General features: G+C 34.7%; 4 protein-coding genes across 4 annotated transcripts; 2 read left to right on the plus strand and 2 right to left on the minus strand.

Moving 5' to 3' along the window:
- Nucleotides 1–25,990: 25,990 nt before the first annotated feature.
- On the plus strand, nt 25,991–29,052 carry LOC127118213 (uncharacterized protein At2g39920). Its single transcript, XM_051048369.1, has 5 exons — nt 25,991–26,185; nt 26,390–26,497; nt 26,677–27,121; nt 27,921–28,106; nt 28,693–29,052. Exons 2-5 carry the CDS (start codon nt 26,434–26,436, stop codon nt 28,889–28,891), a joined length of 894 nt encoding a protein of 297 aa, XP_050904326.1. The 5' UTR covers nt 25,991–26,185; nt 26,390–26,433; the 3' UTR covers nt 28,892–29,052.
- Nucleotides 29,053–29,081: 29 nt separating this feature from the next.
- Nucleotides 29,082–30,572, minus strand: LOC127118211 (glucan endo-1,3-beta-glucosidase 12). Its single transcript, XM_051048367.1, has one exon. It carries the CDS (start codon nt 30,419–30,421, stop codon nt 29,249–29,251), a length of 1,173 nt encoding a protein of 390 aa, XP_050904324.1. The 5' UTR covers nt 30,422–30,572; the 3' UTR covers nt 29,082–29,248.
- A 152-nt stretch (nt 30,573–30,724) lies between these two features.
- LOC127118212 (probable sugar phosphate/phosphate translocator At3g11320) lies at nt 30,725–34,041 on the minus strand. The gene is made up of 4 exons (XM_051048368.1): nt 33,306–34,041; nt 32,087–32,190; nt 31,763–31,991; nt 30,725–31,255 (listed from the first exon to the last, which is right to left on the minus strand). The coding sequence occupies exons 1-4, from the start codon at nt 33,744–33,746 to the stop codon at nt 31,109–31,111; spliced, it is 921 nt and encodes a 306-aa protein (XP_050904325.1). The 5' UTR covers nt 33,747–34,041; the 3' UTR covers nt 30,725–31,108.
- A 2,997-nt stretch (nt 34,042–37,038) lies between these two features.
- On the plus strand, nt 37,039–37,707 carry LOC127121995 (secreted RxLR effector protein 161-like). The gene is made up of 2 exons (XM_051052414.1): nt 37,039–37,172; nt 37,245–37,707. The coding sequence occupies exons 1-2, from the start codon at nt 37,039–37,041 to the stop codon at nt 37,705–37,707; spliced, it is 597 nt and encodes a 198-aa protein (XP_050908371.1).
- Nucleotides 37,708–72,089: the final 34,382 nt, after the last annotated feature.

Raw genomic sequence — 72,089 nt, forward strand, 5'->3', positions numbered from 1 at the left:
TTTGCCCATTGAGGACAATTGTAAGTCCATATTGATTGACTTTTGTTCCCATGATATGGAAGGATAGAGTGTAAGACCTCATTGGTCACTCATATCTTTTTGCTCTTGTTTGTTGTATGAGAGGATGCAATTGTAAGTCCCTGTGATGTGGCATTTGTATTCCTATGACCATACTTTGGAGGTTGGTTTAAGTCCAGATAGATTGGCATCCGACTTCCAAGTTTTGTTTTGCTTTAGGAGGTTGGTGTAAACCCAGTTATTGGTATCCGACATCCGCTTTTTCTTTTGTGAGATTGGTATAAGACCATTGATGGCATCCGGTATCATTGTTTTTATTTTAGGAGGTTGGTGTAAACCCAGTTATTGGTATCCGACATCCGCTTTTGTTGTGAGATTGGTATAAGACCATTGATGGCATCCGGTATCACCTTGCTTTTATTTTGTTTACTTACTTTGTTGCCTCATTCCCAAGGACACCCTTGAATCATCTTCTATATGATTTCAAGAGGTGAACTTCTAGGAAGTTTTACACTTCATCCACACCCTTTTGTTTCAAAATCCCTTTTCACTGGTTGACTTTTAAAAACTTGTAAAATGCATGTTGTGCAAACATCTCACTCCTTTCAAACTAGAAACTTGGACCCTAAGTCCATGACCTTTTCAAACTCCATTTCATAACACTCCTTTGAATCAATCTAACCATACTTTGACCATCCTTTTGTGAATAATCATAATCCATTAATCCAACTCACTCAATTGTTTTGTGGCTTTGTCCATGCTTGTTAAGTTTTCATACATTAGCCATAGGTTTGATTTATCCTAGTTGGTTGATGTTAACCTCACCTATTTGTCCTTAGTTGATTGAATTGTAAGTCTTCCTCGCTTATTATAGGGTTAACCCCTCACTAGCGAGTGGAAGCTTTTCTCACATGGTGGACGTGTTGTTTCATAAGGTTGAGTTTTCTCCCGTGGATAACGTAAAACCTTAGTGCTATTGTTTTAAAATGAACTCACAAATGTTTTGGAAATCTTTTAGCCGAACTACGGCGTTTTGATCCTTACCTTTGATGGAAGGTACGTAGGCAACGGGTTCATCCGTTCGAACACAAAAATAATTAACTTGTACACTCTTTTCTCGTCATCCCATTCATGTTTGCACAATATGTCAAAACAAATAAACATTTTTTATACAACAAGTGTGAAAAGGGCTCCCTAGGAGTACCTAGGACGTGATGGGTGCCTAACACCTTCCCATTGCGTAATTTACCCCTTACCCCGATCTCTGATCTTTTTCATTAGTTTCCTACGTGTAAAACTTCTTAGGTTTTTGTTCGCTTTTTAACCAATCCTTAGGATAAATAAAAGTGCGGTGGCGACTCGAATTCATTGTATACTTTGCTTATGGTTTAACCAATAAATCATATAGTAACGAATACACCGCTACAGTTTTAATCTAATGTAAAAGCTTGGCAAGATTGGAGTTCACTATTTCAAATGCTTATGATTCCTTATGATAATCAAATAGATTCAAGATTATTGATGATGTTCAAGTATCCTCTCAAAGTCATTTATGTCTAAATGATATTGTGATAATCACTATATTGATCCTTAGACGATCTCTCCACCTAACTATCAATATAGCAATCTTTAATGTTTAATACCAAAGAAGAGTAATGAGTAAATCTATCTCTACAACTTATTCACTACTTGAAAATCTGTTTTATGTCAAGATTCAAATAATCTCTCTCGACAACTACTCAAATCTGGTTTTCAACTTAGGGCAAAAACAATATCCAATACATCAACAATCTTTATCATATATATAAATCAAATGGAATACATAAACATATGAGAATAGCTACTACCTCCAATCTTAACAAAAGGGAGTTTAGCTCCTCATCATCATTGTTCAAAGCAGAAAGATAAAGAAGAAAAACTCTTTTTTTTCTCTTACCAAAAAGCTCTCAATAACAATGTGTGAATGATAATAGTGTATCATTTCAATGCCCTAGATTAATGTATTTTGTCTCTAACAAAAAAGGTTGACATTTCCCTAATTGGACATTGTCATCTAAAGCAGAAAAGCAATTCCCAGGCAGACATCAAAATGGCAATAAACTTTTCCTGCAGAACAGCACTTTTGACCCTCAGTCAGCTTGCTGGATTCGCAGCCTTCGCGGCGCGAAGGCAGTTCGCGGCGCGAACTGTTGCTTCTCCAGCTTCCTTGTTTGGCAAGCTTCCTCCAAGATGTGGTATTGCAATCCAAAGCCTTCTTATCCCAGAAATTCTACAAAACTAACAAAAATGTGAAATAACTATTCAAAACAAAATAAATTAAACCTAATTGCATTTATACAAAATAGTGAGAATAAAAGTGTGTAATAACATCAAAACTTGGTAAAAGGGACCAATAAAATGGTATAAAAAATAGTACTAATTGGTCCCTAACAACCGGTCGTAATAATTTCTCAAACCAAGATAAACTACAATAATTCTCCATAGAAAAGTCAATAATGGTCATTTGACCACTCAAAATGATTTCTCCAACAAAGAGAAATTCGAATAATTCTCTAAAGAGAAAACAAAAATTATACTTGATAATTTCTCAACTCAAACGAGAAGAAATTAACATAATTCTCTAAAGAGAATTCAAGAAATTACTCGGAAAATTCAACGAATAGAAAGAAAAGGGTAGGAGTTGGCGCTTCGACAATTCGAAAGACGCAGAGTTATGAGAGTGAGGAAGGAAAAACTCAACAAAAGGAGTTTTTGGTGTATTTTGGAATGAAACAAGGAACTTCCTTATATAATGAAGTGAGGAAGGAAATATATCTCACCTAAGCAATGTGGGACTAAGGAATTTTTTCAACCAACACATAATGTGGGACTAAGGAATTTTTTCAACTAACACACAATGTGGGACTTGACTTAAGGAATTTTTTCAAATTCATCTTCCTATATTTGAATATTGACATAATATTCCAATAACCTCCCACATGAATTTAAAAAAGTATTTCAGAAGTATCGTCAAATGTTTTTAAGATTGTGCATAAACAATGATGTCTACGAATTGAACATTTTCGTAGCAAGTAGGATTCTGATTCAACAAGAGTGACACAATTGTCTTGAACACCATCTCAGACATCAAACCTACACACAACCCTTTCTTAAAGTGTATTCTAATAGCCTGTGCTTTAATGGTTTTGTACGTGTATCCCAGTTTAGTGGAGGCTCTAGGAATTCTGTCTCGAAATTCCATAGGAATCGGCCTAAGTTCCACAATCACATAGGTGAGTCTAGAAAAAATACTCGTGTAGCCTAGGTACTCCCTCATAAAGAGTATAGATCTCATTAAGAGTTTCTATTATCTCATCATCTTATTGCTTCAGAATTCATGCTTTACTTATTTATACTCGCATGATCATCTCATATTACTCATAACTTGTTATTACCCATTGAACCTATTTCTTGGGATCTCTAATCATTTAGGTTGGGTTACCATCATGAGCAACTTATTTCTCTATAGGCATTAGTCCCATCCTCTTTGATGTACTTTGGACTTTCTCTCTAGCTAATCCTTTCGTCAAAGGATCTGCTAAATTTTCATCAATGTGTACATGATCCACTCTTATAACCTTTTTAGAGATACAATCTCTAACAATGTTGTGTTTCCTCCTTATTTTACATCACTTACCGTTATACTAACGGTTCTCAATTTTTGCAATAGTCGCAGTACTATCGCATTGGATCAACACACCTGGCATAGGTTTTTCCCACAAATGGATCTCATCTAACAAGCAACTTAACCAATAGTATTCGCTAATTCTATCATCTCAGACTCCATCATCGACTGAGTTAGGATGGTCTGTTTCTTTGATTTCCAAGACACAGCTCCTCTAGTTATATTGAATATATAACCACTAGTTATTTTGGAATCACCTGATAAGGTATTCCAATCTGCATCACTGTATCCTTCAAATACAGCAGGAAATATTTGATAATGCAAACTGAGATTCATGGTCTCTTTAAGATACTGCACGACTCACTCAATAGCTTTTCAATGCTCGTTACTCGATCTAATAGTAAACATGCACAACAATTCTACGACATATGCAATGTTGGTTATAGTATAATCAGTGGCATACCTAAGACTACCAATGATGCTCGCATATTCTGTTTGTCTGACACTTTCACCAGTGTTCTTAAATATATTCACGCTTGGATCGTATGGTGTGCTCGCATTTTTACAGTCAAAGTAATTATATTTCTTTAAGATATTTCCCACATAATGTGATTGATCAAAAGAAATTTTTTCTAAGATATCGTGATCTTGATATAAAAAATCACGCTCGCTTCTCCGAGGTCTTTCATATCAAAGTTGTTGCACAATAATGATTTCACATCATTTACGGCATGAGTGTTAGATCCAAACACGAGTATATCATCTACATAGTATAACGCAGATGCGGTTCTTAGATTTGTAGTAAACAAATTTGTCACTTTCATTCACTTTGTACCCATTCAATATCATTAAGTTATCAAACTATTCACATCATTGCATTGGAGCTTGTTTCAGACCATACAAAGACTTATCTAACTTACAAACCTTATTTTCTTGTCCATGAATCACAAACCCTTCAAGTTGATCCATATAGATTTCTTCTTCTAAGTCACCATTTAAAAAGTTATTTTTACATTCATTTGGTGTACTATTAAGTTATAAATAACATCAATTAAAATTAGTACCCTGATGGATGTAAGGGACGAAACCAGAGATTTTAAATCGTAGGGACGACATATTAATTTATAAATTAGTAGTGTAATATATGCCATTTATTTTTTTAAAGAAAAATTATACGTTGTTTTTTTTTATCTTTTATGAGATTTTATTTTTGAAAAAAAGTATTTAATAATTTTCTTAATTTTTTATTTGTGTAATTTTATCAATTTTATTATTAACAAAATTATGAGTACTTATCTATGATATTTAGTGATGATATCTTAATGTTAAAATAAAATTTATTTTTAAAAAATTTAATAAAAAAATATTCTGAAACTAAGCACAAACAATTTGAATATATTCTAATCGAACATATTTGAATTACTATACACTGTCAGTGTAAAAAGTTTTACACCGTCGGTTCATCACCATCACCCGTTTGTATTACTTTATAGATTTTTAAAATAAAAGTCAAACTTCTTTTAATATCCAACGTCTATAATTAAATGATGGTGTAAAACCCTTTTACACTGACAGTGTATTTCAATTAATCTCTCTCTCTCTCTCTCTCTCTCTCTCTCTCTCTCTCTCTCTCTCTCTCTCTCTCTCTCTCTCTCTATATATATATATATATATATATATATATATATATATATATATATATATATATATATATATATATATATATATATATATATATATATATATAAATGGTAAATAATAAAAATAAAAATAAAAACATTATGGGGGCACGTGCCCCCAGACTCACACACCTAGCTTCGTCCCTGGATGTAATTCTAGTGATTGGAGAAAAAGTGTCGAAAAAATTTATATTTTTTATTTTCCTAAAACCCTTGGCTACAAGGCGAGCCATATACTTATCAACAATAGCATCAGGTTTTATTTTCTTTTTCAAAATCCATTTACAAACCGATTGGTTTGCAACCAGGAGTCAAGTCTGCTAAGTGTCAGGTTTTTATTAGATTCTAGAGAATCTATCTCATTGTTAATAGCTTCTTGCCATAAATATGCATCCAGAGATGACAAAGCTTCTTGAAGATTTGGTGTATCTTCCTATACTGTATAGTCCACATAATCATACCCATAGTCTTTAGCAACTGTTACTTGTTTACTTCGTCGAAGTTATGTTTCTACTTCGTTGTTGCTTTCAGTGCTCATTTTCACATGAATGTGACTTGATTCAGTGCCCCCACTATTTCTCGATTTGAAAGGAAAATTTTCTTCTTAGAATTTAATATCATTCGATTCTATGATCCCTTTAGCATTTAGGTCATAACCTATATGCTCTACTAGCGAGTTTAACTCACTTCAGATCCTGAATTATGACATAAGCCAGACAGCCCAAGTTCTTAAATAAGACAAGTTTGGTTGTCTTTTCTTTAATATCTCATAAGGAGAGATCTTACTTTTTTTACTTGGGAACTCGATTCAGGACATAGCAGACAGTCAACAAAATTTCCCCTCACTAGTGAGATGCATCACTAGAATTCAACGTAATAACAACAACTAGCTCAGTAAGAGTTATATTATTTTTATCTGCTTTACCATTCATTTTAGGAGAATATGATTCAGTCGTTTCATGTACAATTCAATGTTGTTTATAAAATTCATTAAATAAACTAAAATAATATACAGTTTCACTATCACTACGTAGGCTCTTAATCTTGTTGTTAAATTGAATTTCAATTTCATTCACAAAAGTATTAAACATAACAATTTCACAAAAATATCATTCTTAGTGGTTGTGTACAAATCTACCCCAACAGACTGACTAAACTCTGCCTTTTTCAAAAGAAAACCATAAACAAGTTCATTTATAGTCTCTGAAGTATATATGACATCCTTTAAGATTAAAGTATTTTCAGAGGTGGACTCTGCTCCACTTCTCCAATACCGACAATATTAGTGGTGTGGGTAACTCCAGCAACACTTTCTTATTCGTATATGTTTTGAACATTGCACGGTCATAACAAATACGACGATATGAGCCAATGTCTAACCACTAACCATCAGATTCATCAATCATGTTGATTTCAGTTATCATAGCAACAAATTTCTGATCAGTTAGGTTAACTTGTGCATTAGAGTCAGTTGCAGGTTTAGGCATGCTCTTACATCTCTTAGCCATATGACTCGACTTTCCACAATTAAAACATATGAACGTCAGAGCGTCATTTCTTTGAAGTGGTGGTTGTTGCCTAGCAATCGAAGCAGATGATGCCCTAGAGGGATTTCCATTCTTAATTCGGTTCACAATATTGCAGTTATGATTCTTTAATCATTTGCCAAATGGTTTTAGAACTACACTGAATTTTTCGTTGTTGTTTGAAACAACCAAGACTTTTCTTTTTGATCTTGTCTATGAGATTCTTCTTCAACTTGAAGGTGAATAATCAGACTCTCAATTAAAAATTCTTTTGTTTAGTGGTGAGGCAATTTTTTTAAAAACATTCAAACTATGGGGCAATTTGTCAATAATAAAAGAAATTTAAAACTGTCCATCTAAATACATACGTTCAGTGATGTTCTCATAAGCAATCTCTTGAAGTTCGTAACATTGAGTCTCCACAGACCTTTCATCTTTACAATTTGATACTTGAGGTAACGGCTAACAACATGTTTCTTTTTCAGAGTCTCCCAACTATGTTTTGTAGTATCGCATCTACTGTAATCATACAGATCATCTACGAGTCTATTCAAAATACAAATTTATAGAGATTATAATTCTCTTCCCATATGGTGATTTCTTTCCTAAGCTATAAAATATTCATAGTAGATTCAGCAGTTTTAGCATTTCCATCTGGATCCACATAGTTCTTACCATTAGTTTGTTCGGTTGATCCAGAAGGAGCAACGGGAATATCCTCAGTTAGAACGTTGGCAACCTTCTTTAAGGTTAGAAAAAAATTCAGTTTAGCTTGTCAACGTTTGAAGTGAAGACCCTCAAACTTGAATGGTTTGTCAGAGACAACGACCATAATATTACCAATAATTTCTTCGGTAGTCATGGTAGTTTTTGAAATGTCTTAACTGTTGTTTCACGGTTTTGAAAATCAGCCACTGAAGAAATTACAGGGTCAAGTCGCATACTAGGTCGCTCTCTTTAAGACGTTTCCCAACAATGCCCAAAATTATGCAAAGCAGTTGAATTACCAAGCCGTCTTCAGGATAAAACAACTCAATTCTATATTGTATGATTACTCCTTGCACGGTAGATAATCGGTGGTACAAAGACCATTCGAATATGGTATAAATATCACTCATAGTATCTGGCATAATGATCAGTCGTAATAATTTCTCAAACCAAGAAAATTCAATAATGGTCATTTGACCACTCAAAATGATTTCTCAAACAAAGAGAAATTCAAATAATCCCTCTGTTCTTTTTTAAGTGTCGTTTTTTTACTTTTTACACATATCAAGACAACTAATAATTATTGTTATTTTTTAAACAATGATTATTTTTTTGTCTATAATACCCTTAACTTTTTAGTAATTTATTTAACTTTTTTCTCTCTCTGTAATAAATGATAAAGGAGTAATTTTGACAATACTACAATAAATACTACATTGAACTTTGAAATGACAATTAAAAATGAACAATTTTTTTTAAAAGGTGCCATTTAAAAAGGAACGAATGGAGTAATTATCTAAAGAGAATCCAAAAATCATATTTGATAATTTCTCAACTCAAACAATGAAGAATTAACATAACATAATTCTCTAAAGAGAATTCAATAAATTATTCAGAAAATTCAACGAGTAGAAGAAAAAAAGGGAGAAATTGACGCTTCGAAAGACGCAGAGTTATAAGAGTGAAGAAGGTAAAACTCAACAAAATGAATTTTTGGTATATTTTAAAATGAAACAAAGAACTTCCTTATATAATCAAGTGAGGAAGAAAATATATCTCACCTAAATAATATTGGACTAAGAAATATTTTCAACTAATACACAATATAAGACTTAATTTAATAAACTTTTTCAAATTCCCCCTCCTATATTTAAATACTCACATAATGTTCAACATCTAACTCCACCCATATTACAACAACCTCCACTCCCCTCAAAACCTGACCTCCAAAACCCTCGCACTCTTTTCCTTCTCCCCATTTTTCCGTCCTTTCTCCCTCTCACGCTATCTCCAAATCATCCACCACCGCACAATCACCCACCTCCGCCGCTACCAACATGTTCCCAATAATTCCTTCCGACGACTTCGAACTCTCTACTATAACAGCTTTATCCCCACTAGATGGTCGTTATCGGGAAAAAGTGAAAGACTTGGTTGCTATCATGGGTGAATATGGACTCAATTACTATTGGGTCATTGTAGAGGTACACCCATTTGTTATTCTTCACTTTTTTTTACACCTTTTTGTTTAAAAAACCTTTTTTTTAAAAAAAAATTATAAGTTAATGTTATGTTTGTGTTTATATTGCTATATTAAATGGTTGCCAAAGCTTTCTGAAACTAGTGAAATCACTAATGTTCCTCCTTTCGGTGAAGATACTAAATCTTGAGGCTGATAGCAGCATCTTAATTGTTAATGACTTCGTGTATATGGCATTGCTTTAGGTGAGGCTAATGGAGGTTTTTCTCATATAAGTATGAAGTTGTCGGTTTCACGTTGGCAGACAAGAATTCAATGTCCTTTGTGTCGGAAATCCACCAAAACCTATGGAGAATTTCAATCAATCTTGATATACAAGATTGTTATTACCCATAAAATAGAAATAAATGGAAAAGAACAATGGAGAAAGAAAGAGTGTAAAGAACGATGAAGGATAAGAGTAATAAATTTCTTTAGAGTTTCTCTCTACCCACAAACTGTGGAAAACTTCTGATTCACTTTACAACTGTAAAATACTATGAATACAATGTTATGAATGCTCTATTCACTTCATTACAAAAATAAGGGTGACTCCCTCTATTTATAGATTTAGGTTAACTTGGACCTCAAATCAAAGCCCAAAACTATAAAAGCCCAAAATAGCTAACACTACTAAAATAGGCATAAGTCCAAATTTTGTGTGAAGCAACATGTTTCGACACTTGGGCACACTAACACAACTCAATACACTAGGTGGTTTGACACTTCCTTGTTCTATCGAGCAACCTGCTTCGACAAAAGGAATCACAATTCAACACACCACCTAATTCATTGTGTCTAAGCTATCTACATTTATCATAGCTCTTGGTCTTCTGAACACTTCAACATGCACTCCCTTTGTCATGATGTCTGCAATCTGATTCATAGTTCTGTAGTGTTCTACATTCATCTTCCCATCAGCTACCTGCTCTCGAAGATAATGTAACCTCATCTCGATGTGCTTGCTTCGACCATGTGCTATCGGATTCTTCGCCATATTGATAGCTGACATGTTGTCAATCTTCATGGTAATTACTCCATGACTCTTCGATGTTATCTCTTCGACCAGATTCACCATCAACGTTGCTTGACATGCACAAAGACAAGCAACTATGTATTTTCCTTCGCATGAAGATAATGCCATTACTGGCTCTTTTCTCGAACTCCAAGCAACTGGTGCACCACCTAGCATAAACACATAGCCCGCTGTGGATTTTCGATCCTCAGCATTACTACACCAACTTGAGTCGGTGTATCCCACTAATTTGCATTCTTTTCCTTCATCAACAGCAGGAAACAAGATGCCATAGTCGATAGTTCCTTTCAGATACCTTAATATCCTCTTCGCCACTGCTAGATGTGATACCTTTGGCTTCTACATGAACCTACTCACCATACCTACATTGCATGCTAAGTCGGGCCTTGTATGACAAAAGTATCGAAGTGACCCATCAAATCTTCTATATTGGGTTGGGTCGACATCATCTTCATCTGAATCTTTCAACAATTATAATCTGGGCTCAGCTGGAGTCGAAGTTAGGTTGCAATCTTGCATCTCAAATCTCTTGAGTATTTCTCATGCATACCTTCTTTGATGCATCATGAAACCCCTACCACTCTTTTAGAATTCGATGCCAAGGAAATATGAAATGTCACCCAGATCTGACATTTCGAATTCCTTGTTGAGTCACCTTTGAAGTCTTTGATCTCCTTCTTGCAGCTACTTGTTATCAACAGGTCATCGACATAGAGACATAATATAAGCAATTTATTCTTACTTCTTCTTACATATACTCCATGTTCATATTTTCACTTCACAAATTCCTTCTCCCTTAGAAAATCATCTATCTTCTTGTTCCAAGCTCTTGGAGCTTGTTTAAATCCGTACATGGCTTTATGCAGCATGTACACCTTTCTTTCTTCGCCTTGTTTCATAAACCCAAGTGGTTGTGCAACATAAACTTATTTTTCTAAGGGGCCATTAAGGAATGCACATTCCACATCCATCTGACACATCTGCCAGTTGTTCATGTTTGCTAGACCAACAATCAACCTGATTGTTTCGATCCTAGCAACAGGTGCAAACACTTCATCGAAGTCGATTCCTTCTTTCTGAAGAAATCCTTTTGCCACAAGTCTCACCTTGTGTCGAGTCACTTCTACTATGGGATTCAACTTCACTTTGTATACCCACTTCACATTGATTGCCTTCTTATCTTGGGTAAATTCGACAAGTGACCAAGTGTTGTTACTTCAATTGACTTCAGCTCTTCGTCCATTGCTTTCATCCACTTCGAGTCTTTCAATGCCTCAGCTGCATTAACAGGTTCGACATCTGCATAGAAAGCATAATGTACCAACTCACCTTCTTCATTGACCACATCATCTAATGTAATCACATATTATTGCAACCTTGCAGGCATGTGTCTTGTTCTTTGAATTCTGCTTGTGCTTGCTTCACCTCTGACTTCTTCCTGTCGAACTTCTCTTTCGACTTCACTAGCTGGTTCATCACAAAAGATTCTCACTGAATCTTTATTGACATTCTCAGTCCAATCCCACTCCTTAAGATCATCTATGATCATGTCCCTGTTGATCACCACTTGCTTATTCACCGAGTCGAACAACTTGTGTCCTCCAATCGAATGATATCCTATCAGGATCATCTGAATCAACTTGTCATCAAGTTTTCTTCTCAACTGATCTGGAATATGTCTATGTGTTATAGATCCAAACACCCTCAGATGACTCAGGCTAGGCTTGACACCAGGCCAACATTCTTCTAGTGTGATTCCTTCTAGCTTCTTCGTCGGACATCTGTTCAGGATATATGTCGCAGTCAACAGAACTTCTCCCCATAATTCTTTGGGTAAATGCTTTCCTTTCAACATACTTCTAACCATATTCATAATGGTTCTATTCTTCCTTTATGCGACTCCATTCTATTGTGGAGTGTAGGGGGGAACCACCTCATGCACAATCCCTTCTTTCACACATAATGCATCAAAGTCTTTCGACACATATTCTCCACCACCATCAGTCCTCAAAATCTTGATCTTTCGACCGTTCTATCTTTCGACCATAGATTTAAACTTGGCAAATACCTCGATCACTTCACTTTTCTTCTTGATCAGGTAAGACCATAATTTACGACTGAAATCATATATGAATGCAGCAAAGTATTTGTTACCTCCAATCGAATCCACCTGGAAAGAACCACATACATCAGAGTATATGACTTTAAGAATTGCCTTCGACCTTCTTCCTGCATCCTTACTGTAGTTGTTCATATGTTGCTTCGCCTGCATGCATTCTTCACACACTTCGTTTGGAATGTCGATTTCTGGTAATCCTGAAACCATATTTCTTCTCTTCAAATCTCTAATATCTTTGAAATTGAGATGGCCAAGTCTATAATGCCATATCCATTCAGCTCTGCTGGCTGTTGTTGCAAGGCACTTATGCTCCATCACATTTAGTTCAATCTTGAAGGTTCTATTCTGAGACATTGGAGCCTTCAAGATCAACCTTCCATTTGAGTCGAGAACTCTCATCATCTTGTCTTCGATCGACACTATGTAGTTTTTTTCGACTAATTGCCCTATGTTGAGAAAATTGCTCTTCATGCCTGGTATGTACAACACATTTGAAATTACTGACCTCTTGCCATCTTTCCTCAGAATCAGAACATCACCAACACCTTCAGTTGCTAGAGTGTTGTCATTTACAAATTTCACCATATTCTTCATTGAGGGCTTTATGTTAACAAACCAATCTTTTCTTCCAGACATGTGTGATAAGCATCATGAGTCCAAGTACCACTGGTCCTTGAATCTTTCTTCTTCTCTTATTGTAACCATCATCAACGTCTCTTCTTCTTCATGTTTCGCAAGCTTTGTATAAGTTTCTTGATTCTTCTGCTTTTCTGGACAATCACTAGAATAGTGATCATACCTTTTACAATTGTAACACTGAATGTGACTCTTGTCTGGATTTTGACCACCATCTCTTCCTCTACCTGCAATACCACCTCTTTGGCTTCCTTGGTTCCAGGGTTTTCTCTGATTCAACCAGTTTCCTTCTTGCTGATTTCGACCAATCGAATTGTTGTAACCTCATCTTCCTTTGTTGTCATTCTAACTTCCTTTGCCTTTTCTTTCTTTTGCTGATTGAGCCTGCAAAGCCATATCACTCTTCGACTTTCCTGCATCTCTTTCATCCATTCTTTGTTCATGAGATTCAAGTGTCCCTTGAAGCTCTTCCTTTGTCAATTTTGACAAATCTTTCGACTCTTCTATGGCTACTATCACGTGGTCGAACTTTGGAGCCAACGACCTCAAGATCTTTCCAACAACAGATCTTGATGTCAACACTTCTCCACATACCTTGATTTGATTCACTAGTTTCGTAACCTTGGTGAAGAAATAAGTTATGCTTTCATTGTCTTCCATCTGAAGCAATTCATACGTTCTTTTGTGAGTTTGTAATCTCACCTCTTTCACCTTCTCTGCACCTCCAAACAATTTCTCAAGAATTTCCCATGCTTCTTTCGCTGACTCTGCATCACTAACCTTTTCAAAGTGATCTGCATCAACACATTGATGGATTATAAAAAGAGCTTTATAATATTTCTTCTTGAATTCTTTATGTGCACACTTTTCTTGATATGTCGCATTTTCTACAAGCGTTGTTACTCCTTCCTTCACAAGATCCCAAAGATCTTGATAACAGAACACAACATTTATCTGCTTACACCAATTCTCATCATTTTTGTTCTTGAGAATCGGAAGATTTACTGGAAAATGCCTATTTGGATGATTCGTTGCCATGGTGATTTTCTTTCCATAAATCGATTAAATCGGAGCTCCTGATACCAGATGTTGGAAATCCACCAAAACCTATGGAGAATTTCAATCAATCTTGATGAACGAAATTGTTATTACCCACACAATAGCAATGAAAAAAAGAACAATGAAGAAAGAAAGAGTGTAAAGAATGATGAATGAGAAGAGTAATAAAATTTTGCAGAGTTTCTCTCTGCCCACAAACTGTGGAAAACTTGTTATTCATTTTGCAACTGCAAAATACGGTGAATACAATGTTATGAATGCTCTATTCACCTCTGTTACAAAATAAGGGTTACTCCCTCTATTAATAGATTTAGGTTAACTTGGACCTCAAGCCAAAGCCTAAAACTATAAAAACCCAAAATAGCTAACACTACTAAATAGGCATATGTGGTTTGACACTTCCTTACTCTGTCGAGCAACATGCTTAGACACAAGGAATTACAATTCAACACACCACCTAATTCATTGTGTCTAAGCTATCTACATTCATCATAGCTCTTAGCCTTCTGAACACTTCGACCTGCACTCCCTTTGTCATGATGTCTGCAATCTGATTCTCAGTTCTGCAGTGTTCCACAATCATCTTCCCATCTGCTACCTGCTCTCGAAGATAATGGAAACTCATCTCGATGTGCTTGCTTCGACCATGTGCTATCGGATTCTTTGCCAGATTGATAGCTTCCATGTTGTCGATCTTCATGGTAATTGCTCCATGACTCTTCGCTGTTATCTCTTTGACCAGGTTCACCATCCACGTTTCTTGACATGCACAAAGAGAAGCAGCTATGTATTCTGCTTCGCATGATGATAATGCCACTACTGGCTCTTTTCTTGAACTCTAAGAAACTGGTGCACCACCTAGCATAAACATATAACCAGCTGTGAATTTTCGATCCTCAGCATCACTACACCAACTTGAGTCGGTGTATCCCACTAATTTGCATTCTTTTCCTTCATCAGCTGCAGGAAACAAAATGTCATAGTCGAGAGTTCCTTTCAGATACCTTAGTATCCTCTTCGCTGCTGCTAGATGTGATACATTTGGCTTCTGCATAAACCTACTCACGATACCTACACTATATGCTAAGTCAGGCCTTGTGTGACAAAGGTATCGAAGTGACCCAATAAGTCTTCTATATTGGGTTGGGTCGACATCATCTTCATTTGAATCCTTGGACAGTTGTAATCTGGGCTCAGTTGGAGTCGAAGTTGGGTTGCAATCTTGCATCTCAAATCTCTTGAGAATTTCGCCTGCATACCTTCTTTGATGCATCATCAAACCTCTACCACTCTTGTAGAACTCGATGCCAAGGAAATATGAAATGTCACCCAAATCTGACATTTCGAATTCCTTGTTGAGATCACCTTTGAAGTCTTCGATCTTCTTCTTGCAGCTACCTGTTATCAACAGGTCATCAACATAGAGGCATAGTATAAGCAATTCACTCTTGCTTCTTCTTACATATACTCCATGTTCAGAGTTTCACTTCACGAATTCCTTCTCCCTTAGAAAACCATCTATCTTCTTGTTCCAAGCTCTTGGAGCTTGTTTAAGTCCGTATAGGGCTTTATGCAGCTTGTACACCTTTCTTTCTTCGCCATGTTTCACAAACCCAGCTGGTTGTGCAACATAAACTTCTTCTTCTAAGGGCCCATTAAGGAATGCACATTTCACGTTCATCTGGCATATCTTCCAGTTGTTCATGTTTTCTAGACCAACAACCAACCTGATTGTTTCAATCCTAGCAATAGGTGCAAAAACTTCATCGAAGTCGGTTCCTTCTTTCTGAAGAAATCCTTTCTCCACAAGTCTCGCCTTGTGTCGAGTCACTTCTCCTTTAGGATTCAACTTCACCTTGTATACCCACTTCACATTAATTGCCTTCTTATTTTGGGGCAATTCGACAAGTGACCAAGTGTTATTGACTTCGATTGACTTTAGCTCTTCGTCCATTGCTTTCATCCACTTCGAATCTTTCAATGCCTCAGCTGCATTGACAGGTTCGACATCTGCGTAGAAAGCATAGTGTACCAGCTCACCTTCTTCATCAACCACATCATCTGATGTAATCACACATTCTTGCAACCTTGCAGGCATGTGTCTTGTTCTTTGAGGTCTGCTTGGGCCTGCTTCACCTCTGACTTCTTCCTGTCGAACTTCTCTTTCGACTTCACTAGCTTGTTCATCACAAAAGATTCTCACTAAATCTTTCTTGACATTCTCAGTCCAATCCCACTTCTTAAGCTCATCTATGATCGCGTCCCTACTGATCACTACTTGCTTATTCACTGGGTCGAACAACTTATATCCTCTAGTCGAATGATATCCTATCAGGATCATCTGACTGGACTTGTCATCAAGTTTTCTTCTCAATTGATCTGGCACATGTCTATGTGCTATAGATCCAAACACCTTCAAATGACTCAAGCTAGGCTTGACACCAGACTAACATTCTTCTGGCATGATTCCTTCTAGCTTCTTCGTCGGACATCTATTCAGGATATATGTCGCAGTCGACACAGCTTCTCCCCATAATTCTTTGGGTAGATGCTTGTCTTTCAACATACTTCTAACCATATTCATAATTCTTCTATTCTTCCTTTATGCGACTCCATTCTGCTGTGGAGTGTAGGGTGGCACCACCTCATACACAATCCCTTCTTTCATACATGATGCATCGAAGTCTTTCGACACATATTCTCCACCACCATCAGTTCTCAAAATCTTGATCTTTCGACCGCTCTGTCTTTTGACCATAGATTTAAACTTGGAAAATACCTCGATCACTTCACTTTTCTTCTGGATCAGGTAAGACCACAGTTTTCGACTGAAATCATCTATGAATGTAATAAAGTATTTGTTACCTCCAATCGAATCCACTTGGAGAGGACCACATACATCAGAGTATATGACTTCAAGAATTGCCTTCGACTTGCTTCCTGCATCCTTACTGAAGTTGTTCTTATGTTGCTTTTCTTGCACACATTCTTCACAGACTTCGTTTGGAATATCGATTTCTGGTAATCCTGAAACCATATTTCTTCTCTTAAAACCTTTGATGTCTTTGAAATTGAGATGGCCGAGTCTATAATTCCATATCCATTCATCTCTGTTGGCTGCTGTTGCAAGGCACTTATGCTCCATCACATTAAGCCCAATCTTGAAGGTTCTATTCTGAGGCATTGGAGCCTTCAAGATCAACCTTCCATTTGAGTCAAGAACTCTCATCATCTTGTCTTTGATCGACACCTTGTAGTTATTTTCTACCAACTGCCTTATGCTGAGCAAATTACTCTTCATGCCTGGTATATACAACACATTTGAAATTACTGACCTCTTGCCATCTTTTCTCATAATCAGAACATCACCAACACTTTCAGCTGCTAGAGTGTTGTCATTTGCAAATTTCACCATGTTCTTGATTGAGGACTTTATGTTGACAAACCAATCTTTTCTTCCAGACATGTGTGATGAGCATCCTGAGTCCAAGTACCACTGGTCCTTGAATCTCTCTTCTTCTCTTGTTGTAACCATCAGCAACGTCTCTTCTTCTTCATGTTTCGCCAACTTTGCATAAGCAATTCATACGTTCTTTTGTGAGTTTGTAACCTCACCTCTTTCACCTTCTCCGCGCCTCCAAACGATTTCTCCAGAATTTCCCATGCTTCTTTCGCTGACTCTGCATCACTAACCTTTTCAAAGTTATATGCATCAACACATTGATGGATTATAAATAGAGCTTTATAATCTTTCTTCTTCAATTCTTTATGTGCAGCATTTTCTTGATCCGCCGCAGCTTCTGCAAGCGTTGCTACTCCTTCCTTCACAAGATCCCAAAGATCTTGATAACAGAACACAACCTTTATCTACTTGCACCAATTCTCATAATTGTTGTTCTTAAGAATCGTAAGATTTGCTGGAAAATGCCTGTTTGGATGATTCGTTTCCATGGTGATTTTCTTCCCACAAATCGATTAACCAGAGCTCTGATACCAGATGTTGGAAATCCCCCAAAACCTATGGAGAATTTCAATCAATCCTGATGAACACGATTGTTATCACTCACACAATAACAACAAAAAGAGACGAACAATGGAGAAAGAAAGTAAAGAACGATGAAGGAGAAGAGTAATAAAATTCTGCAGAGTTTCTCTCTGCCCATAAACTGTGGAAAACTTGTTATTCACTTTGCAACTGCAAAATAATGTGAATACAATGTTATGAATGTTCTATTCACCTCTGTTACAAAATAAGGGTTACCCCTCTATTTATAGATTTAGGCCAAAGCTCAAAACTATAAAAGCACAAAACTATAAAAGCCCAAAATAGCTAACACTACTAAATAGGAATAGGTAATCCAATCCACAAAGAAAAAATGAGAGAGCGGGAGGAGAGAGAAAATAAAAAATTAGGATTGGGAAAGAAAAATTTGGGGGTTTCTAATCTTGTTGATGCAACAGGGGAGAATGTGAAAGAGGAAGAATGGATTCCGGTCAATCGAAGTAAGGGCGGATTCAAGTACAAACGATGGGATATTGTGAAGAAGGGTTTTGGGAGGAGGGGAGAAATCACTTCTTTCTTCTTTTCTTCAATCCCTGATTCATTCAAGGCTAGAGATCTTCATGAAGTTTTCTCCAGGTTCGGCGAGGTCGACGAAGTTGTAATTCCGATGAAGAAAGATGTACGAGGGAAACGTTATGGTTTCGTGAGGTTTTTTAATGTAATTGATTCAAGAAGGCTGGTGTGCAAATTGGATAATATCTTTGTTGAGGATGTCAAACTGCAGGTCAATATTCCTAGGTTCTCCAGGAACTCGAAATCAATTGTTTCTAATCGCAATCAGAATCGAGTTAGAAGGATTGGTTGGGTGGAGAAGTCGCGTGTTGGGGGAGGTGAACAACAGATTGGTTTTTCATCGCGATTTGCCGATTCTTTTGCTAAAGTGGTGACAGGAGGGAACAAGGAAGTGATAATGGCTGCGGTGGTGAGGAATAGTGAAGTGGGTTCTAAGGAGTTGTTAGGAGGTACTGGGAAGGTGAATGAGGATGGACAGGCAGGCGGTAGAGAGGTGGTTGATGTTACTAAGGTTGTGAAGAAAATTGATGTTGTGAAGATGATTGATGCTGCTAAGGGAGTGATGAAATCTGATGCTGTGAAGGCTACTGTTAGTAAATCGGTAGCTTTGGAATTCAATACTGATTTGGCCAGGGATAATCCAAATATTCTAAAGGCGTATGTTGGATTGGTCCGAACGTCGGGGATGGCGTTTTCGATGCAGAAAATTTTTCAGTCTGAAGGCTATTTTGATTTTTCCATTAAACCATTAGGGCCTAATTTGTGTATCTTTGAAGATGTGGAGGAGGGTGCGGTAGAGGTTTTTGTTGACGAAGGGCATAATTGGTGGAGCAAATGGTTTACGTCAATTGCTAGATGGAAACCAGGGCATGTGGATGAAGAACGATTAATGTGGGTTCGCTGTATAGGTATACCGTGTCACGCTTGGACGGATGATTTCTTTGGTGTCTTTGTGGGTTTATTTGGCTCGTTTGTGTGAGCTGATTTCAATACAGCTTCGCGGAAGGTGTTGGATTCGGCGAGATTGCTGGTTCGAACTAGAAGCAGAAGGTGGGTTAATGATATGTATCAAGTGAAGATCAATGGTTTGGTTTTTGACATTGGTGTGGTGGAAGAGGTGGGAAGGGTTATTAGTGAATCTGTTGATAATTTTTCAATTAATTCTTCGATTGAGGAGTTGTCGGAGGATGATGATGAGTCAGGTGCTAAGGGTTTAGATATTCATCATTTGTTCGAGGAAGACGAATTGATTATGCGAGAAAATTTTGAACAACCACTCGGACACAGACCTGCTGCTATTCAAGCAGAGCCTGATGCGTTTGCTGATGAAGTTCGAGTGCAAAGTCGGACTGTGTCACAGGATGGAGGGACATTGCTGGATGCGGTTGCGAAGAAGAGTGGATGTGTTGGGAACTGTTCGGTTGATAGTGCTGGAATATGAATAGGGACTGCTACGAATTCTGTTGATGGTCGACGACATGTTCAACTGGTTTCACAGGTTGGAGGGAAGTCGCTGGATTCGGGGGCGGAGGAATGCAGTAGTTTTGGGAACTGTTTGAAGGATAATTCGGATGCGATAGTCAAAGAAACTGAGCAAATTGTTTAGTTTTCTTCGGAGACAGTTGGCTCTTGTGTGCGAGTTTCTAAAGGGAGTAGTAGGCTGGTGGTTGGAGCTAATGGTTTTGTGGGGGATACGGCAGATATTGAGAATGGCGAGTCTGTTTCGTATTCGGTAGATGTGGTAGCAGGTGGGAGGTTTGCTTCGGGGAGCTGTGAAGAAGTGGTTCAGTGTGTGGATTTAGCACGGCCTGGTGGACATATGATGGACAGTGAGGCGACACTGTCTGGGACGGTTATGGGATTGAAATTATTGGTTGGTGGGCAGAGTTTGGGGAATACGAAGGATAGTAGGTATGATACTGCTTTTTCAGTGCTGAGAAGTGGTAACAGAGGCAGTAATAGTGACATGTCAGAGACTATTTCTGAGTTTCCTAATTCTAAACTTAAGTTGAATAGAATTATATTTGCTCGCGGTAATAATGAGGGGGATGGTCAGTATCTCTCTTCTTTTGAATCAGTGGAGGGAAGTGATAGTGTGAAACAGGTAGATGATGATGAGGTTAATAGTGGAGTGGCGCGAAATATTTGGAATAGAGCAAAATGTTTGGGGTTGACGGGAGGAGGGTCTGAAAGGTTACAAATTGAAGCTATTAATATGAGGGAGTTAGCTGATAAATGTGTGGTTAATACGGTGGATGCAAAATCAAATCAATTAAAATGATTATTGCGTCGTATAATATTTGTGGGTGTGGATGCAAAGCTAAATTGCATTCTTTGAGAAAATTAGTTTGCGATTCTAAGATAGATGTGTGCTTTATTCAAGAAACCAAGATTCATGCTATTGATGTTTTCCAGTTGGATTCTCTTTGGAATGATTCTTTAGCGGATTGGAGTTCTAAATGGGCAGTGGGTAGATCTGGTGGTATTTTAACATTGTGGAAGAAAAAGTCTTTTGATCTGGTTTCTAGTTTTGTTGGGGAAGGATTCCTTGGAATTCATGTGTTGTGGTCCGGTATCAATCTTTTTTTGGTTAATGTGTATTCTTCTTGTTTTATTGAGAAGAAGAACGAATTTTGGGGGAGGCTTGTAGAGTTTAAATCAAAATTTCCAGAAGGGTTGTGGTGTGTTGGTGGTGATTTTAATACTGTCCGGGTTAAAGCAGAGAGGAAGGGTATATCGAATAATTTTAATCTAAAAGAGGCGGAGGACTTTGAGGATTTTATTAGTTTGATGGATCTTGTGGATGTTCCATTGATTAATAAGAGGTTTACCTGGTACAATTTGGATGGGAGTGCTTGTAGTAGGTTGGATAGATTTCTCATTTCTGAGAAATTATTTGACTTGTGGGGTGTGGGAGGGATTGTGGTGGGGGATAGGTCTATTTCAGACCATTGTCCTATTTGGTTAAATTGCAATATTGTGGATTGGGGCCCGAAACCTTTTAAGTTTTTTAAAGGGTGGTGTGAGCATGATGATTTCATTCCTTTGGTGAGTGATATTTGGAATAATACTATTAGGAGAGGGAAGGCGAGCTATATTTTGAAAGAAAAATTGTTGGCGGTGAAATCAAAATTGAAGAGTTGGAATAAAGAAGTTTTCGGGATGCTTGATTTGAATGTGGAAAAAGCGGTGGGTGATCTCAACTCGTTGGATTTGGTGGTAGCGGATTTAGCGGAGGATGGCATGGTTGATTCTTTGAGGAGAAATAGAGAGGTGGCTACGAAAGAGGTGTGGAATACTATGCTTTTACGAGATAATTTTTTGCGCCAAAAAGCTAGGTGTAATTGGATTCGTCTTGGGGATACTAATTCCAAATTCTTTCATTCCGTTATGAAAGGGAGATTTAGGAGAAATAATATTGCTTCTTTGATTACTTCAAGAGGTCGGTTGGAAGGTGTGGAGGATATTAAAAGTGAGATCTTTAATCATTTTAAAAGCCGTTTTACGGAACCGATGGAGGATAGACCGACCTTGGATGGGCTTAATTTTAATGTTCTTAGTGTGGAAGATAGAGATTTTTTGGAAGCTCCATTCCAAGTGGATGAAATTAAAGAGATTGTGTGGTTAAGTGATTGTGATAAGAGTCCGGGTCCGGACGGTTTTCCGCTTGGTTTTTTGAAAAAGTGTTGGAATTTTGTGAAGGATGACGTGGTTAATTTTGTTCAAGAGTTTTATGTGCGTGGTGTTCTTCCTCGATCCGCGACGGCATCCTTTCTTGCTCTTATTCCTAAATTTGATTGTCCGATAAGCATTGATGAGTATCGTCCTATTTGTTTAGTGGGTTGCTTATATCGGTTAATATCAAAAATTCTTGCGGCGAGGTTGAGATTGGTGATTGGTAAACTTGTGTCGCATTTTCAAACGGCTTTCATTGAAGGGAGACAATTATTTGATGGGGTGGTGGTGCTTAATGAGATATTAGATTTTGCGAAAAGGAAGCGTAGGAAATGTATTGTGTTGAAGGTTGATTTTGAGAAAGCCTATGATTGTGTTTCATGGGGTTTTCTTAAATTTATGCTTAGAAAAATGGGTTTTGGTGAGTTATGGATGAAGTGGATGGAAGGTACGGTTTTTTCTAGTTCGGTATCAATTTTAGTTAATGGTAGTCCAACTTTGGAATTTAAAACATCTAGAGGGTTGCGTCAAGGAGACCCTCTTTCTCCTTTTCTTTTTCTTTTGGTGGGAGAAGGTCTTGCGGGAATGATGAGGAAAGCGGTTTCGTTGGGATTGTTCAAAGGTTTTGCGGTTTCGGAGGATATTCATTTTGAGATGCTCCAATTTGCAAATGATACGGTTTTAGTGTGTGATGGATCTAAGGAAAACTTATGGTGTATTAAAACTTTATTGAGGGGTTTTGAATTGGTGTCGGGGTTGTGTATTAATTTAAAGAAAAGTAAGTTGTATGGTGTGCATGTGGAGGATTTTATTTTGGAATCGGCGTCTTCTTTTTTGGCTTGTAATTTGGAAAAGATACCTTTTACTTTTCTCGGTATTCCAATTGGAGGTAATCATAGACGTAGACTTTTTTGGTCTATGATGATTACAAAGTTGAAGAAGAGTTTGAGTGGTTGGCGAGGGAAACATCTATCTCTTGGAGGTAAGGTTACTTTACTCAATTCGGTGATAAACAATTTGCCTATCTTTTTACTTTCTTTCTTTAAGGCTCCTAAGTGTGTTTTGGAGGATATTATCAAAATCCAAAGGAATTTCTTATGGGGGGATGGTGGTGGAAGTAGAAAAATGTGTTGGGTTAGTTGGGATAAAATTTGTCTTAGAACGGAGGAAGGAGGTTTAGGTGTTAAGAATGTGGAGTGGTTTAATTTGTCTTTGATGAGTAAATGGGGTTGGCGTTTTCTTAATGATAAGCATGCGATTTGGTTTAAATTACTACAATTTAGATATGGTAGTGGATTGCAATCTCTTTGTGATGTGGTGTCGAAGTCGGCTTTCTCTAATTATTCCCTATGGTGGAGAGATATCCGGTTGGTTTGTGGAACTCCTTTTGGCGGTCATGATTGGTTTTGTGATTCAATTTCTTGTAAATTGGGAAGAGGCAATTCTATTCTTTTTTGGAAGCATTGTTGGTTGGGAAATATTTCTCTTAAGCTTCTTTTTCCTCGTTTATTTGAGGTTTGTTCTTTTCCTAATGCTCTTGTGATTAATTGTGGTTTATGGGAGAATGTGGGTTGGAGTTGGAAGGTGGGTGTTGATTCTACCTTATTAGTAGGTGAATTATTGGAGGATTGGAAGGAGTTAATAGAGATCTTAAAGGATGTAAAACCGTGTATGAATGAGGTTGATAAATTAATTTGGTGGAGAGATGTGGGGGGTTTTTCGGTTAGGAATGCATTTAAACGATTGTATACTTTGAATGCGGTTAATCATATTGGTAGTGATTTTAGACTTTGTGAACTTAAAAGATTATGGAAAGCTACTATTCCGTGTAAAGTCAAGTTGTTTGGGTGGAGATGGATCTTGGGAGCCTTACCGACGAGAAAAGAACTTTGGCATAGAGGTGTGATTTTAGGTGTGGAGGGTTCTTTTTGTCCCTTATGTGAGTTAGAAGAGGAATTTGTTGGTCACCTTTTTCTTAAGTGTTGTAAAGTTAAAACCATTTGGAAGGAAGTGTTATCGTGGTTTGGAGTGGATTTTGATGATCTGTTGGAAATTTCGGATATTGATACTATTGTTACTGGAGAAGATGTGCTTTTATTTCTATCAAATTCTTTGGATGGAAGAGTGAAGTCGTCTTTTTTCGCTTTTATTTGGTCCTTGGTTTGTTGGAGCATTTGGAATGCTAGAAATAATTTGGTTTTTAAACATTCCATTTGGAATGTGGTAGAGATTTTATTGATTATTAAATCAATTGGGTGGGATTGGATTTCTATTTTGTCTAAAGGGAGTATAGATATTAATAGAGAATTATGGTTTGCTAATCCTTCTAATTTCATTGGATTGTAACTTTTTTCCCTTTGTATTGGGTTGCACCCCTTGTGCGTATTAATACAAGTGCTTATCACAAAAAAAATAGGAATAGGTGGTTTGACACTTCCTTACTCTGTCGAACAACCTGCTTCGACACAAGGAATTACAATTTAACAATAGATACTTTCTCTACCTGAAGTAAAATCGAAATGTTACTTTTGAATAGTCCTGCTTTTGGTGTTGCTTGTCGTTATCCGCCTTTAAAAACTCTGCAATAATATTAACGCCTTGCAAATCTTTATATAGGTTATGCGAAAATATGGTGTTCCTGAGCCATATGAGAAGTTAAAACAGCTAACAAGAGGGAAAGTAATCACCAAAGGAAGCATAAGAGACTTCATTGAAGGCTTAGATATTCCAGAAGAAGCATTTGGAAAATCTCATTTCTCTCTTCAAATGAATGTGTCTTGAAAAAAAAGAGAGATATAGTCAAATATTCTTAAAGCATAACAAGATATGAATGAATCTCTTTATTCTGTGGCTGTGATAGCAAATATTGAGAATCAAGTGTTGTGGTTCACATTTTTGTGACAGCAAATTCTCTAGTACGAGAATCCTTATCAATTTGTTAAAGCTGGCAGCAAAAATTGCTTGATCCATTTATGTTATTCTGGCTTCATGTGAGAATGTTTAATATTCGTAATGTCTTTAAATTTTTGTTCTTGAGTACAAATATTTTGTGTGTGTAGTAAAGTGAATATATGGAAATTCATAAATGAAAAGGTCCATATATTCCATTGTGCAGTTGTTCTGTCTTTGTTGACCTATAAATGAATGATGTGATTGCATTTGGAAGGAACCTTCTCTGATTGCACCAAGTGGATTGAGAAATTGTGGACAATTCATGCATTATTTATAAATTACATAGGACTATAGAATCTAGAATCTAGCCACTATTTTCATTTGCCCCACCATTGGAGCCTTGCCAAATGGCTCTATCCAGAGAGTAACATCATGTCTTATATTGTTGTTTTTTATTCTTAGATCTATTTTAAATAAATAAAGTGATATCATTTCGGATAATGATTAGCATTTTTAAAGATTTAGTCAATAATTTATAGTTAAACCTCAAAACTATTCATTCAGTTAGAAACTTTTAATCCTTTTTAAGTGTCAACACGTATTAAGAAAGACATTGATTAATTTAGATAGACACACATTCTTACCCTTAAATGATTTAATAAAGGTATGAACAATTGTTAATAAATACCTTAAAATCATTGTTTAATAGACTTTTATGAAAGATTATACATTTAATGAATTAAAAATTGAAATACTTAAACTTTTAATAAATAATCACCATTTGTATCAAAACATATTCAACTTTTAATTTTAAAATATGTTAATCTCCAATCATAGAGAGGCACATTAAATCAAAAGGCTTAGCTGTACAATATTCTATATCTTTGATCCATAATAATTCACTTTGTCACATCATCATACTCATAATACTTATGATGTCTGTCCTAGGTGTTCTTTTCTCTCACAACAACTTTCCCAAATCACAGGCTTAACTCCACATCCACATGTTCACAACATGGTTACTTTGTTCATGTTGTTTTAGAATGCTTATTGGGGCAATAAAACAAACACTTTCTGGGTCAGTTTCTACTCTTTTTTCTTTCACCTTTTTTAGAGCAATTCAGTTTGTTTGCTATGGTGTTGAGTGATTGTGATGTGAAGCCATGTGATTAGTTTTTTTTTGTGTGTCTATTACTAGAAATAGCTTGGAAACTTAATTTTTGTTGAATTTTCATTGAAACTGAATCATATGAACAATGATCAAGTTTCTCTAAAATTTCAGGGTACTTGTTTGATCCTGAGATAGATTTAGGTTGGTGTGTTATTATGTCTGCTTATGGCCATCAAATGGAACATGCTTATTCTACAAGGAGTCTCTCTGCTGCTTCTGGTATGATCATGAATTATTATCACCTATATGGTGGATTCTGCTCATGAATGAAATTGAAAATTCTCGAAATGAATAACATGATCGAGAATTTTCAGATTCAACTAATTGACCTTGACTTCGAGTTATTATTTTAGTTTAGTTTTGATGATTATTTTGTCTTGTTTTTTCATTGGTGACAGAGATGAGGAGCAGTTTTATGTTAGAATCGGGATTCTATATCACATCATTTTCTGCAACAATCTTCATTGCTGGATTTGCAGCTCTTGGACTTTTATTAATCACTCTGTTGGTTTCAATGGCAATGATGCTACAATCTTGTCAAAATAACAGTGCAGGAATTGTTGAGCTTAGGAATATAAACGATGACTATAGTTATTGCAAAATGCATTCTCTGTATGCTAAGCTCAATCATTTGGAAGAACATAATGTTCCTGAAATTTGTAAGGACCTGGCTGTACAGTATGTCAAAGGTGGTCAATATGCTAGGGATTTGGATTTAACCAAATCTGTGGTTGAGGATTACTTCAATGGTGTTAAACCATCAAAGGAGGGTTTTGATGTGGTGTTGATTGACATAGATGGCATTTTTCAATTGAGTCCTCATTCTTCCGATTTGTTTCAAAGGTAATCTTATAATGTAAGATTTGAATTTTATTTCTATTGGTTAAGTTTATGTGATTTGGATTTCACAATGTTATATAATTTGAAGTCAAGCAATTTGAACCTGATCAAGATTGAACAACTAATGATGTATAGTTTTGAATTTGTGCTTTCAATATGATTTTCTAAACTCAAAATCACTACCGCTTGATTTGTCTGACTGTGTTGATTTCTTACCGCAAGTAATTCGATCCCAATTTCGCAATAGTAAAAGAAATTTTACTTATCTTCTTTACAAGTACATTTTGGCACTTTGAAGATGTTATTTCATATAGAAATTTTGAAGTAACTTGTATACTCAATCTTAGTATGGGAGATTGAGTATTTCAATTGGTTTGAGCTAATGGTTAAAGAAATTGAAGGTGTTAAAACACTAGGGTTCGAACATTTCATGTAGGAGAAAAAAATACTAATACAATAATTAATATATCATTGTTTGTCTACCTTAAAAAAAAAACATACGGAACTTTGTTTATTGTATTAGCAGATCTAAGCCATTTATGTACCCTAGATAATGTAAAATATAGATAAATGCTTAGATGTAGGTCAGCTTGAATTTTGGTGTCTTAATTTGGCTTTTATAATTGGTTTGTTGCTCCAACTTGCATTAGTATATTAATCCATATTTCTTGCTATAAAATCTCAAATGTAATTATTATACATTTTTTATGTAATTATCCAGCTTGATGCTAATCTGCATATATTATATTATTAGCAGTAACTTGACAAGGTTTTCTTCTGGTGTTGGATTTCATTATAACAGCATTAGCAATTGTATCTTAGAGGCAAAAAATTTAAAGCGCATGGCTGTGTTAAGATTATACATGAACCTTCAAGCTAGTGGTTGGCCTATAACTTTGTTATCAAGAGAGCCAGAAAAAGACCAAAATGTCACCATCAATCATCTTGTCTCTGCTGGATTTAGAGGGTGGTCTTCATTGATGATGAGGTATTAAGTTCCACCCAAGTATCCTAGATAAAGATTGAACAAAAATCACACATTGTTGTTTTTAAGATATCAAAGGTTTCTTTGCTCTAGTTTAAGAAAATACTGTTTTTACACTTCATTAAAATTTATTTTCACTATATTTCTTCCTTCTATTTTTTAAGATTTGTGCAGTAAATTGTTCTTAAAACACCCTTTTGTTATCTTATGAACCATTCTTATAAAAGTTAAATGAAGATAGATAACTAATAATCAGAGATACAATATTTTTTAATTACATCAAGAAAATTAATTGAGTAACGAAAATAATTAACTACTACGCATTCAATTTATTTATTTTATAGTATTAGATTGTATAGTGGATATTTGGACTGACACTGAAATTGTCAAAATCACATTGAGCTATTGTAAATTTGGCAAAAACTACAGATTAAAGTTTCAGCAAAACTTTAACTCATCCACAAAGTATGTGTGACATGATAATATGTTTATTTTGCCATTGACATGTGTAAGTTTCAACACCTTGGACCAAACATACACATTTTGCAAGAACCACATCTTAAGCCACCAATATGTTCTGTATTTGCAGAGAAGGTGAAGATTCTACCAAAATGAATGAGTATATTTCCAGGCAAAGGAATGTGATACAAACAAAGGGCTTCCGAATAATAAGTATCATAAGCAGTCATGTGGATATTTTGAGTGTTGCAGACGAAGATGCAGGAACGCGCAAGTTTTTGCTACCAGACCCTATATGTGACATGTTTGAGCATCAAAGAAAATCATAGATGCTGAATATTTGTTTCATCCTATAGGATTACGGAGTTTTTTTTGGTTCGACTACCATTTTTTTCGTATTTTTGTAAATAAAGAAATTACATGTATCTTGCTCTGTTCATATCTATCATTTGTAAATTTGATTTCACATTATAAAGTGTGCTTCACATAATTCAAATTTCTGTAAAAGAGACTCAATCACACACAAAAATCTGTATTGGAGCTTCATTAAGATATGGGCTCAACTACAATTCAACAACGTTCTCTATACTATATCTCTACAGAACAATATGAACATCAATGGTTGATTAGGCATCATATACCAATCTAATTACAGAACTAAAACAACATTAATCCGAAAATGAACACTAATCAACAATAACCATGCAACAAACCTCAACGAAGATGATCAACAAAAGCGCCACGTTAATCCAATTCACCAAACTCGAACGTGAAGCTTCAGAGAAATCAACCTCATACTTCGTTGTACCATTCGGATACAAAAGCCCCCAATTTCTTCCCGCTCCTTCCTTGTCGAAAAGCTCGTAAATGTAAACCCCTTTCACTCCGTCTCTCAGCAACGGCGTTCCGGCACCGGACTTCAAATGCTTCACTAATCCCCTCAGATAAATCTCAGCATATCCTGGATTCGCGTCGAGTTCATACCCGGTGCTAGGCCATCCCGTCTCAGTAACAATAACTGGAATAGTTTCGTAACCTGCAAGCGCCATTGCGCTAACCACGGCGTCGACCATAATGTCGAAGAGATTCCGGTAACGAACTCCAGTTGTAAAGTCGTCACGGAAATTAAACGGATAATCTTGAAAAAGCGCGAGTCCGAGAGGTATCTCCGATCTTAACCGGTAAAGATTGTAAGGGTAGAGATTAATCAAGAACGAAGAATTCGTGTCGCTCAAGAACTGAAGTAACGGTCCCATTAGGTTAACGCCGGGAGGTTCTTGAAAAGTTGCGGAAGACGGTGGAAACGGAGAAGAAACGGCGGTTACGAAAGAAAACGAAGTTGAAACGGAGATCTTACGGATTCCAAGATCGCGGAGTGACACGTGTACGTTGGAGATTGCAGGAAGGAGATTGTTGACAGCTTCGGGGTAAACGTCGATGAAAGCGTTGCCTACTGAGATTGTAGTGATTTTGGCGCGCGGGTAGAAAGGTAGCACGTGAGTGTAAACCCAGGCACGTGCGACGGAGCGGTTGTTCGCCATTGGTGTAACCATGTAGTTTGGGACGGTGAGGAAGAGGGACACGTTGGTGTAGAGGAGGCTTCGGATGATGCTTGGGTCCGGCTCTTCGAGACGGAGGGAGTGGAGTTTGAGTTTTTCCATGGCGGTGGTAATGCGGTCTGGTTGTGATGGCGGCGGGGGTGAGGAAGGTGGTGGCGGTGGTCGTGGTGGTGGTTCTTGACGGTTTGTGGGGAAAGTGGAGTAGGTGACGCCGATGGAAGGGAGGGAGGTGGTGGTTGTTGGGAGGAGAGAGAGGAGAATGTAGAGAGAGAAAGTGAGAGAGAGGAAGGTGTTAAACATGGTGGTTAATGGATATGGCGGTTCTGTTATCGAGTGGAAATGTAAAGTGTAGAAGATGGAGGGTGATGAGAGAGAAAGATTTTGCAACAGAGAATTGGTTAGTTAGTTTAGTTAGAGAGAATTTAGAATTTGGCGCGTACGTACCAACGGTTACTGTTTCTTTTTTTTCATTCTCTAAATTGCTTGCATAATTTGTGAATTTTGTTTAAAAAAACTATTTATTTTCAAACAACAAATAATAATTATTGTAATAATCTCTAGTTTTGAATATAGAATATTTTACTAAACCATAAAACTACTATATCAAAAATAAGAATTTTCTCATCATTAAACAAATGTGCATTGTAAATAACAAATGGTCTGAGATCCAATTTTACAACTTTTTCTTCAAAGAATAAATGACCACAAGACCTCAACATGCCAACAAGGGTATAGGAGAGAGATCATTCAGTTATTGGAACTTTGTACCATGGGCTATTTCTGCACAGTTTCTAATACAATGGGGAAACCCCCCTTTATATGAAGCTATTATCTATGTTGGGCCAAAAGAATTCTTATGTAGAGTCTGAAACATTCTGATTCCGATCAAAGTCATGCTAACAAATTCGTCTCGTGGAATCTTGAAGTTGTCCATGGCAGTGACGGAAAGAAATTATATAGAATTCATTGCTGACTTCTTTGTCAGAATCACTTGCTTCGCTTTTTGGCTTCGCTGTAAAGAACAACTCCGAGGACTGTAAGTGAATAACCCATCATTCCAGTGACTGAAACTGGATTTCTAAATATCAGAATTGAAACTACAACTGCTACAGCACCTTTAGCATTCCCAAGTACCTGTATGTGCCAATGCTTGAAGATTAGTTGTTATTTGTTAAACATTAACTTACATCACTTTAACACAAGTTTACATTTGTTACTATAACCTGAAACATGAAACCCTACAATTATACAACAATTATATATCTACTAAGTAACTTGGCAAATAAACAATTGTAGCAGCCAAGCTTTTGACCAAAGAAAACTAACTATGTGAATCAGTAAAACATGAAGTGTCATGGAACAAAGAATACCGAGAGAAACTCTAGGTTGAATTTTAAAATTGCAGACAAATTTCAGTAAAAAATTGAAAATGGCACCCTAGCACTAGCTGTAGAAGTCCAACAGAAAGTTTTAGCAGCAAACCTTGATCGTCTTTACCAGTTTGAAATGAAAACTGGAAAACAGTTTACTCATGAATTTTAAGAAACTTGTTTATGACAATCATAAATAATTGATGTTCCAACTGAAAAAATAGCAGGCATGTTCGTAACAAGTTGTATGACTGTGAGAAAGGGACAATACCTGAAGGGTGAGAGCACTGGTGTGCTTTGTGACCAAGAAATTGGTCAGGTTGACACAATATGCGAGTGAGGAATTAAACAGAAGATACCAAATGATCTTCACATCATCTCGGGCAAGAGCCAATGTGATGCCAACCACATTTTCTTCCATATAAAGTGTAGCGGGAAGAAGGAAAACAACAGCCATTGGAGCCATGTAAAGGAGAAGGTTCATAGAGTTTAGCTTCTCCCTGATACACAAAAAGAAGGATGTCAGTACTCACTTATAAATCGACAAAAAAAAAAGAAACAGTAATGAGGTAGATAGCATTTTCCTTATACATACCCTTCAGACGAAAGTAAAATTCCTTGTAACACTGATTTTAGGGCTCGTGCCGCTGTAGCTGCAACACATATTATGAACCCAAACAAATGAAAGCTTGGTTCACCCTATAAGCAAAGAAAGAAAAGAATAACAAATGCATCAGAAGCTATAAAGTATTCTTGTTTTCCACTAGTCAATATCAGTTGAAGAATACATTAAAGTCAAAAGAGTGACCAAAACTTATGCTGAAAAACTAACAAGTTCTATTTTTAGAAACTTGATTATTTCTTACCCCTATTAGCAACTGAAGCTCAGCCTCTTAGACAAACCTAAACCAGATATTTCACTGACTATATTAAGTAGATATTTTCATGTACAATGGAAGTAATAGATCACTCTATTACATTCCACTCTATTGCTCATAAATTTATACAACTAGATCTGTACGGTTGCTAAATTACCACAAGTTAGAATCGGCACAACAAATTCAAATCTCAAGATACTAAGGACCATTGAGCCAGGTGGCAAGGACCACAATTTCCTTTAATGTGATTCAAGTCTAATAAATGGGAAACAAAGAAGTCTTTCTCTATAAACAGGGGTCTAGCTTTCAGCTTTAAAAACAAAGTCAACGACCAAAATATGGGCAGGTCCGGCATCGAGGTTTTTACATCTCTTATGGGTTAAGAACACATAAGCAGCAAGTGACTGTAATTCTCTGCAATATCAAGGATTTTGCCGCAATTGCAGCTGCAATTCTCAGAATATGAAGCATCACGATACAACCAAAATTGCAATTTAAAACCTTGATCAAGCTTCTGAAAAATACTAAAAGCCCCAAAACATCAATAAAAAATAAAACCCAATATAACATCAAAGCTTTTTTTTTTTCATTAGCTTTGTCATTTTTCAAAACTATCATTTTAAGCATGTTAAGTTTCCACTAGTTAACCAAATGGTTGACCTCAAGCTATCAAAGTACCCGAACTCAATTCTAAACTGGAATAATCATTAACCATTCCAAAATTGTGATTAATGCACAGATAATCAAAATCATTCCAAGATTGTTCTAGAATATACCATAAATTTAATTTTCTTATGCAAGGAACTTAACAAACAATAAATAATTACAAAAACTAACCCAAAAATGTCTCCTATATAAATCCCTATACATAATTTTCATCACCGACAAATCCAAAAATTAAAAAATTATTAAAAAAAAAAAATTAGTGTAACTTACCCCACTAGCAAAGATGACACCGGTAACAACAGGAAGAAGAGCGAGATAAGTAAGCCACGCCTCTCTTTTAAACGTCATAAAGTAAGCAAAAACGGCAGTAAAAAAAGGCGTAGTAGCACCGACAGCTTGAGTAAACGACACAGGAAGATACCTCAACGACACATTCCCAAAAACAACAGAAACACAGAAAACCAAACTCAGTGTAGCGATCTTGAAAAACTGAAGCCGCGAACGAATCGTTTGCATTGGAACCATTTTGAGCCACGCAATAGCAACGTAGCTGAACAGCGAACAAGCTGTCATGTGACACATGGTTAAGAAGATTGGGTACTTGAATCCGTAGTTGCTTAGGAGATACTTGTTGAGTAATAGTACACCAATGTTTGATGTGTACCATGACGAGATTAACCCGATTGTGAACATTCGATTTGAAACCTTCATTTTTGGTGGCTATGGAAGGGTATAAGTGTATTTTGATTTGATTGCGGGGGTTATGGTGGTGTTGTGTTGATGGATCTGTGGATTGAGAAATCGGAGGGAGGAGAGGTTTTGGGAAGGAAGGGTGTGTTTGGTTGTATTTAAAACGGAAATGGAAATAGTGTTATGTTATTGTATTGTGTGAGTGAAGGAAAGGTAAACGGAACGCGTAAACAAACAGGGACTTAGTTGCGCTCCATTTCCCTGGACTTTCTTTTTTTTTATTTTTTTATTTTAATAATGTGATGTATTTATATATGATATGATTGATAAAAATGTTGCTATGTGTAATATAATATGGGAATGGTGGCAAGAAAAGGAGGAGACACGGAATCGACGTATTATGTACGAATATAAAAGGAGACTATTATTATTGTACCAACAAAATTAAAAATAAAACAAGACTATTAGGTGGAGAAAAATAGAAGATCTTCATAAATTAAATAGAAGATTTAATTAACCCCAAGGTCATTGCCATAGTATGAAAGTGTGGATCTGTTCTAAAGTCTGACTTTGAAAATATGAGACTCGAAAAACAAAATTCTCTAATGATATTGAGACCATTAAATCACCCTTCATGAAACCAAAGTAGGATTGCTAAAAACTTAATAATTAAAGAGGAGACACACTCAAGTCAAAAATTAGTCAAATCTTTGTTAGATGTAAATTTTATAGCATACACAAGTAATTTGCCCATCAAAATCATTTACAATTTCGAAAATTTTATATGAAAGTTTGAAAGGGAGGAGTAATATAAATAAAATCTTTAATATTTTTTAATTTTTATTTGTTTAGAATGATAAAAACATGTTTATTATTAGTATATTTTTAATTTTTAAAATATTATAACAACATAAATTATATTTGAATAATTTATCTAAACCCTCCAAAATTTGTTAGAATTAATTCATTTTTAGAAATTTATAGACAAAGTTTGTTACAGGGTATTTAAGTATTTCTACTTAAGTCTCACTTGTATTTAAGCAAGTGAGTAGTGTGAAGAATAATATCATTATCCTTCTTTTGTAGTCTGTGTAGCATTGTGTGTGTGGAACGATTTGTAATCGTTATAGAGTAGTAGAAGTTTGTTAGTATTCTCTCTTCTCTCTTGTTTCCATTGTTCATCTTTATTATCTTGTGCACCAACAATTGGTATCTAGAACTTTGGTTCAGATACACAGGGAAACACAACGGGAAACACGAGTGAAACGGTGAGGCGTTGTGTGATTGATTTCTGTTTGAAGAATTCGTGTTAAATTTTTGATTAAAATCATAACAGAATCACATATCTTGATTCTGCGGGATTTGAAAACATTGTGTTTAGGTGAGATCTGAGTATATTGCGCAAGGCGGTAATCTGAGTACCAAGCTTCCAGTGTTTGATGGAAAGAACTGGAATCGTTTGATGATTCATATGAGGATGTTGTTTGGAGCTCAAGATGTTCTTGATCTCGTCAACGACAGTTACGCTGCACTTCCAGAAAATGCAACGGATATACAGAGAAATGCTCGACGTGATCTGAGGATGAAGGTTTAGAAGGCGTTGTTCTACATCCATCAGTGTGTGGATGTGAACATGTTTAAGAAAATTGTTGATTCGACGATGACGAAAGCTACATGGGACACACTGGTCCGGTGCTACGGCGGTGATGCATTAATGAAGAAGGTGAAGCTTCAGTATCTACGTAAGTAGTATGAGAATCTCAGCATGAAGAACAATGAGGAGGTACATTACTACATCTCTAGAGTGATTTTGATCACAAATGAGATGAAGTCATGTGGAGAAACTCTCTCTGAAGAAAGTATCATTGAGAAGGTACTTAGATCTCTTACTCCTCAATTTGATTACATCGTTGTAGCAATTGAACATTCTAAGGATCTGAGCACCATAAGAATAAAAGAGCTGCAAAGTAGTCTAGAGTCGCAAGAGTTGCATCTGACTGAAAGAACCTTTGAGAGAGAGGTAGAGTAGACTTTGAAAGCTTCTTTTGTCAAGAAATACCTGAAGCAGTCTTGGTCAAAAGTCATGAAAAGGCATGGTAGGTCTCAAGAGTCAAAAGCCTCTAAGTTTGATGAGAAGAAACATCATAATGGAATGGAGAAGCTTGACAAGATAATGGTTTAATGTTACTGTTGTAATAGGTTTAGCCACTTTGTTAAGGTTTATTAGTCAAACAAGGAAAGGAAGTCAGAAGAAGCAAACATAACCAGAGGATATTCTGATGATGAACTTGTGTTATTGATGGCTTATGAATCTGATGATGATGAACTTGTGCGATTGACGATCTCTGATTCTGAATGAGACTTTGAATATGATTCAGAGTCAGAAGATGACTCTGAATTTGAAGTCGAGTATGATTCTGAATATGAGTCAGAATCAGAAGATGAGTCAGAATATGAAGGTTCTGAAGATGAGTCAGAATCTGAAGGTTTTGAAGAAGAGTCATAATTTAAGGTTTCTGAAGCTGAGTCGGATTCAGAAGATGACTCTGAAGCTGAAGTTGAGTCAGAGGATGAATCTGAAGCTGCAGGAGAAGGTGCCTCTTTAGAGGATTTTTCCTCTGAAGGTGAGTCAGAATCAGAAAATATGTCTGAAGGTGACTCTGAAGATGAAGAAGACTATAAAGGCGAGTTTGACTCTGAAGGTGAATTTGATTCTGATCCAGATTATGATGATGATCCAGAATCTTGAGATAATCCAATCTTTGGAAATGGAGCTTCTGGAGGCGGAGCTTCTGCAAAATCAACTTATAAAGATATTGATTATGATTTTGAAGATGAGTTAGAGCCTGAAAATGACTATGAGAGTGAGTCAGAATCAGAAGGCGAGATTGATTATGAGGAAGAATTAGATTCTGATGGTGATTCATATTCTGATGGTGATTCAGATTTTGGTGGTAGTCCATATTCTAGGAATATTCCATATTCTGAAGGTGGTCATGCTTCTGAAGTCAGTACTTATGGAGTTCCAGCATCTGATAATGTTCCAGAATCAGAAGGTTTTGAACAAGTTCAAAGAATCAGAAACACTCTGAGAAGGTTTGTAGTATCGGATATTGTTCCAGAATTAGAAGGTTCTGAACAAGTTCAAAGACCACAAAGAATTAGAAACATTCCGATAAGGTTTGCAAAGTTTGACATGCTGCAAGACACTGAAATAGATTCTGAAGGGGAAGTTATTCAGTGTGCCATGTTAGTAGACTCTGAACCCGTAAGTATGGAAGAAGCGCTCAAGCAGAAAGTCTGACTGAAGGCCATGAAAGAAGAATTTGAGCTTTTGAAGAGATTTAAGCTGCTTAATTGTAAAGTTGTTGTCACACCTGCTGATATAAATCAAAAATTGGATTTTGATTTTGATGGTGACGATGTAGATGCGACAACGTTCAAGCAGTAGGTAGGTTCTCTGAGGTATTTGTGTAATACCAAACCTGATACTTGTTATGCAATTGGAATAATGAGTAGGTTTATGAGTAAACCGAAGTGGTCTCATTACCAAGTTGTTGTTAGAATTATGAGGTATATAAAGGAAACTCTAAAGTATGAAGTTTTGTTCCCTTCTGGTGTTGAAACTGAATCAGAACTTCTGAGTTACTCATATTCTGATTGGTATGGAGATAGAGTTGACAGAATAAGTACTCCTGGGTACTTATTTAAGTTTATGGGAAGTTCTATTTCTTGGTGTTCCAAGAAGAAACCAATTGTTGCTCTGTCAACTTGTGAAGCAGAATATATTGCACGTGTTGTAACTGCATATCAAGTTGTGTGGCTTCTGAATTTATTGCAGGATCTGAAGATCAAAGTAAGCAAGCCTCTGAAGCTGATGGTTGATAACAAGTCTGCAATCAATCTTGCCAAGAACCCGGTGCTACATGGTAGAAGCAAGCATATTGAGACTAAGTACCACATTTTGAGAAATCATGTTTAGAATGGAGCGCTAGAAGTTATGCACTGTAGCACTCAGAAGCAGCTGGCAGATGTTCTGACGAAGACGATCAAGACTGACCAATTTCTCCTCTTGAGGGATGGAATTGGTGTTGTTAGTTTTGGTTAAGTTGAATATGAATTAAGGGATGGTGTTAGAATTGATTCATTTTCAAAAACTTGTAGACAAAGTTTATTATATGGTATTTTAGTATTTCTATTTAAGTCTCACTTGTATTTAAGCAAGTGAGTAGTGTGAACAATAGTATCATTATCCTTCTTTTGCAGTCTGTGTAATATTGTGTGTGTGTGTGTGTGTGTGTGCAACCATTTGTAACTATTTTAGAATAGTAGAAGTTTGTTATTATTATCTCTTCTCTCTCTTATTTCCATTGTTCATCTTTATCACCTTGTGCACCAATAAAATCTTCCAAACCCCTCAAATACAATTTTTTAGTTCTCTATATTATAAAAAATTTGGTTTTTGAATAAAATAAACCTCTAAAACCCTCTTCACATAAGTTCTTCTATTCTTTTCACTCAATTTTCTATTTTCTCAAAACCATATTCTCCCTTTCCCTCCAAACTCTCAAACAAAACCTTACTCATAAAATTCATCATAGAAATTACAACTATGTTCTTTGAAAATTCCCCGACAAACTCAAAGTATAGGACAACCTCTAGATGCTCGATTAATGTTGCATTTTACCCTAATTAAAGGAGGGAAAAACTAACTCACTTAAATTATTTTGTAAGGTAAAGGAAGGAAATTTTGATCTCAAAATATTTGAGATTTTGAAACTTACGAATTGATAAACATGTGTTCCTCATGGAATGGCTGGATGACAAAGTTACATCACTTCTTATGATATTTATCATTTGTTACTTGAAGATACCTTTATTTTTAAGTCTAATATGATTTATGCACTTTTAAATAATTCGAAAAATATTAGTGATAAAAGAGACAATAATATTCATGATTTATTTGTATTGATATATGCCTTAAAACCTTAAGTAAAAAAAGAGAGAGAAAAACATGTTTTTAGGCGAGATGGCAGCGACACAACGGATTTGACGGTCGTCGACAAGAAAGGCGGGTCGGATGTCGGTGGCAGTGTCATTCCAGGCTAGTCTAGGACTTTTAGGGCATGTTCATGAATTTGTTTGATAATGGGTCATATATTGAGTCTGTTAAGGTTTTGACAGTTATATCTATGGTTCTCCCTCATTTATTTTAACATGTGGTGCATAAGGTAGCAATCTTAATGGTATGCAAAGAAAATAAATTCCTATGATTATATTCTTAGGGTTTGGAAGCATTTCGAGGTTAGGAAAAAAATATAAAAAACAGTTTAAACACCTTGGATTTGTGTGATTCTTATATTGAGAGTTGGAGAGATTGAGATATACTTGGGTAAAAAATATGGTTTAGTTTGGGAACTTCAAACATTATTTTCTTCTAACTCATATTTTAATCTCTTGTTATCGTTTAAATTATAGTGAATCAAAGAGCTACTCTCTCTCCCTAACATAAATCGATTTGATCAAATTGGGTAAATAATTTTCTCTATGTTCTCGCTTGTTATATAATGCACTAAAGTTATTTAATTGATTATCATTGTTCTTTGTCCCGCAAATCAAAGTCTTGGCGTGTTTGAACTTTGAATTTTTATCATTTATTCACTATAAGTGGTGCCCGCCATGGGGAAAAGGGGTTAAGTTTAAAAATGAGCATCATGAATTCCAAATGGGATATCAAGAAGTTTTTCGGAGACAAAAAAATTGGGTTGTAGAAGGTGAAGATGTAAGCATTCTTAATTTAACAAATGTGCGTGGAAGCATTAAAGGGAAACACAATGATGTATGTAAGTCTAACAATTGCTGAGAAAACCAAGACGGAGGATAAGGCTAAAAGTACTATTATCATGTGCCTCAAAGATAAATTATTAATGGAAGTCGTAAGAGAGAATATCATGATTGAGATGTGGGTCAAGCTTAAGTAACTATATGAAGAAGTTATTGTCTTGCAAATTGTGTCTAAAATAATAAATTTATTCTTTATGTATGGTGGAGAATAAATCTATGATGGAGCAGTTGTCAAAATTTCATAAAATCATTGATGCTTTGCAAAATATTGAGGTGTGGATTGATAATGAAGACACAGTTATGCTCTTGTTAAGCTCATTACCAATATCCTTTAAGCACTTAAAATATTCTCTTCTTTATACTAAGGTAGGTAATATCACTCTGGATGAAGTGTAGACGAATTTAAGATCAAGGGAGTTATCAAAGTTTAATGATTTGAAGATTGATGATAGTGGTGAAAGCTTAAATCTATCAAGAGAAAGGTGTGAAAGTAGAGGAAACCATAAAGGGGAGATATCTAAGTCAAAGTTAAAGTCCAAGTTCAAGGTTTTTGATAATTCAAAATTTAAACGTTTCACTTGTCATAAAATCGCTCATTTCAAAAAGGATTGTCCCCAAAGAGGGAGCAAGGATGGTTTTATTCAAATTATGATTGTCTTTGATAAAGATAGTTATGAAAGTGTTGGCGCACTAGTAGTAACAAGTTTGGAGACATAGAATAATAGGTTTATAAACTCATGTTGCTCTTGTCACATGTGTCTGAGGAAATAATATTTTGAAACTTTGGAGATGAAAGAAGGTGAAGTCATTTGACTTAAAAACAATAAGGCTTACAAAGTTCATGGTATTTAAATAGTCAGGGTAAAAATGTTCGATGACCATGAACTCCTTTTATGTAGTGTGAGACATATTTCTGAACTTAAGCAAATGTGGTTGTCCATAAGCATGTTTATGATTTAGGCTACTGCACTAAAATTGAACATAGGGTGTGCACTAAAATTGAACATAGGGTGTTGAAAAATTCCTAGGATGCATTTATAATGGCTAAAGCGTAAGAAATGTGTGATTTGTATATTTTGAATGGTTCCATTATGAATGGTCGTGTACAATTAGTTAGTCATGACCTTATTAACAAATCTAAGATGTGACATTTGAGATTAGGACATGCCAATGAAATAGGTTTAGTTGAACTTGCTAAAAAAGAGTTTTTGTGGAGTGAGAAAGTGAATAAACGAGAATTTTGTGATAACTGAATTCTAGGAAAACAACACATGGTGAAGTATAGAAGTGGTGTACATAATTATAGTATACCTTTTGAGTAAATTCACTATGATATATAGATCGCGACAAGGATGGCATATCATGAGGGTGAATTCTATTTCCTCTCTATTATAGATGATTTTTCTTGAAAATTGTTGAAGTATGCTTTAAAACCTCAAGGGATGAAAAAAAGAAAAATACATTTTTAGCAATATTGACTTTCATTCAAAAGTCAACCTTCAGCCAATGGTCAACAATTGAATTGGTCAACGGTTAATATTTGATTTGGTCAATGGTCAATGTGTAGATTGATCAATGGTTAACTCAACCAATGGTCAATATTTGACTAGTGATAAGTTCCAAAATTACATAAAATATGTAGGGACTTATTGACTTATTTTATAAGAGATCAATACAAAAACCCTAATTTATCTATGAAAAGTGATAAAACACCTTTTTGGACTTTTTACTTGCATATTCATAAAAAACCAGGTGAAAATAATTGAAAAACTACCAAAAAACACACAAAGGCTTTTCCAAGAACAAATTTCTACAAGGAAGGCTCTCTAGGCCATGTTCATGGGTGCGCTAAGTGAGCACAGACGGGAGAATACTTCTCGGCTAAGTAAATTCATGGTGAAGGAAGAGTTTGTACTCTAAGAGAATATAAGTGTTGCACATACCGAGATAAGGCGGCTAGGGTTAGTTGTAGAGTGAAATGGATCTTCTTAACCTATAAGAAAGTAGGTGTACTAGACGAGGATGTATGGTACGCCTAACGAGCCTACCTTTATCTAAACTATAAATATGAGGTTCACCTTGGTCTTAATAGGAGAATAGGAGATGGGGATTAAAGGTGGAAGCACTGCTAGGGTGATACTACCAGATAACCTTCCAAGTTTGTCTTCTCGGGATTATTTGTACAACTATGATGAGTAAATGTGGGTAAAAATCTATTTATTTAGGGTAGATATAGTCATTATTTACTCGTGTTTTAATATTGATGATTCTTTGTTCTTAATGCTTATTTTAAACTAGCTATCTGAAGTTATGTTTTTATAGGACGACTTAACATACAAAAGGTGTTGATTATTACTAGATCTAAGTTTCCATCTATTGGATATTAATGCCTATACATAGTGTTAGGTTTAATATTCTCATAATACTGATTATCAATAACATATGTTTGTATATCACTATTGGAATGTAATGATGTTGTATTTAATAGTGTGAGACATCGACTATTAGCATATACAACTGATCTCATGCCTTTAGGTAAAAAATGAGATACAAAGAGGGCAACTCGCGATAATATCAATAACTGAGTAGATGAGCGTATTACTGACTAATGAAGCATGCATGAGTATAATGATGATGAAATATACCCCTAGCAATTTTTTTCACTGCTAACACCGAAATCTCCATTTATTTTATGTCATTTAATTTTCCACAACAAAACAACTCTAAAACCCTTGATTAGAATCATAAAAACTATTGAATTGTCTTTAAGCACAACCAGTCTTTGTGGACACGACAATATTACACTTGCCATTTGGACTACAACAACAAGTCAACCGTTTGGTTGGCCTATGGGTGACTTGGGCGATTCCTGTGTATTAGGCTTGGTCTTTTCAGTTCACGAATCTATTTGATGATGTTAGAATAATATAAATATATTTTATATTAACTTATAGATACTTTAAGATACTAAGAGATTCCCTAAATTAATATAAAGGATATTATAATATTTTTTAATCTTTTTATTCTAATAATTAATGGGTTGTGTTATGCATTCGTTAAGGATTCATTGGATTTCAGTTGTTATAAATATGTACCTCTATCACTTTTTCAAAAATAACCTTTAGAACGTATTCTGAAAGACAGAGGGATGATGTGACAATCATATGAGAAACTTAGAGAGGAAATGGTATAAATTCTTATTATTATGTTATTAGAATTTAGAAAACATTTAGAGGTATCTAAGGAGATTGAGAAACACTTCAAAATACATTGGTCTTGTGCGATTCATATAGAGAGAGTTGGAGTAAATAAGTTACTTTGTTTCTTGTCTTTTATCTTTTTCTTGCTTGTTGTGGATTTGCTTTCACTTTTGACATGTTATTGTGTTGCTTTAGGCCATTTATTTTGGTTGACATTGTTCTTTGTTCCCACATATCTTGTATCTTAGTGTGATTGAACTCTAAATAACTCTTTGAAGTGTTTTGAATTATTCTATCAGTTTTTCACAACAAGTGGCACCCGCCGTGGGGTAAATAGGTATTGTTTACAAGTGAGCACCTTGGGTAAATGGAAGATCGAGAAGTTTTTTGGAGACAAAAATGTTTGCTTGTGGAAAGTATATATGCAAGTAATTTTAACTCAATAGAAGTGTATTGAAGCATTGAAGAGTGATACATGGATGTTTGCACGCTAACACAAACAACAAAGACTTATACAATTTTAGGCCCTCATAATCGATTATTTTTGGGCTATTAAAAGGTATTCCTCTCCTTTATTCTCATCTTATATTACTTTCTTGTTTTGTGTGTTCCTTTGTGAGTGTTAGAGCAAAAATATTTTCTTTCTCTTCAACATCATCAATGGCACCCAAAAGATCTCACACATTCGGAGGCGTCACCTCATACTACTCAGAAGTAATTTCTTCTCAAGATCAAGAAGACGCGTTCAACCAAATATTTAACTAAGGGGATATTTTATTAATAATACTTGGAAGAAATATTTTCTAGAGATTATGTCTTCCTCAAACTATTTTCTAATGTGTAATTGAAAAGCTTCATATGCGGCATCCCGAATGAAAGGTTTCCTTCGTTGGTGAGAATGTTTTACTCAAACCTCAACTATGTAGATAGGGTTTTTAATGTTGAAGTATAGAAACACCAAATGCGATTATTGCTTGAAGAGTTCGCAGACGTCAGCAATCTCCAATCCACTGGATCCAACTATGAAGATGATGAATAAGGTAACAATTTTAACTTTTTAGTTGCTTCTACCTCATTCTTGTCAGATCCAAACTCTGGCATTCCTACTCATTTCACCTTTGTTCTGGTGTGCTTGGATATTCCTATGGTTTACTTGAAGGAGAAGGGTGATCCAAAACGCAGCGGAATTTAAAACTTTCTCCTTTAGTGATCCTTACGAATGAGCATGATCAGTGATAGAATCGTTACCTCTTGTAACGATTGAAACCTTTGATGCAGATCTACGGAGCGATCACGAACATTGAACGATGACAACGTCTATACTCAGTCCACACGAACGGACTCCTTCAATCTCAGTGCTAGCTGCTACGAATGAAGGCTTTGAGAGAGAGAGAGAGAGAGAGAGAGAGAGAGAGAGAGAGAGAGAGAGAGAGAGAGAGAGAGAGAGAGAGAGAGAGAGAGAGAGAGAGAGAGAGAGAGAGAGAGAGAGAGAAAGAGAGAGAGAGAGAGAGAGAGAGAGAGAGAGAGAGAGAGAGAGAGAAAATGAAATTGCAACTGCACAAAATGCTTTTGCACAAGGGTTCTATTATTAGAACCACTTGTGTGGGCTATAAGCTAAAAAGCCCATTTAAGTGTATGTGGCACATATCTTATAATATGCCAAATTCACTTAAGCACGTGATACCTTACCATATTTCGTATTCTACTTAAGTACATTGTACCTTACGATGTTCTACAATTCACTTAAGTGCACCGTACCTTACGGTGTTCCTTAGTTACTTTATCTCTCATCAATTCGTCCTTTTGTGTGTGACCCTTTAGGTTTTCGCGGCATTGGTAATTATATTAAATCATGCATTTAACATAATAAACAGTGAGCGGTATCTAGCAACACATCACTGCTACCCAAGACACGAAAATATCATGTGAACTGACAAATCCTTATGTGATAATACTTATGTGTATAATTACCCTTTTGCCCTTATGTCTATATTGAACACAAGGCATAGACCGTGTCATCCTTGTCCAGTTCAATATTGGGCCCATAGACATTTATCCTATTATGCAGGATGGGCAAATTCCATCTAGGTCACTCATGTCCCTTAGCATGCTTCGTGGAGTACCTATCAACTGTCTTTATGGTCATCCAGTTACGGACAACGTTTGATCAGCAATAAGGCACTCGACTCTACATCTAGAGTCTATAATGGTTTCAGGTCGAAGGGCGGTATACACCATTATCACCATGAGAATAACTTATGACACTTTGCATAACATTCTATATAGTATTCTCATAGCGGGTCAATCCAGTATAAATATTACTCTTAATATTCATACCTATGTTTAAGACTTGATATGAGATGTGATTATCAGTCTATATACATAATAGTCTTAATGCTTTAATATTATCCCACTTCACAATAAAGCTCGACTACGGATACTTTAAGAATAGTGTCCTTATGTTTAATGTGATCTCATGATCAAGTCATACTTGATACATTAAACGGACTAGCTATCCTAGGGACTTTATTAAACAAACATAATAAAGAAAATGCATTTTATTATTAATAAATAATTCGATACAAGTACCAAAAGTATTGGCCTCTAGGGCTTACACCAGCATTACTATGTGGTCATCCATGTTCTTTTCCTAAGGAAAAGCAACTTTCTCCACTTAACCAGATCTGACGTAGCTCCGATATGGTTTTTGGCAAATGGAGTTGGAAAAAATTGGGTTAGTGCAGTGATCCATCATTTAATGGGGAGAAAAAAGAAAAATATAAGTTTACCATATAGTTGACTAATTAAGAAAATCATCGAGCATGTTGGCTTAAACTTAGAGGAAGAAGAATTAGATAATAAATACACAAGAATAAGAAATACCATCTTAAGTTTGATGAGGATAAAAACCAACAATAAATTACTAGTTCAACTACCTCCAAAGCCAAGAAGAAGAGAACCTATAATTCAAGCTCAACAAAAAGAGAACACAAATCTGAAGGATTTCTATTATGAAATCCCTTAGACTTCTTCCATTGGTGCTCTCCTTAACACCATTCCCTGGAATCAACAAATCCTTCTCCAGAATAAAAAGAACAACTGAGAATTCAAAAGAGGAATGATTCAAGAATTTTTCACCTAGCATGCAAGCTCGCGGGAACCATAATTGGATTTACGGTTTCTCCGAGCATGTTCAGTGATGATGAGTAAGAGAAAAAATAGTTTTTTTACTTGCTTCCTTGTTGCTTGATTTAGTTGTTGTTCTTTTTGTTTTTTTTGTTTATCCATATTGTTTCCTTCTCTTGTACTCTTCATGTTTTATTAATGAAATATTTTTCCCTTTCTAGTAAATCATGCTTGATCTATGTGAATTATGTGCTTGCATGTTTATCATTCCTTTCTAACATATTTTCCCATCTTTTTTATTCTACCAAAGGGGGATAAGTATACTCTCAAGAGGGATAGAGTATACTTTATACTAATATGTGGGATTTCAAACTTTACCTATTTGTTTTCTCTTTTACCACTTCTTTGAGAGATACATTTTCATTATTAAAAAGGGGTAGAATGTGAATTTATGTGCTTTCAGGTACTGTTAAGGTGATCCAAGGTGGTGGGATTTATTGATAGGAAAGTTATGATCAACTGATTGGTTATTAGTTTTGATGATGACAACACCTAATATCCAATGATATCTAGTAAATCCCTTATCTATTAAAGATAGCTCAGGCGGTCAAATATGCTCAAAACATTTTATCAAGTTATCCTTTTGAAGATGCTCTTGAAGATTAAGTCATATGAAGTCAACCCTATGGTCAAACTACATTCAAATGAAGACTTATGTTTCAAGGTTCTCCGTTGGTTTTCTCGCCCAACTCCCTGGTGATGGTAATCAACTTGAATACATATCATGTCTCATCAAGTTAGAAGATTCAAGATTCTTGTGTTGCTAAAATAAAAGATAATGATGTCAAGATTTAAAGCTTCAGAGTTGTGAAAGAGAAGAAGTGTGAAAGCTTGTCTGGTAGTGTTTTTAGAGTGACCAGTGTCTTATAAAGGCACAATGGTAATTCTTGAAATACCATGGCAAAATCACATAAACTAAAAACCTTTTTAAGGCTTCTCTTTATTTGCTAAAATCACCTACAACCTTTTTAAGGCCTAGCTAATTGATTAGGGGTTGTCTGATTAATTGGATGGCTCTTTACAAGTGGGTAATCAATTAGCCCTAAAGCTATAATTGATTATTTTCACTTTGTATGGTCTACCATCGATTATGCAGTCTCTTAATGACTAGTAAATTCTAAATATCAAAATCTTCTTTTTATGGCTTGAACAATAGATTATTGAGGTACAATAACCAATTGGCCTAATCAATTATGGTAGTTAATTCAACCATGGAATATTTCCAAATTTAAACCATAATTTGATATATAAATAGAGAGCTTATCTATTATTTCAAATCATCCCAGAAACTATTTTTAATCCTACTGTTGAATGTAATTTTTTTGTGTCGGGTTTTTGTTATCGTCTCCACAGGGATTGTGAGATATCACCGCCTTTCGACAGTTGTTTTAATTCTTAGCTTAAGGTAACAATGGGGTTTTGGTATTTGTCACGGTATCTTGCATAAAAGTGTAATAAAATGCGGTAAAAGTTTTGGTTTGAATATTTGAGAAATATTGCCAAAGTTAGGGTTCGACGATCACTTTGCATGTATATGTTCGATCAACAAAACTTATAAACTCCTTTAGATGATAAACTATTTCACAAAGTCCTCCCAATGTGTTTATCTCTAACACATATTGTGAGTTTTCCCATTTTGATCCATTGTTTATCTCTAACACAATCTATCAAAATGACAACTTTTTGGTTCAACCTTATGGTGAACAAAATCATTCATTACTATCTCTAGCTAACAAACAAGATTGGATGAAAACCTAGGTTAAGAGTTGGTAAACATCTCTCGATCATAAACCAACACAAAGAGTTTTCAATAAGAACAAAGTTTTCACCATATATTCACCATTAAAGAGTTTACAAATGAAGATCCTTACATTTACACACAAAGCTAATGATCATCTACATCTAACCTTGACAAAATGAAGGACTTAGCTACTCATTTTCATGGTAGCTTGTTCAACAAGTTTCGGAAGAAGGTTGATCAACATCCGAGTCGAATAATCGAGATTGGATGGTAATCCACCTTCTTTTTGTGAAAGATTGTTGAAAGATGAAGAGAAATGCTTTTTCAGGTCACAAAAGATCCTTAGAGCAATGCTGGAAAATATCTAAAAAGTACAAAAGTATGGAGGTGCAAAAGTATGGCTCCAAAAAGTAGCCCTTGCTACTTATAGAGCTGCTACTGAGCTGTCATGCTCGCTAGGCGAGCAGACTGGCTCGCCTAGCGAGCCCCTAAATGAGGCACCTGAGGCACCTGCGCCCAGAGAAATAACCTTTGCCAGACTGTCATGTTCGCTGAGCGAACAAAACCTTCGCTAGGCGAAGGTCACGCTTCAACCTTCGCTCCAGCGAGCTTGAGAGGTTTTGCTACTGGAATGCTCGTTGGGAGCTCGCTAATGGCTCGCCTAGCGAGTGAGTGCTGGCTGCGCTTTTCACCAAGTCTGGACGTGTTCGCTACACACCTCGCTGGAAGCTCGCCTAGCGAGTGTGGTGATGTTTGCCATTGTAAAATACTGGAGCTTTTCGCTGAGTTCTCGCTGGGCGCTCGCCTAGCGAGTCCTTCGCCACAGCCCTCGCCTAGCGAGCAAGCTGATGAATGCATCTTTTCTTTGGTCCCTTTGCCAACTTTCTTGTGGCTTCATTTTCTATTATTTCATGCCTAATTCCTGCACAATAACACACAAATCAAAGGTATCAAGATCGTTTATCATTGTATTGCAATTCATCAAAACAAAGGTGGTTTCGAACACTTTAGCAAGTAAACGGAGTGAAAGATACCCATATTTGATAGCTCAAATAAGCACTTTTGGGTATCTAACACCTACTTTATCACTCTCTCATCATTTTCTATAATTCTCTTATTTCTCTCACATATACTTTGCCATGGTGCTTTGAGAATGTTCTAATACTTAAATAAGGATATTTATTTTTGGTAATAGCTTAATTTTAATTTATCAAGAGAGTATTATCTCTTAAGCAAAGTTATCTTCTATAAGAATTTGTTTGGTTGCGAACTAAACTAGTAAAAGCTCTTATTTTGTTTGAGGATTGTCTTAGGAACTCTCTGCTTAGTTTGTGAGTTTCACCAGAATCAAAATCTCTCTTATGGTTTATAAAGATCAGCCATCAAAATCTCCATAACGATTAATGAGCTCAGCCCAATGTAAAAGTTATGTTGGTTCGAGATTAGCCTATGTAAAATCTCATATTGGTTCCTGGGCTTAGCTTGGTGTAAAAGCTTAGCTAGTTTGAGATTATCTTGTATAAAAAGATCATCATAGTTTGATATTATCCGATGTAAAATATTATCTTGGTTTGAATGCCACCCCATGTAAAACCCCAATTCAGTTTAGATCCAGTGTAAAACCCCATCTTGGTATGAGATCACTTTGTGAAAAAACTCTATTTGGTTTAGAGCATGGCCACTCTAAAATTTGTTCGTTTCTTGGATGGAAGTCAGCCATTGTAAAACTCCAAATCCTTGTATGTGAAGGTTCGTGGGTATATCCTATTGAAATTTCTCAAGATAGTGGATACTCTGAAGAATAATTCTTGGGGACAAGAGTAAACCAACTTATTAGGTTGAACCTATATAAACCTCAAGTGTCTTTCTCTTTCCCTTAACATTTTTGTTTTATAGTTATTTTCTTTCCTTTAGCTTTCCATTTATCCTTTTTTTTTCTACTTATTTACTTGGTTGTTTTAACAAATGTTTTCAAACTCTAATTTTATCAATAATTTTGCTTTCAACCAACATTTTTTAAACCTTCACAATTCACCCCTCTTGTGTATGAAGTCACATGTATAACATCTTTCAGCAAGAAAGTGTGAATTTTATTGTAGTAGGTTATAAATGTTGTTCAACAGATCATTTGCCCCTTGCGTGCCTAAACTAGCTTGCAGTTGTTAGAGATTGTGGAGCACTTCGTGCCCAAGAATTATAGGTTACGATGAATGTTACTTCGAAGTTTGACCTTGGACGATTGTATATGATGCTGAAATGTTGGAAGAACTTGGAAGGCTCGCAGTTCAATTGTTCGGGGGGCTACATTTTGTAGCATTGAAACCGTAAGAGGAATAACTAGGACTTGAGCATTTTTTATCAATGGGATAAGTTAAATCTCCCTTGTTGGATCTATAACGTTGGTCAGGGTAGCAGGCACCACGTTTCCATTTCACGCAAGTCACTTTTGATGTTACCATGACAGCGTAGATTGGATCAATCGCCTTTGTGAGGAAGAGATTCATACTCTGGAAGGGACAAGATCGGTGATCTGAGATCATGGTGAAGAGTTGGATCCTCTTTGGGGAAACTCATACAAATTAGAATTTGATTTTCACATATGGTGCTACTCTTTCATACTGGAACCATGGATATGTGTAGATCGAATGAACTTGAGCTACAAAGTGTTGGAGTGAACTTTCGATATTACGGAATGGAGGTGGATCTGCAATGTTAACACTCAAACATATAATTCAGTGAATAATTGAGAGAGTAGTTTGAGTGTTTGAATAAGAGAATACCATAAATTACACATGTTTCACTTTATATAATACGGGTGGTCAAAATCATTTCCATGAGATACGGCGCCTTACGCGGGTGAATGTTTCTTTAGATCCAATTGTGGGAGATGTGATGAAGGCCAGAATTCCATGCTCTCAACTTAGGTGAGGTCTCACATGGTTCATGTGCCTTTCTGTGTGATGCTTTCTATTTGGCCTTTCGTCATCGTGGGCCTTACGCGTGAATCTTTATAATAGTAAGGTGTTTGGAATCAATTTGAAAGAAGAAGTATTACAAGCAACCTCCTCCTTTTTGTCTTGCGAAATTGGTAAATTCCATTTCCCTTTTCTTGAAATTCCTATTGGGGTCAATCCTAGGTGGAAGGAAACATGAAATATGATTATTGCAAAGGTTTGAAAAATATTATCTTCATGGAAGGGAAATTGTTTTCCTCAAGGGGGTAGAATTAGTGAGCATGCAGCGTAACTTCCTTTGAGGAACTTTTAAGGGTAGCAATAAAATCAGTTGGTGAGTTGGATACGGGCTTGTAAACCAAAGAAGGGGGGAGGCCTCGGAGTTAAAAATTATGAAATTTTTAATTTGGTGTTGCCTAGCGAATGGTGCTGGAGAATTTTGAATGAGAAGGATATTATTTTTTATTTGCTTTCTTTTTTATACAGTGACATCAAAAGCAAGGTCCCTTATTTTGAATTCCTCAACAATGGCAGACGTGATTCCATTTGGTGAAAAGACATTCGGTGCATTGAAGCTAATCAAGGTGGGAATTACAATTGGTTTACCTCTAGTATTAGTGTCAAGATTGGAAATGGTAAGGATATCGAACTCTGGAATAATAATGGGAAATATGTTGAACATTTTCGTAATTTGTTCCTAAATATCTTCTCTATCTCTGATTGTCCAAATGCAAAAATTAATGATTTGGGAGTTTGGATTCAGCATCTCTGGGAATGAGATATGTATGGTATCGCATAATAATGGGATGGCGAGTTATGCAACAACTTTTCCAATTTACAGGATCTCTTACATGGTGTAACACCTTAAACCCCAAAACAGATAAATCATAGAATAAATCAAGCATTGATCATAATGCACACGTTTAGGATGTCACTCTTCATAAAACAATACCTAATCCATACACATATCAAATAAGGTAAAACATTCTAATACACTCGTCATCGCATGCTCACCCCCACTTAGGGAATCATCGTTGCGGAAATCATCAAACAAGCATGCTTCAAAATAACTAAGTCTGAATAAAATACCTTATTTGAATTTAAAAAAATGTGGCAAAAATCTCCATTATAACATAAGCTCAAAATGTCAAGATCATAACATAGTACTCTCGATTAGCAAAATACAAACTGAATAAAATAATCAAACATTCCCAACCCCGATGTTACAGGATCAAAGCAAGACTTCTAAAATAAAGATGAACTAAATAAAGTAACTCTAGGAGCTAACTTCCACTTACTGCAGCAAACTCTACTCCTGAGTATCTGCAAAATGTCCATGGTGGACAACATGAAAGCAAAGGGGCGAGAAACAACAAACCAATATAAATAGTGTAAATAATGCTAAGGTAGAAAATACAAAACAAACACACATTAATTATACATCCAACAACATGTTCTCACACCCAAATCATGACAACATTTACATATTCATATCAAATCAACAACATGTTCTCACACTCAAATCATGACAATATTTACATACACACATTCAATCAACAACATGTTCTCTCACTCAAATCATGACAACATTTACATATTCACATTCAATCAACAAAATCATGAACAATATACTACACATGCAATCATGTATGCAAATGTACTCCACAACTAACTCATTATGCACATGTTACCATTCATGAACACTTAGGTTCATCTTGCTCATGATCCCCACCATAGAACCAGAGCACACCAAATTGTTACCATCACCATAAGTAATGGTTCATTGATTCCCACCCGAAATCGCCTACTCGCTCCTGATCCCCACCATAGGACCAGAGCACACCAAAATTCATTACCATCACCATAGGTAATGCTTCACTAATTCTTCATTAGAATTATCTACTCGCTCCCAATCCACACCACCGAATGAAGGCATACCAAAACTGGACCAAAGTTCGTACACCATGATGCATGACTCTCAACAACATGCATTATCACCAAAAAGGTTCACCAAAAGGATCCTCATACACATCTCACCATTTATGAAACACATTATTCATCATACCCAACAATCAATCCATGTCATGACAACACTAAATAGCAACAAACAATAGTAACTCGACAAATGTAAAGTCATAAGCATTTACTCATGTTACTTCACCAAAACAACAACACATCATCGTATAACCATAACGATTCGTTAACCGATCACACAGGTCAGCACAAACATCTCTACATTAGGAACATGACTACCTCTCAACTATCTCACCAAGCACTACCATGATATATCTCTGAGCTTTAGCTTTCTAACGCTTCAAGTGATGCATCATTTGGACCTACGGATCAAAAGTTATGGCATAAAACGTCGGGTAATTACACATGAAATTTTCGTCAATTATTCAGGTTGTCCTCTTACATTCAGCCTCTTAAAACATTACCATTTGATATTATTTCGTGTTAGCTTTCCAACTCTTCAAATCGTGTCTCGTTCCGAGTTACGAAACTCAATTTACGCTAAAAAAGTCTCACTTGGTACAAAATCCAAGGAGCTGCTACGACCCGTAGCACTCCCTAGAAGAACCCAAAAATGTTGTTTTTGTGAATTTCCCCCATTAGAGCACTTTCGGAGCTCCGACTTTGATTCCGAAAAACCAGAATGCTTAGAATTGATTGTATAATTATTATAACATGATTTTAACATCAAAAAACATGAAATATACAAAATCAACATCAAATAGTCATCAACTATTTATCATCTCTTAACATCTAACTCAATAATACATCATTTATCTATGACTAACATGCAATTCACTCAATTCATCATGGATTCATCATAGCAACACATATAAGCACAAGGTCGATCAATAATTTTCAGAAATTTATCATAAACCATTCACAAGAAGAAAAACCTAAGAACCCTAATGAGGTTAAGGACTCCTCATCACTACCACATCATGCAATACACCTAATGGGTAGTCCTTTCTCCCCCCTTATCTTAGATTTTCAATAATTAATGATGAATTCCAGCAATTTATATGGTTCCTCCTTCTAAATACTAGTTTTTGCTCTTTCTCTCCTTTTGCCTCTTTCTTCAATTTTCACTTACCGATCAACTAGACCAATTTCCTCTCATCCCAATATATTCTTAGGATTTTCTACATAAATATCCCCAATTACCTCATTAACCCTTAATTTTCTTTAATTCACACAATTGTCCCAACTCCCTAACTTTTTGCTTCCCTATATTTCTCGAAATCTCACAAATGGTCCAATTCTATTATTTTACTATTTATTTTATTAATTCGGATAAAATACTATTTATTCTAATAATTAATTAAAATTCTAATAACTTCTAAACCATTAAACCAACCTCTTACCCCATCTTCATACATCTACTCCAAGGATACTTACCCGTACAATCCCATAATAATAATTTAAAAATATCAATTAATCAAATAAAATTATAAATAATTTAATTAAATTAATTACTCAAATTTGGGGTGTTACACATGGAGTGACGTTTAATCCTGCATTGGACGACATGTTTATTTTGTGGACTAACAATAATGGTTTCACTGTTAAAAATAGTTACAATAAACTACTTTGTAGTTGTGATTCTAGTTTGTTTCTTGACAACAAATCTTTAAAGGAATTAGATAAAACGTGGAATAATAATTTGCTTAATAAAATCTAAATGTTTTGTTGGAATTTGATTTTGAATAGACGTGCGATCACAACCAGTTAAGTTTGTTCTTATTAGGGGGATCACAACATGGTGTGTCCCTTGTGATTTGGACCAGAAGAAATTGCCTTTCATTTATTCTTTGATTGCCTGATAGTAAGATAGGTTTAGAGGGATGCATTGGCATGGATTGGTGCTCCTCTGTTACTTAGTTACATTTCCTTGATTGACTGTATTAAGCAACTTCATTTAACTATTAAAGGTTTAATCAGTGGCGGAGCCAGAGAAAAAATTTGGGATGACCGCTAACGTAAAATAAAGATTATAAATAAAATGTAAATAGTATTTTAAATAAAACATTAAAGTTAAAATAAATACAAAGTTAATTACTAAAAATCTAAATTACATGACTTAAAACTACCTTAAAGTAATGCTATACGCGTTCCGAGTGACTTGAAATCGTCAATAATTGACTCCGAACTAATGCTTGGACTAATCTCCCTTTCAATATATATTGTCATGCTATCTCCAAGAAACCCATCATCCATCTTGTTTCTCAACTTAGTCTTAATAATTTTCATTGCTGAAAAAGACCTCTCAGTTGTGACCGTAGAAACGGGAAGAGTCATGATAAGACGAAGTAGTCTATCAATCAAGAAGTAAGTTTCAGCATGTCCAGATGCAACGAAACATGAACATAGTTCTTGAATAGTTGATAAATTATTCAAGTTTGATGCTTGACGAGCAACAAATAGAAAATGTTGGAGTTGAAATTGCAAATTATTCTTCTCTTGATCACTAAAATCCATAGGATAATATTTTTCAACTAAAGAACAAATAGTATCAATGCTAAAAGTTTTATATCCATCCTTAGGAGATAAAGAACAAGAAAGAGTTAACAAATCCATTGCCTGCTCACTGAATCTGCTATTCAACTCTTGTAACTGTTTATCAATGGTAGTAAAAAAGATTTCAACTTTAAAGTAATGTTGAATTGTGACTTGATTCTTTTCAAAACGGTGTTGAATGAACATCATTAAGACCACGAATCTCAATACCATGCTTTTCACAAAAAGATACCACTTTAGTAAACCTTATATCCCAACCATTTTCTCTCAAACCTTGAATAAGATTTTTTTTGAACGAACCAAGTTCATAGCATTAACTACATCTTGATTTTTTTGTAAGGCTTGACAAAGCATATCTGTTATTCCCATGATTTCTTTCATCAAGTGCAAAATAAATATAAAATCAAATGCCTTCAAGTAATTGTAACAACTATCTGCATCCCCACGTGTAGCATAACTCCCTCTATCTTTTGCAACTTTTTAAAAAACTAAACAAGTTGCTTCATACATGTTTATCAAGCTAGAAATTGAATCATAATGTGATCCCCAACGAGTATTTGCAGCTCGTTTCAATGTACCAACTTTATTTGCACATTTACAAGTTACAATATCATCAATCTATAACAAATAAGCAATTTCTTCTAATTGGGCAGCTTGTAACTCATCATGACGCTTTGTAGAAGAACAAACAACATTCACAACAAAGATCAGCTTCTCAAAAAATTTATGAACAAGTTTGATTTCTCTTGATGATGTAACTAATGCAAGTTGCAATCGATGAGCAAAACAATGAACATAGTATGCATAAGGACAATCCTTCATAAAGAGGGCTTGTAAACCATTCCATTCTCCTCTCATATTGGTATCATCATCATACCCTTGGCCACGAATGTTAGAAACATCAAAGTTATGTCGAGAAAGTATATCACATATTGCTTCCTTAAGAGTTAAAGATGTGGTGTCTTTAACATGTGCCATATCAAAAAATCTCTCTCGTATTAAACCAACTTTATCAACAAAACTTAATACAAGAGCCATTTATTCCTTTTTTGAATCATCACGAGCTTCATCAACAACGATACAAAATTTGGAATCACCAATTTTCTCACGAATACTCTTTTTCACCCTACTAGAAAGAATTTGCAAGAGCTCTTTTTGAATTTGATGTGAAGTATACTTGCAATTTTGTGGAGCATTTTCCAACACAACTTTTGCAACTTCATCATTGTAGGATGCTACTTTCATCGTGACCCCTAAAAGCACAAGCTTGTAGTGTTAACCAACGAGCAGTGTCAATTGAAGTCTTGAGTCATAACCGATTATTCATTCTTTGACTTGAACTTTGCACTTGAATAACATTTCTAATATGACCATCTTGATTCAACAAGTCTTGACAAGCTTTCATTGCATTATTGCATGGTGAGCAAGGATCCTTCCCTATGTGTTTAAGAAAGGAACAATGTTTTCCATTCCTAACTTTCTTCCAATTTCTAAAACCCATAGAAATAAAGACAAGTGATCTGGGACGTCCACTTAGTTTTTTGCTAAAAAGGTAACATGGTAAGCAATATGCGGCATCTTCAGATGGTGAATATTCTAAACCAAGTATGTTGAAACCTTCTCGGATGATCCTCGTTACCGGACAAAGGATAGTTTTCTAAATGAATTTGATATGGACCTCATTTTAGATAAGCTCTTCGTATTGCATCCACTTGATTTGGTGGATATTGCCAAATCGGAGGACGCTTTCCAGGATCGCGTTCCAAAGAATTTTCAAAACCATGATGCTCTCCAATTGTTGGATTCTCAAGAACTGTTTCAAATTCGGATGTCGGAATTATAATTTCTTCATCTCTCTCTTCTCTTTCAATTTCACATGTTTTCCTTTTGAAAAAAGAATCAATTTTCCTATTATTCATCTTTACTCTTCCTATAATATCATATCAGATCCAAAAATCAATTTAGAGAACATAAAAATTAAAAGAGAAAAAAATTAATAAACTTAATTAATCAACTTTAATCCGTTTTCAAATACCGGTAACTTCACTATTAGAAATTAGCAGCAACAATGATTAAATAAACCTTATTACAGTGTATAACTATATTTGTAAATTACAGTGTTATGAATTGGCTTAATAAACCTCATATAGATTATTTTAACACATCAAGAAAGAAGAACCCTAAAAATCTCAAAAACACAAATCAAGCAATCACTTTAATTTGTTACTTTTTATAAAAGAAGAATGAATAAAGTTTTTTACCTATTAGATGCCGATCACTTTAATCTGTTCCGACTCCGGTGCCGGTAGCAAACCCATATGAGAAAGAAAGGAAAGGTATGAGTTTTTTACCTTATCTGTATTTTAACCTAACTTTGAATGAAAAAGAAAAAATAAAAATTTATTTTAATTTAAAATAAGGATGTTTTAGTAATTTAATATATATGAATTAAAAAAAAATAAAAAGTTGAGGGGTGGCCGTGGCCTTCCCACGTCCCCCCTCAGTTCCGCCACCGGGTTTAATGATAAAAAAGATCTAAATCCACTTATTGTTGGTAGTGTGTTGGCCATTGTGGTTGAGCAGAAATTCTATTTAGTTCAAAAGAGTATTTTAAAAGTGGACGAGATCTTGAATTTAGTTAAATCCTTTCTATGGGATTGGTTTGTAGGTAAATATAGGAGTCAGAGTAATTTTTCCTTGAAGGTTTGGAAGAAAAACCTACGTGTTTATTTTAGTTAAACTTTTAGGGTGTTCTTGTTTATTATACTAACGGGTTGAGTATCCCAATACTCATTTAATGTATTTATTTCATCTTGCTTATGTAAAAATGGCTTAATTAGTGTCGAAATTCTTTAACTTAATTTCAGTTTTCACTTTAGTCCCTTATCTAATAAAGGTTACATTTTAGTCCCTTAAAAACAATTTCGTTAGTCAAGTTGGTCCTTTCTATTAAATTTTGTGAAAAAACATTAAGTTGTGCATATATGGCATGACAACATGGCAAGTGAGTCAGCAATATAGTAAAGAGACTAAATTGAAACCTTATATATAGTTAATATACCAAATTGAAACTTTTTTATATTAATATAATCTTGAATATAATTGCATTAAATCAGAATCTTGATACATTACTTATTCAAAGCAAACCAAAATGAATTAAGGTGTACGTAGACACAACTGTAAGAGCTTATTCTTCTTAGAACTAAAATTATCAATGGTGAAAACAACTTTTCCAGGAGGTTTAACAATTTTTTAGCTATTGTAGAGATCTGGTTCTTCACATGAAACAACTTTTCTCGTCTTATGGATTATCACAGTATAGCTTCCTTTTGAGCATGGTATAAACTCTGCACCATAGCTTATGTGCCATCTAATTACTCGTGCAAAATTCCAATAATATATTCAATGCATTAGTATAAAATAATGGAAACAAACAAAAGTGTAAAATACGACCAAAACTTATGTTCTATTTCATAATTAAGTACAATCCAATAAACCATGTTAGTGGAGTTGCACCTAACCTCAATGCTATTAACGCTGATATAGACACACAAAATGTCACTTCTATAACTTTGGCCTAAGAACATACCACCTATTGAAATTGAAAGGAATTTTTATGTTTTGAGAATAAAAATGTTTGAAAATTATTTTTAGAGCTTCTAAAGGATTAATAATTTTATTGAGTGTTTTTTCAAACTGTAATAAAAACATGTCAAAGGTAAATTCATAACAACCAATGTACTATTTAACATTTGAAATGAAATATGATTTTGTTGGGTAAATGAGTACTCCCAAGGCTACAAGACCCTTTAATTGAGTAACATATTTGGTCTTCAGAACAATATTTCACATATGCATTCAAACATAGAATAAACACAAAGTACTTAAGGGAATATTACTAGTTTGTACAATCCATGGAAATTAACAAATGCCGAAACAACTTACAACATGCAACATCATGTTTAGAAAGGATGCACAATCCAATATAACATATCGTGATATATACCACTAGTTAGATAACAACAAAGTATGGATAGATAATAACACCATAGAGCATAAAAACACCAGTTACCAACTTACCACCCCATAAAACTTTAATTGACAACCCTAAATCGAAAATAGAATATTGACATCGAAACCTTAATAACACATCAGAAATGTTTAAACCCTAATAAATAAGAGTAGAGAAGATGGTACCTCCTTCAAAACCAAAAAAAGTGAACCGAATTGCAAACATAATCTGAGAATTTCATCTTCTAGGGTTTGGCGTTATCTTTCTCACCTATTTTTTTCTTTCAACTGCTTGTGTTTCAAGTTTGATTTCCTCCTTTTTTTTCATCTTTCCTCAACCTATACACAATGAAACTACAAAAATCAGAATAAGATGAAACATACTTAAAGATCTAGTAAAAGAGGAACTTAGGTCTCTTCAATTTTTACAGTAAGTGAGAGATGAGAAGAAGTGATGAGCATTGACTTTCAGAACAAGATACGAGATGCTTTCAGAACAGAGTTGGTTTGGAGAAAGATGTAAATAGGGCTTTGTTGTTCTTTGGAGAAAAGTGATTTGGTTACAATTGATATAGGTTTGAGGGGGGTTAATTGTTTGATTACAATTAAGAATAATTTTAAAATAAATAAAAAATTCACGTCAGAAAACAAAATACCAACAAGACTGTCACATAGGTCAAAGTTAACATTTTTCACCAAAATTTAACGAAAAAGATTAAGTTGGCTAGGAAAGTGTTGTTAAGGGAGCAATACGTAACATTTATTTATAAATGACTAAAGTGAAACCTTAAATTAAGTTAAATGACAAAAAAAAAACATTAAACTTAAAAAGAAATACTCATTTTTTTAAAATTAAGGCTTAATTAATCTTTTGGCCCCTTAACCTAATTTATTGTTTCGCTTTAGTCCCTTAGTTAAAAAAATGTTATTAGAGTCCCTTGAAACAATTTCGTTAGTCAAATTGATTCATTCCCTTAAATTTTGAGAAAAAACGTTAAATTATGCATATGTGGCAGTCTACTTGGCAGTATATTATCTTACATGGTTTTTTATTTTGTTTATTTTCAATTTATTATTATTTGTTATTAAACATGTGAAATACTTCGACCCTAATTTTATTTCATTGGATTCTGTCAGCTTTCGCCACAATATTGTCTATTTAATTCAACAAGGGCTACCTTTCAACGGCAAACATACAAAGACTTCTGGATCTCAAGGAAGGAAGTTTCATGTTTTAGTGGAAGAAGTTTCATGTTTTATTGGAGGATATGGTTTTGTTTTTGGAGTTGTGTTGACAACAACAGTGTACATGTCTTAGATTAAACGGTTTGGAGTTTGAAGCCGATGATTTGCAACACATTCGGCTGGCTTGCGGGTTGACTACCGTAGCTTTGGTATGTCTGCCTTAGAGGATGTATCTGATATTCAAAGGTAAATATAGTTAAATCTGATGCGCGCACACACACAATATAGTTGTAAGGACTCTAAAAAATAAATGATTTATGTCGAATACTTTTATTTTTCATTTTACGTTTTTCCAACAGCAGTGATTTTTCTTGCTTACATTTATATCCAGATCCTTAAATTTTCAACTAAAAATTACACAAGTATTATGATAGGTATGTCTTGCATTATGTAGATCTGAGATGCTGGTGAAAATCTGATATTAAAAATATTTTGATTTGCAAGGCTATGTTCACATAATTTTCACATAATGCTTATAAAGCACCACTTGAACCGATATATTTTGCAAATATGGACTAATTTTGCATTTAGTCTCTTGTTCTTGTTCGTTTTTTTTTTTGTAAGTTTTAGTTTTTTATGAGTTTTTTTTCCAGATCTAAAAAATGGATTTTGTTCTTTTGTAAAGTTTCAATTTTTATGGATTGAGATAGTTCTAAAGTCTTTAATTTTGGTAGATAGAGATTTTTAATTGTTGGATTTGATGTTTATTATTAAGGTGTGGAGTTAAACATAGCACAGGAAAATGGAAAATGGAACCATATGTACTTGAGGAGTAATTATGTCTAAAATTTAAAAATTTCAATGTTGAATTCGGCAAAATTTTAAAATCATAATTTCTTATATTTTAAAAGAATTAATCAACGATTTAATTTAATTGTGATGACATTATATGTGAAATTTCATGTTTAAATTTAAATTATTATATTCTTTAACTAAAGAAATTGACCTAAAAGCCGCCTAATAATAAACATTAGGAAGAAGCAAGTAAACAAGGGAGTCACATTTGGCGCAAGGACCGGAGGAATTGGGAATGGGGTGGTAAGCCGGTCAAATCGCCGCCATTGTTTGTTCTTTTACCATTTAATTTATAAATAAAATAAAAGAGATTCTGGTGGCGCAATTTGTGTGTGCATTGTAAAAACTTATTAGTCTCTAAAATAGAAAATACTGTTTTTGAAACTTTGGGTCCTATTCTACCCAACCAATTTTTGTTTTGAATGGATGGTGACAATAGCATTTTGTAGAGCATACTAATAGTAAGACAAATACTAATATGTGCCTTTTAGAAGGTGAATTAAATATAAAATAATATATTAAAATTTGTGTATTTAACTTTTGAAAAAAGTTATGTAGATTCGTTTAGTAAATTGTTTGTTTGTTTTTATTTTTTTCTAATTTTTTTGACATAATTGTCTTTTTTTTATAAAAAACTTCATAAATAAAACTTTGAGGTCTTTGGGAAGATACATTAGCTTTTGTAGCTCACAAACAGCAAAAGATAATGATCAATTTTTCTCCTATGAGAAACTTCTTGAAATAATTTGGTTCTACTTTGCTCTCCAAAAAAATAAAGTTGATTCAAGGAGAAACATTAGCCCGATCTTGATCTTTAGTGTTCAAACAGTTTGTTTATTCTGTAGCTATAAAGTTAAGGATTTGCAGGGAAGAGCTTCTTGAAAAAAGATATGATTGTCTGCCATTCCCTTTAAATATTTAACAATCATGTTAGTTGTTGAACTAAGATTACTATAAACAACAATGCTTCTAACAATGTTTTGAAGATAATACAATGCAAGAAAACAATTTTATCATCCAATATTTGTTATTTGTGTAGATCTCTTCAAATGAGTTTCTTCTTAATTTATCCTCTGAAAGAAGTAAAGATGGTTCTACATGATTGTTTAGTCTATATGAATCTTGAATATTTCATCTAACAAGAGATCATAAACATTTTTATGCTATTGCTAAAACATCCTCTAGGCTCATGCCATGTTGACTTGCTCTAGTACCTATTGGTACAACTTGTCAAAGCATTATCCTCTTAGATAAATACTCAAAACTCTATTAAATTCATCTAATCAACTCAAAGCTTTAAAGTCAACATAATTAATCCTTTGATAGATGATCAACGTGTTACCCTAATGAGCTTGATCCTCTGACTACCACGTGGAAAAAATATTTTCCAACCCAAAGGTTTAAATTGAGAAACAACTAAGCGGTATTACATAAGATACAAAAGCTACAATAATGTTTGCGACAAGACTCGTTGCAAGTGTCATGGACACGAAATAGGCTGTTGCAAATAGTACAACATCTCAATGACTATACAAAGTCCCAACCTCGCATTGTTTTATTCATCGAACATCCCACAATAAAACGTTGAAATACTTATGTGAATAAACTTTAAGAGAATCAACTTGAAAAGAAAAAAACTTTGAAAAAAGAAGATCATCTAGAGAAGAAACTCTACTCAAAATCAAGAAAGAAATAATCAAGTGACTTCATTATAATGCATTTTCTGTTGAAAGATAAAAAAAAACACTTGATTTGTATTTACATCCTATGTTTAGAGATATTGTGCAAGCACTTTACCATTTATTTGTCTATCTGATTGTAATCCTTGAAGGGTTAAGTGTTAGCATGATTCTTTGAGATGACAAAGAGTTTAATTTGGGATTAGTTCTTAGTGTTTGAGAAATTTAATATATATTTCTATTAGACAAAGATATATCTCATAGATCTCTCTAATCATTTTGATTATAGGAAAAAACTCTTAGTGTTGGGGGACTAAACGTAGCTCCGAGTTAAGGGGATGAACTAGGATAAACTTTGTGTATTAATATCTCTTTTCTGATCACTTTTCATCTTTTGTTATTGACTTGAACTTCAATTAAAATAAAATAAAAATATTTATTGGTCAATAATATTCAAACTCCTCCTTCTTGTATTTTTCTTGTGATTCTTTGTGTTGTACATGTACATTTGATTTTGATTTTGATTATGAAAAAGAAACTAAAGAAAATTAAAAAACAATAATCAAGAAAAGAAAGAGATGTGAAACAAGTGAAAAGGGAAGAGGTTTCTGATGATTTGTGCAAAAGAATCAAAAGGTAAAGAATTTCACCAAAGAAACGAAATTAAAGTGCAAAAACCTTCCATTTGATCCCTGCTTTATCAGTTTATTTATTCTATTATGAGATCAAATACAAAATCAAGTGTGTTATATCAAATTACTGAAGTAATATCACACACACGCGCACACACACAAACAGACACACACGCGCGCGCGCACACACAGACACACACGTAAACACACTTCAAATTTGTTTTCAAATTTATTTTCAAAATTTCATCTTTTTCAAAACTTCTTCTAAAGCTTCTAGTTAGGCCAGGCCTTTTAAAACCAAAGCCTAATTGATTATGCAATGAAGATTTTTTCTCTAATCGACAATGAAGCTTTTCTAATCGATTATGTGATGAACTCTTTCAATAATCCTTTGAGGAAGCCTTCTAATAGATCGTGGTTCAAACCAAGAAAAATATTTCCTTTTTTTCTAGGTCATAATCGGTTATGGTCCCAGTCTAATCGATTATAACCGATTATGATGTGAATTCAAACCAATTTTTCCCCTTTCTTGTCCAACTCTTTTTTATAAAATGAGGACTTATGATCATTTGAAAACACATAAGGAATATGAAATAACCTTTATTCTACTCAAGAAATGGTTATCTCATGTAAATTTTTGTTGATATGTAATTGTATTCAAGAAATTGTTCTTCTTTTGACTATGATATTTTGATATAAAGGTTTTTCAGTCTCTACAATCCCGCTTTAATGATCGACAAGTGAGTAAATGTCCTCTTACTTGCTTGTCTCCTTGTCAAAGATTGGTCTTTATGGTCATCAATGTCTTTATCTTCTTGTCTGATTGTGGTCTTTATGATGATCAATAACTTTATTTTCTTAACGATGTGTGGCCGTTAGGGCCATTCTAGGAATACCAGTACACAATTCTTCAAGCACGAGGCCTGGAAGGGCAAAGTGATTAAGTCTGAAACTCGTGCAATACAAGTTGAGATCACTTGAGTTTGCCTATGACATTTTCTGCCATTCCGCAAATACCAGTACACAATCCCCTTAAGCACGAAGCCTGGAAGGGAGAAGTGATTAAGTTTGAAATTCGAGTAGTGTGACTTAAGATCGATTTGAGCTTGCATAGAGGTGTGATAAAATAGTAACATAATAATCAACCAAGTTTTATATTTAAGAGAAAATAGAAATAAATAAATTTAAGTGTCCCACCTCTTTCTTCTGTAATCTCTGTTTATTTGGATCAAAACAAAATTATTTTATGTCATTTGGTGTGATTATCCCTAGTTCAAAAATTTCCAAATCTATGAATGTGTTACCTCACCATTCGCTTACTATGTTTTGCCTAACAATTAAAGTTCTTTAAGGACCGTGTAAATTAGGACAAGGTTATTAATAACGCATTAATTTGTAAAATCGTGGTTTCCACGAAGTATAAATTTTAAGTTGACCTGAATGAAAATTCAAATTTTAGCTGATTCATAAATGTAACTGAATTTACTTGATTCCACTTGAAATTAACTTTAAACAGATATTTTAGAGAAAATTTCAGAAAAATAGAAGTAATTTAACACAATGAAGGAAATATAAGATTCTCTACGAGGATAAAAAACATGGAAGAAAAAAACCCAGAAACTCAAGCAACAAATTTCACTTCAAAATTTAATTCCAAAATCATGCGAAACACTTATCTAGATTCTACCAAATCTACAGAGCAACCAATGATGGAGAAAAAGCTTGTTGGGACCTTTGGGACCCTGACCGTGAAGAACATTCTGGGAATATATGTTTTTATTGGAACAAGACTTTCTCATATTTTACTCATTTATTTGAGATTTTATCAGCTTAATTAAATTATGTTGATGACATATTATCATATTTGATATAATTTTTCAAATAATTTTATTTGTTATGCCAAAAATATAATTTTATTTTATTTAAATAGAATTATTCATATTATTAATAAAATAGATAATAATTTTAAATGATACCGACACTTGATAATGTCAATTAGACACTATCATATCATCTCTTTGTCTATCACATCATAAATCTATTTGGGATGAGGGATTAAAATTCTTAAAATATTAAAATAGAGAGATTAAAAACCTAGATTTTAGAATAGGGGATTAAAATTTAAATTTTTAAAAAATAAGGGGATCAAATTTGTAATTAATCCATTTATTTTTAAAATATATAACTTTTTGTAAATCAATTTTAAACATGAAAAACAATCCTTAAATTTTCAATTTTGACAATTGTTTCGTCGACCTCAAATTTGTGTCACTGCGACTACGGGGTATTATCTGTTTTAGATGTGAGAATCTTCACGGCTTTGTCCTTTACAAAATGTGTCTCATTGAGTAAAGGGGTATGGTGGGAACTTCGATTCTCACAAACGATGTCATTATTCTGAAGCAAAACGGAAAATCAATGATACAAAGGTAAAGAGTTTGTCCGATGTGGTGGTACGAGCTTCTGATGCACTGAAGCAGGAGTAGATTTGTAAGATTAACATTCTAACGCTCAAGTCAGTGGGGTCTAAAAGATGCAAGGAAGTGAGAATGAACGAATGAATGATACATATAGTGTGTGGAAGAGCTTATATGTGGAGGGCATTTAAAACCACTTTCGCTTGGCCCGATATGAGATGTAGTATACTGTCTAATTGGATCTAACAGTTGAAAATAGGCGCATATATCATATATATGATGTGTGGCTTCCTGAAAAATGGTCTACTTGTTCGCGTTCCACTATGAGTACATTTTGAATTGGGTCGCTCGATTTGGGTCCGTCTTATTAAACCGTTAGACCGGTCCCAAAACACAATCTTATATATGAATTATAAAACTCGTAAAAATTGTTTTAATTTAAGTATACAAATGATTCATGCAGATATGAAGGGATTTGAATTTGACAAAGTAATTGTGTCATATCAATCGTTAATTGGTCCAATAGTGATTGACGTTGAATTTGATAGGGAGGATCGCAGTTCGATCCCCCGCAACTTCGATCGAGTGGGACTGGAACTATTTGATGGTAGAACTGACTTTTAAATCGATTTAGTCGGTTTAGTGAACTCGATACTGGTTGTGAAAAAAAAGTAATTGCATATCTAGTTACTTGTCTCGATCGTGTGATCGAACATTGAATGTTATGATTATTCATATATTTTACTCATATATAAATGATTTGATCCTTAATGAGTGGTTGAGATGTCAAACATTGTCTAATTGTGTGTTGTTTGTACGACACACAATATGGATTATATCAACAAAAAAAAAATTAAATACTTTTTTTAATCCTAAGAATTATAGATATATTACCTTATGTTTCATACTTATTGTTTTTCTTATGTCATTAGAAAATGGATTAATAAAATAGTTAGAATAATTCATTTTAATCTTTTAAAATAAGAGTAAAAAAGGTGTTATCATAACAACATTAATGAATTATATTTCATAAAACTACATAGTTAAAGATTCTTGAAAAGGAGTTAACTCACTTGAAAGACTGTGAGTTTAACTCATGTTACTGATGTGAGAATCTTTTTAACAGGTAATATATAAGTATATTTGTAAGCCTTTTTGAGTGTTAAAACATGTTCTAATCTTGGTGTGCTTGTAGTTTAACTCACCTTATTTTGATGTGATACATGACGTTGATGATGCGCTGATGAAGTCCTCTAAGTAAGGTATTTGGCACCGCAGTGAGTATCTCTAGTAGATGGAGAGAAGGTATACCTGCAACATTACCATTCCAACACCCAACTCAGTAAAGGTCGGAGATGTGTAACTTAACAAGAGTATAGTAAATCGTACCTTAGAGTGACGTGAAATCACAATTATGTATGGGAGATAATTAGAACTGCTCTCGCTGAGTGCGGCGTAGAATACGAGATACCGTTGGATCGACTATAACAACTAAGATGAGCATGGTTCCTTGCTCTATTGTGCGACCCCTTAGTGAAGGTTTACCTAACAAAACTCTTGATTGAACCTTCAAATCGAGTCAGACTTATTGGGTCTCATGGATGGTCCATAACATTTATCCCTTGAGTCATTACTATTGGAAATGTAGCTAGGAGTGTTATATAATGGTTGGCATCAGCTTCAAGATATTTTTTTTTTATGTTTCGAGGCCTTTGGGCAGCTCTCTGCGTTAGCAAGAGGTCAGTGATGAGTTAAGTAGAAGCATGTGGTCTTGAGAACGCACGCATTAAATGCTTGTCTTATAACTCAAATGTTTCACCGTGTAAGTACCCCACGTGTCCCTAGACCTCTAGGGTAAAAATAGGCGATGTCACTAGAGCACTTGAGTGTACTCGAGTGTTTTTATGTAACCGAGGTTGAACCTGATGCGATGATCATAGTTTTTAATGTCCCATTGATTCCTACTAGTAAATCCAGACACCCATGGTTGCTTATAAATTAGTGGAATGCATTCAGTTGCTCATTTTGCTTCTTTATCTTCAGAGTTTCATACCCTCTAGTATTTCATGTGATACTCACATTTAATTGAAGGTGAGTACAAGAATATTGCATATCATTACACAACACAATTATACTCCCTCATACAAGAAGGCATGGATAGCTAGGACTAAGGCGGTTGAACGAGTATACAAAAATTACGAGGATTCATACAAAGAACTTTCATAATATTTTGTGACACTTAAGCATTATGCTTTGGGAACTGTTGCAATTTTGGAGACTCTGCCAGCATATACCCCCAAACAGAACTTGTGTTAGTGGAAATGGATCAATCGACTCTTCTGGACGTATGAATCATGCATCAAAGGTTTTACATTCTGCAAACCCAATATTCAAATTGATGGGACATGGTTATACGGGAAATATAAAGAAATACTATTCATGGCAGTGGCATAAGATGGAAACAACAATACTTTTCCAATTGCCTTCGCTCTGATTGAAGGGGAGACTATTGATGGATGAAGATTCTTTCTCAGGAATCTCCTATTACACGTTGCTCCGCAACCTAAACTATGTTTGATTTCAGACAAACATCCATCTATTGAGAGCGCATACAATAACATTGATAACGGTTGGCAAAATTATCCTTCTACTCATGTCTACTACATTAGACATGTCACTCAAAAATTCATGCGGGTGATCAAAGACAAGACGTTTATGGAAAAAGTTATGAACGCATGATATGCATTAATAGAACCATCATTCCAACACTACCGCAAAGAGATTAATTTAACAAATGCATATGCGTTAAGCTGAGTCGATAATATTTCAGTGGAGAAGTGGACCAGGGCATTCAACAATGGTCAACGATGGGGCCACATGACAACAAATCTTGTGGAATCAATGAACTCTGTCTTCAAAGGCATCTAAAACCTACTGATAATCACTTTGGTGAGAGCAACCTATTTTAGGTTAGGGTCACTGTTCGAGACCAGAGGTTCAAAATGGAGTTCAGTTTTACAATTGGGGCAGTTGTTCAGTAAGAGTTGTATGAAATTTATTAAGGAGGAAGTTGTCAAAGCTAACACACATATGATCACAATGTTTGACCGTCGTTGAGGTTGATTCAGTATAGAGGAGACAATTGACCATAATAAGGGGAGGCCAAGGGGTTACTATCGGGTCAAACTAGATAGAGATTGATGCGATTGCGAAAAGTTTCAAGCCTTCTGTATGCCTTGTACCCATGTCATAGTGGCATGTTCATGTGCTTTCCAAGACCTTCCAACCTACTATCCTCCATTTACAAAGTCATAAGCGTATGCAATGTGTACAACAATAGCTTTTTGGTGGTAGCAAAGGAGGATTATTGGCCTACATAATAAGGGGGCATAGTTTGACACAACGATAATATGCGAAGAAAGAAAAAGGGTCGCCCTAATAGCACGCGTATTCGAACCAAAATGGATACGGTGAACAAAATTGTGAGAATGTGTAGTTCATGCGTCAGGCCGGACACAATCGTACAAACTTTCTCAATGTTGGAGCAAACTCCACAACATAATTATTGAATCCATTTTTAGTCCTTCTTTTGATATGTAATTCATTTTATGTAAACATTTAATTTCATATTGAAAACAAAGTTCTTTTCATAATGATTACAACTTCTGGTTACAACAATTAAAATATCAACACAAAAAATAAATAAAACGATTAAACATAGCCGAGTCGCACCAAACACGTTTAATACAAATACTGTCAAATAAGTCTATAACTATAAGCAATATAACACAGTAGAATTTGAAAGAAAAAAAAAACTAAACACGTTTAAATTTTCAAATCAATTGCAATTTTAAATCAAATTTAATAGTCTACTCATAAAACAACAACAAGAAATCTCAGACAACAATAACAGAATCAACAATTTAATCTTTACCTAACCCTAATCTTTAACACTTATCAGAATAAAAAATGAAAGAATATAGAACCTGAAAACGATGTCGGAACCAGAACCCGCATTGATTGTTTAAGACGAAACGACGCGATGGTGGGGGACGTAACTGCCGGTGGCAAGGACGGAGGCAAGTGGGGGGGGAATGGAGACATGTGCCCCCACTATATTTTTAAAAAATTAAATATCATCCTTATGCATTTATTTAGTAATTAATAAAAAATATTTGGCTCTAAAATAACATAATATATTAATTAATTGAAAGATATTTTTATTATGAATATATTGTTATTTATGGTCCTCTTTAAGATGATTGTGAGTTTTTTATTTTAAATGTTTATTTTAAAACTAAAATATATTCAACTAAAATATAATCAAATTTATTTTGTGCTTACTTTTAAAATAATTTTTCACAATATTTTTATTAAAATTAAAAATTGTTTTATATATTTTAATTTTAACACTAAAATATCATTATAAAAGATTGCAAACAACTGTCCATCATTAATTACTTATATGTATATATAAATAGATAAATATTTTTATTGATAATAAAATTAAAAAAATTATACAAATAAAAAAATTGAGAAAGTTATTAAACATTTTATCGAAAAATATCTTATAAAAATTAAATACGATAATATTTCTACTTTAAAAAAATAAATGATAAATATATCATAAATTACATATTCATATTAATATATGATGCCCCCACTATTTAAAATTTCTGCCTCCCTTCCGTGATGGTTTGGACTTCTTTCTCACTTGACTTGCGTTCTGCTTCTTCAATGTATTATGAAACATTAATGTTTTTCATTTATTTATTTTTTAAATTTCTAAAACTCAAAACGATGGCGTTTTGATTTAAAGTTTTTTTTACAAAAAAAGCTTCGCAACCTCCGGTTTACGTGAACCGCTAGTTTTATGCGGTCTAATCCGATATCCAGTTCAGTTTTTACAACTATGTCTATAAATCTTACAGTAATCTTACTTTCTTTGGTTAAAGTTTCATTACTCTCTCTTCACGTAAAGTTTGTATATCAATTGACTATTGTAATAAATAATAAATAATTGCATTTACTATTCATAGTTGCATATATTAATAAACACAATTTAAATTATTATTAAATTAAACAAATTCCAAAAAACTAGAGACTGAAATAGAACTTATATTTCAAACTTAATACATACTAATTTAAGTAGCCAAGTCAACAAACTAGTGTCTTAGACAATGGTTGGGGAATAATGCAATAAGGTGTTTAATTGAATTTTCTAAATTTAAAATAAATATATTAAAAAATTTATATTCATTTTGAATCCCTAAAATGTTTTTTTTCACCTATTACTTAAAATGCCCAAATTAAGTTTATTTTACTTATTCTATTTTTTCTTTTTTCTCTTTTTTACATTTTTTAAAATTTATTTCACCTTTCAATTGTTAAATACTAAAACTTAACACTTTATAAAAATATTATTAAATACTTTACTAAAAGTTATTTCACCTTTCAAATGTTAAATACTAAAACTTAACACTTTACTAAAACTTATTACTAGGAGAGATGAGAAAGGTTGTTATTTTTATAATGCAATAACACTTTATATATTTAATAAAAAAATATTGGATCTAAAAATATTTTCCACCCTGGTCCAAGATCCTGGCTCCACCATACAAAGTGAACTGCTAGTTCAAAACCGCCCAAAGTCGTGCATTGAGGTAGGGGAAGTCAAAGCTAGACGTGTGCACGTATCATAAAAAGCACAAACTATGTAGTGTAGAGGAGCCAAAGTTAGGAATATTCTTCTTCTTTTCTTTCCCACTTTGTTTGATTCTTGAATGAATGCAATGCCATAGTAAATGTTAGGAGTACAAGCATTTGTTTCGAAAACAATAAAATTAGTGCAGACTATCACAATGTCTCAATTGTTATATACTAGAACTATTTGACTTATAAGCTTCACTTTTTAGGTGAAACTTTTAATATGCGACATCTACCAATAACCAATCAGAGGGTATTGCATCGCCAATCACGCATAATCCAAAGATTATATATTACTCCACAATCTTAATATTAAATAAAAGAATAAGTTTATGGTTTTACTCATCCGTTGGAGAGAACATGTCAATAAAGGTTACATAAATGATAAGTTGTGGAGAACATGCATGCACTATATGATTTTGTC

The sequence above is a fragment of the Lathyrus oleraceus genome, chromosome 2 (genome assembly GCF_024323335.1).
Source record: "Lathyrus oleraceus cultivar Zhongwan6 chromosome 2, CAAS_Psat_ZW6_1.0, whole genome shotgun sequence".
NCBI lineage: Eukaryota > Viridiplantae > Streptophyta > Magnoliopsida > Fabales > Fabaceae > Lathyrus > Lathyrus oleraceus.

Excerpts from the sequence above, each read along its gene's own strand:
- LOC127118213 (XM_051048369.1), top strand. The coding sequence starts at position 26,434 with ATGTCTGCTTATGGCCATCAAATGGAACATGCTTATTCTACAAGGAGT. Across the intron at positions 26,498-26,676 it reads GAGTCTCTCTGCTGCTTCTG|AGATGAGGAGCAGTTTTATG; the intron begins GTATGATCATGA and ends CATTGGTGACAG. Across the intron at positions 27,122-27,920 it reads TCTTCCGATTTGTTTCAAAG|CATTAGCAATTGTATCTTAG; the intron begins GTAATCTTATAA and ends TCATTATAACAG.
- LOC127118211 (XM_051048367.1), bottom strand. The coding sequence starts at position 30,421 with ATGTTTAACACCTTCCTCTCTCTCACTTTCTCTCTCTACATTCTCCTC.
- LOC127118212 (XM_051048368.1), bottom strand. The coding sequence starts at position 33,746 with ATGAAGGTTTCAAATCGAATGTTCACAATCGGGTTAATCTCGTCATGG. Across the intron at positions 31,992-32,086 it reads ATTTTACTTTCGTCTGAAGG|GGAGAAGCTAAACTCTATGA; the intron begins GTATGTATAAGG and ends TTTGTGTATCAG. Across the intron at positions 31,256-31,762 it reads CCAGTGCTCTCACCCTTCAG|GTACTTGGGAATGCTAAAGG; the intron begins GTATTGTCCCTT and ends TGGCACATACAG.
- LOC127121995 (XM_051052414.1), top strand. The coding sequence starts at position 37,039 with ATGAAAGAAGAATTTGAGCTTTTGAAGAGATTTAAGCTGCTTAATTGT. Across the intron at positions 37,173-37,244 it reads GATGCGACAACGTTCAAGCA|GTTTATGAGTAAACCGAAGT; the intron begins GTAGGTAGGTTC and ends AATAATGAGTAG.